Source organism: Papilio xuthus, unplaced genomic scaffold (genome assembly GCF_000836235.2).
Source record: "Papilio xuthus unplaced genomic scaffold, Pxut_1.1 DF827680.1, whole genome shotgun sequence".
NCBI lineage: Eukaryota > Metazoa > Arthropoda > Insecta > Lepidoptera > Papilionidae > Papilio > Papilio xuthus.
In genome coordinates, this window is record NW_013530969.1 from 6,774,085 (window position 1) to 6,846,173 (window position 72,089).

Consider the following 72,089-nt stretch of genomic DNA (forward strand, 5'->3'; position numbering starts at 1 on the left):
GTAGGTCTTAGTCGACGACGCTATCCCAGGATTGGTCAACTTAACACACATCTTTGCATGTTCGCAAATAACAGATATGAGGTTTCATCATGTCAATGTAAAAGAATAGACGTATAAGAGCAAAGAAATAATTCGTTTAAGTCATGCTTTATCTATTTGAAACAACATGGTAAGTGATATTCAAGACATTGGAGACAGGACTAGTGTTACCTGATATGTTCAGCTGACGCTGCAAAAGGTAAGTAATCTCGCACCTGCCATGTACAATTTCTGAAGATACGTGCGTCATCTCAACTCGAAAAAGATACGAGTTGTCATGCTTACAGCTTACTCTGTAACTCGTATGATTTCAAATATCAATCTTACCTATAATATAAATGCGAATGTTTTGATGGATGTTTGTTAAAAAGTATCTCCATAACGGCTGAATGGATTTCGATGAAATTTCGCTTAATATAGATGTAGTACACAATCTGGAAGAACACATCGGCTGCTAATTAAGTTTTTTTTTTATTTCCAGGCAGACGGAGTCAATATTTCTAATTTTAAATTAATAAAAAAGAGGGAGGAAAAATAATGTACATTTGACTCAAATCGTTACCGATATAGTAATTGTCAGTTATTCTGAGAATTTCGATTGAGAGTGATTTCTTGTGAACATTTTGCGACAATCATATCAGATAAAATTGGAAGTGCAACAAATGATAATGGGAACACACTTGACCTCAAATACTCGTTTGATGACTGCCGCAAAATTGCATTTAATAAGAAATTATTGATTATCTTTGTTGATTGGTATTATTTCTTTTTATTCCATAATGAAATCATAAAGATTTTTAAAAAAATATTTAACTAAATTACTAAACAATCAGCAAGATTACTCAATGCGCCTATTTTTTCATCAACACCTAATTATAATAATTAAATGCAAAATATTAGTTACATTCCGACCTCTTTGGTAGTAATCAAGATCCTCAGCTACCAAAGAGGTCGATTATGTAAAAAATCATAAGGCAAAGAGTATACACGCTTCTTCTGAAGGCATTGACCTCAAATTCAAATGAAGTCAAATGGACTGGCTATAAGTAGTAGTTTTTTGTGCCTATTTGATTTTCGCCATTTTGGCGCTGATGGTAGCAGTCTATGGCGGTGGTGTAGATTCGAACTAATAATATAAACAGAATTAACTGTCACGTTATATCCCGGCGCGTTTAAATCGGAACGAAAAAATAGCTGTCATTTCCAAGCAATAGCCTATCCATTTATAGGATCAGTGGTATAATGTATGAAAAACCAATAGGAACCGATGATCCATCGGAGTACAGTCTACGATAGCCACTGCTTTTAACAATTTTATACACGTATCTGATAGTATTCAATATCTTATCTTTGTGCAGTTGATTGTTGTTTGATATAAGGATTAGTATTTTCGAAGAACTAAGCTGGTTTTTACTAAAACTAATGATTAAACGAATTTCCTCATAAAATTCATTTACGATAAAATTTACTTATGTTATTCATCCAAGTTTTCTTTGAAATGTTTTTTTATTAGCGTGAAATTGAGCTGTAATTGGGCATAGATACAAAACTTATATTTCTAGTGTAGTATCGTTTTTGACATTAATATTTTCTTTAAAGCTTAATCTTTAATTTAAAAAAAAATTATAACGACAAATTGTTTGTAGTAAAAATACTTTTCGCAATTTTCATTTAGTTATGATTTGATTCGATAGTAGGTTATTGTGAAAATGAGACGAAGGTCGACATCTCAGGACTTATCGGCCGTAATCAGAGGCGTTTTATATCGAAAGCCTCTCGCAAATCTAGCACAAGGCTCCTGTCTGCTGCCAGCTGGTCGTACTATTTATATCCATATTTATTAAAAAAAGCACTCCGTACAAGTTTAAGGCATAGCGGATAATTGACTCGTAATCTTGCACATTTATTGGTTAATAATTCAGTCCATTTATAAGCTTGTAAGTGTTAAAAAAATAAAAATATATATTTTTTTATATTATAAGGTGGCAAACGAGCGAGTGGCCACCTGAAATCGCTGATATAGCGAAGTGACCGTTGCCCATAGACATACGTAGTTGCATATGCGTTGCCTACATTTAATCGACGGAGGAGATGATGCACAGAAAGAAAATATATTCCCTTTCCATGCATCCTCTCATCCGGAAAGTCCACTTCCACTTCCCATCCTTTTCTTATAAGAAAAAGGGTGGGAAGGGAAAGAGGACTAAATTAGGCCTCCGGGACGCACACTCAACAGACGAAACGCGGAATTGCTTCCACTTGACGCCTGTCTTCTGTGTGGTCGTGGTATTTCACCGGGCGCGCTGGGCCAAGTCGTGCGAAGATGTTAAAGCGGGCTCTACCACTGTTAAAAATAAAATATTTAGCGATGGAGGTTATATAATATAGTTGTATAGATCATTTGAATATAGTGTTAATAATAGATTACATAAAAGCCATACAAATTTATTCTCGACTCAGGATATCGGGGATCAATTTGAATTTGATGCGCACGGTTAATCCACATAATTATGAGAGACGAGACGGGTAGCTGCAGACGGGCTGCGGGAGGTGCGCGGCGTGCGGGGGACGGGCGCGGGTAACACGGAACCCGTCAAACCTGCAGCCGTACCACCCGACCACTTGCGAAATGCCATCACCAACAGACAAAGAAATTTCTATCTTGAGGTTATCGTAGTAAGGCTTTTAATTGATTTCTTAAGAATGTGGTCATCTTGGTCATACCTCTCTATTCCTTTACCATTTGCTTCCAGCTAAATAGTCTTAAATGACGTATTCAGCGTTCGAACTTTACTATTGATGCTTTTGACATAAGCGCCTTATTAATCTGTGATAAATATAACTCAGTGACACTGCAAAGTACACCTTATTTCACATACTGTAGAGATTATATTTGCTTGCAATCCGTCGTTGATAATACGTTCTGGAATGCACACACGGTAATGCACAAGACGTGTATGAGTTTGTGACTTCTTGGAATCTCCGTGACACTGGCTGCTAGAGCCGTTTACTTTTTAAAAAAAAAAATAACCAGTCGTTATTTTTTAAACTTTTGGCAGTTTTTTGTTAACTATTGATTCCATTGGTCGAAAGTTTACTGTTATTTATTTAGTTTTTTTTATAAAACATTAATATTCGTCCTCTTAAAAACTTTAAAAATTACTAGTATAATAGATACTATAAAATTTTTGATAATAGTGAGTTTTTTTCTCATTTAATTTTATATGCTATCTTTAACCCGCGACTTCATTCGCAGGGAATTAAAAAAAAGTAATAAAAATAGTCTATGTGATTTAGTGATACTGTAACTTTAGTTTTTGAGTTCAATCGTTACATACAAAAATACAATAATTTTTTTTATAATATTGAAATAGTGATTTAATTTCTATTATTTACATATTTAATTATAATTTAAAAAATGTACCTATAACATAATTATTAAAATTAATCGTGTATTTAATACTTTTTAACTATAATCTGATTATTTCATAACGAATTGGTGAAACTGGTTTCCTAGTCGACGGTTAGTGTCAACAACCTCATTATGCATAGATGAATAGAGAATCAATTAAAATAATAAGTTTCACGACATTAAAAAACCTGTATTCAAAATCTCCAGACCTATTTTTATTTTTTTTTCACTATCATCATAAATTATTAGACTGTTATAAGTTTTTTTTTATTTGTGGTTTACGAGAACATATGCCAAGATGTAAAAATAATAAAAAATGTGATCTTTATGCAATAATCTTGAAAGTTAAAAATGATGAAGTGGTGCTTAATATAGAATTAAGAAAAAATTATGTTCCAATGACCGAAATACAATTTTACCATTTACAATATAGGTAAGATTCATCATCACCAGCTCACTATACGTCCCCACCTACGAGCCTACCTTAAGGGTGATTAGGCCATAGTCAACCACGCTGGCCAAGTACGGGTTGGTTGACTTCACACATATCTTTGAATTTCTTCTCAGATATATACAGGTTGCATCACGATGGATAAATGTACATATGTAAATCGGAAATCGAAAAATACATTGGTACATGGCGGATTCGAACCCAGAACCTGCAGATTGCAAGTCAAGTGCTTGACTCCTGAGCCACCGACGCTCCAGGTAGGTAAGATTTCCATATTAAAATTCTAGATATTTTTAATTTCTTCAATTTTAAATTTCAAGGTTACAAAGATCAAGCGACAGCGACACACATGGACTTTGAATAAAGCTCATATACAAAACTCTGTGTTCAAAATATAGCACCAAGAAGGTTATATCACATTTCTAGATATTTACAATTCAAATTTTTATAAATCGTTGTACCCGAGTCGTTGTCGTCGACTTGTTTCAAAACGTGCGTTGCATTTTTATGCCGAACTCCGGTCGCGCGACTCGATTAAAAAGCTGTAGAAAAAATGGTCGGCCAACGAAACCAGTCGCGTCGAACAGCGCTATGATTTGACCCAACGACTTCATACAAGTAGAAATAAAACTGGCCAGTAACTATATAAACTCCTTTGTCAATTAGTTGCAAAAAAAAACTTGAGTTATTTTTGTTGATAAAATTCTGCTAAAAGCAAATAAAATACTGTACAAACTTATGCACAATTAAAGTGAAATAATAATTGCATTAATTAATAAATGAATTGTTAGTTAAATTAATGTTGCCAGTGTCGACCTTGGAAATACGACATTATTAAACCTTTCAAAATAGCAATTATCAATTTAATGAATCAGAATTACTCTAAATGCAATATTACAAATAAGGATAATTTAATAATGTACTTATTTAAAAGAATCACGCACCCGCATTACTAAGAACAAAAAGACAGCTGAGTGAAGCTGGTTGTTCCCGCATTGTTTAATGCAATTCGCAAAACCGCATGATGAAAAGGGTAAATTATACAAAACGTACGTGCTTTATTCTATTAGGGGATTTTTATTAATTCGACGTAGGCAAAATATATGTATTTTTCCTCTTTATAATATTATACAAAAAAAGGTTTTATTTATGCAACGCGACATAAATTCGTCTTCACGACACAACGCATTTCCTGGCTATAAAACTGATATTGAGACTATATAATTAATTAGATAATAAAATACCACACATTAAATACATAAATAAAAACATCCATCCACTCAATATAAAGTAATCGTCCATGAAACTATTAAAGTTTATACATATACGTACCAGTCAGTATTAAAATCAAAAGAAGATTAGTTTGTACGTCTCTTGTACTATGAAATATATTTTTAATTAGTAAGTATTTATTCAACTTCATTCTTCTATGTCGCTTGATTACGGAACAAAAATCTTGTTTTTACTGAACCGGTTGCACAACTTTCGAGTTTTCGTGTCGCCTAGGTTACCTAACTCGTCGGTAACATGGTTCAAAGATTGATGTAAAGAGGATCTAGAAATAAATAAATATAATAAAAGATACATCTTTCTCCAATGCCATCATCACTTATTTTAACAATTAACTATGAACGCAGTGTCATAATTTCTGAACGCAGCCTAACTTTTGGCGGTAAAGAGGTCTCGTTGGTGACGGATCTTGCGGTTTTCGCGGTTTTTTAGCTCAGGACGCTGCCATCTCACCCGTGTTGGACGCCATCTTGCATTTTATAACGGTCGTTTCATCATCAATTACATATACTAGTATTCATTGTGGCAAAGGAATTACGTTTGCTTGTGGTTAATACAATGTAGTTGAGATTGAATGCCGTTGTTTATATCATACTTATATTATAAATGAGAATGGAAGATGGTTTTTTTTAAAGTTGTCTCTAAAATGACAGAGTAGCGGGCGACTGCTAGTCATTCAAATTTACAGCATTATATATTTAAGATTTCTTTAGTTCAAGTTACATGGTCGATAGGTTAAAATCATTTAATATAGTTTCAGCAACTCATTCTGCTGGTAAGCCGTCGAACCATAATTCTTTACTTCCTAGTAACAGTAAGTGGGTACACTTGAACATATTGACCTAAACTGACTATTTTGGGCTACGTATTTAAGTAACTATTCTTCCTACTAGCTCACCGTGGTTGTGGCTTCTAGAAATTTATAATCATTTTATGCTTTTATAATATTTCGAAATGCTATAAAAAGTAACCGTACGGGTTTTTAAAACCAATGATGCAAGAGGTCATTTACAATATGGCGGCCATAAATAACTTTTTGTGGGTTAACGTCGAATGACATTTTGTTTTGAATTGGATATGGTCGCGTCATTGCAAGAGTACTTGACCCACATTACCTGAGAAATCATTTTATCTGACAATATCGCTCTAATCCTTTTAGACATATAACATGATAGTTCTTTTAACTACATATTTATAAATTACGCGTGGGAAATACTTCTATCAGGGACACATTTTTCATCAAAAAATTACTGGTTAAATATTTTGGCATGTAAACACATGTACATATTTGACGACGGCTGATTTTTAGGCCTCCCTGCCCTCTCTTTTCTTGTAATGAATTATAGGAAGAGCATTTGGCTGGGGAAAGAAAGGGTAGGGGAAATGTTCTTTTTCTGTCTCTTTCTTTGACTAGTCACTTCGCTACTTTATCAAATTCAGTACAAGCAACATGAAAAATTTATATTTTCACTGATATAGTTATAGCTCTGATACATATCTATACACTGACCGCTCATGATTGCCTAATAGATGGCACAGTTATGGACAAGCGTCCGCTTAAGTGATATTTATCTCGATTTGTGTGACGAAACGCAAACGACCTCACATTATGGTGATATGTCTATTAGAGTTTTGATGATTTTGTTTTATTCTTTATGTCTATTTTATTGTTACTACTGGCTGTAATATTATTATCGATGAGTTTTTGCTTATCTACGATGTTTTTAAATAACATTTTAAACCATAAGCTCATTTAGGCGATCTTATGATAAAATTAGAATTCTTAAAACCTTATGTGTTAGGGAAGCAGTCGATCCATTTTTGTGATTTCATAAAACACAAAAAAAATCTTTAAGTCAATTATTGGGTTCGACTATAAGTCATCGGTATTATAAGAGCTATTTCACACGATTATGCATCACAAGGGGGAATTTTTTATTTTGTAAATCTGTGGTGTAAGGGTGGTCTAACAAACAAGTACGATGTTTTCATGTATGAATGATTGCTCACAAAAGTTCGCAGTTCATTGAGCAAAACAATTCTTAGTAATATAATTGCAAGTCATTGTCCTTCTTTTCTCTAGTGTATTAACGAAGTATCTATTCTTTCAACTTTTATAATAAATCAAGCTAAAAACTGGAACGAATAGATTGTCATTTTTTTTTAATCGATAAATTAAAGTTTGACGTTTAGTACACTTACTTGTTTTTTTTTATTTATTTATAAATTTAAAAGGCTTTCGATTCCTGCCGGCCAGGACTATGTGTAATACGTATAAAAATGACATGCAATCTTCAATTTGATTGTCCAGTTAATTTTGATTGAGTCAGCAATGCACTGGCCGATTACACTAATTGAAGTACAAGGGAATTTGTCCCTAACTGCCTCTATATGGAATTAAGTCTCTCTTTGTAAGATTTGTGTCCATATATTTCTGTTGTTTATTAAAAAATAAAAGTAGTATGAGAATTCGACATTTCGCCGTCATCATCCGGTCAAACATGTCCCCCACTCTTGGGGCAAGAACTCATTCTAAGTTAAATAAGACTAAATAAGTCTTTAGTCAATCACGCTGGCTTAGTCCCAGTAAGTACACTTTACACACATCTTCAAATTTCTTCGCATATGGTGCACGATATGTCAGGAATTTTGAAGTTGGAAGTTTAACCTTTTAACGTAAGAATGGACGATATATTTAAGTTAATTCTCGTTATAGACAATGAAAAAGTGGCGAGTACTTTAAAGGTACACGTCCATTGGCCCGCGCCGGAGGTACGGCACACACCGCCAGCAACGGATTGCTTTTTGATAAATGCCGTCTTTCGATGCGGGGGGCACGGATATTGGACGCAGCGTTATGTAAATTCATAAAAAGCAAACCAAAATTCATTGCTGGCAGTGCGTGCGGCGCGTCCGGCGGTGGCAAATGAACGCTTACCTTAAAGCTTAATATAAGTAATCACAAGTTACTTCAAGATAGTTAAGTACAATTAATAATTTACAAATATGTAATTATCCCTGTAGTCAACACATTCACTTAAGTATAACAGTTCAGCGAACGTAGAGATTATAAAGTAATATCGTGTTAGTAAACAAGATATTGTTGGTCTTTAAACAATGAGTTTATTCTCTCAAGCGTTATACTTGAATAGGTTCTTTCATACACATCCTTCTTTGCCGCAGACTGCGAGGCATTTTTGTACGGTCTTTGCCCTGCATTTAAGGCTATCACATTACCTGATCAACGTTGAAGTCAGGGGTCAAATCGTAATGTCCTTAATAGACTGTCATAGATGATGTAACCAGACCTTATTAATGTTTTCGCTTCAAATACAATAAGTATATTTGTCTGATTTTAAAAGTAAGAGTAAACGAATAAAAGAAAAACAAGAATTAAGAGCCCACATTTGCATGGGTGCTTTTATATCATGCGTTACAAAGCGTTCAAATAGAGTAAATGCATTTCCATGTATCTTTTCAAGCGGCCGCGCATTTAGAAAGTCGCATTTTGAGCGCGGGAACGGAGCAAAACTGATTTTGAAGCATTCCTCGTTCGAGAGTCACGAACGCAGAGTTTTAACGAGACGTTAAAAAAGCGCCCGTGCGTAACGGGTAACAGAGAAGAAAAAAAGTCGCGGAACCACAAGGGTACCAAACTTGCGTCTTGCATATGTATTTTTATGTAATGTAGGTAAGATGTTTCTGACAAGTTTAACATTCGTCGTGAGGTACAAAGTCCGACCTCGCGACCCGACCAACTCATTGTTGACTGAATTGTACTGAGTTTATTGTAGTTATGTTATCTGTGGCTTTATTACTGTTTAATCTGTGATATCACAAACGTCAATATATACCAAAAAAATATGTGGATCAGATTTTTTTTTTTAAGAAAATGCAACTAAATTTTTTACAACCGTCCTTTGATGTTTAGTTTATTTGAAATTAAAAAAATAAAATATAATTTGTGCAGGGTTTAGACTTGACGTTTAGCTTCTCAAAGGCGAAAAGCTCCTATAAATACTTAATCTTTTAATCTTCTACAATGTAAGCTTTGTTAAGTATTTCTTTCTGTTGAATGTTTAAGAAAGTCTTAGGTTTTGTTAACTTTTGCGGATTCTTAATTAAATAGTATTTAAGTAAATATTAAAGCTATAGTGGATGGATATAATAGTAGGAAATAGTTTAATATGTAGTTTCTTTCAATAAAGCTTAATTTAAATGTCATAAACGCTAAATGTATTATTTAATCGTCAGTAATTTGAAGCAGTCACTCACGTCCTATCTTACGACCAAATATTTGTTATTTGATATCGCATTCCGGGACTGATAATTTAGTACTGCCAAATAAAAGAAGCCCTTTTAGTGTTTTATTTCCTACTTGGTAAATGATTTTCATTTTAATTTTTTTAAGTAGATTTAGACATTAAAAGGAGAGAGAAAAGAAATATTGTAATCCATATATCTACTAGCTATCCGTCGTTTGCATCAATGCCACATTTTATTTCTGTACATAATTTCTTACAAACACAATTCATCTATCCATCCATCAGCTCACTGTACGTCCCCACCGAGGGGCTCGGAGCCTACCCTAAGTGAATGGTGATTAGGCCATAGTCAACCACGCTGGCAACTGGCTGCGGGTTGGTTGATATCACACATATCTGTGTATCCAAACATTCGCATTTATAATATTAGTAAAATAGCTATTAACTCTAGACATAAGTTTTTTGAACACTGATATTGCAAATCTAGGTTATTGTCGTAGAAAAAGAAATTGAATGTAACTACATTGTAGTTATTTTATGTATGTATGTTCGTTTTACTGTCACATGTCAGCGTGTGTAATGAAGCATTTAATATGGGATTGGTATGTGAACGTGTTGCGAAACTCCGCCGACAATCGGACAATTGACCGCTCATGTTACCACAACGGTTAAATGATAATTAATCTTTTGTTAAAGAGCAAAAGGAATTAAAAAAAATTATGAAATATAAACATAGCATAGGCGTATTTAAAGAAATAATTTATAAGGTTTTAGTAAAATACGTTTGAAATCCAATAGTATTTTGAATATAAATCCAAAAATTGCAGCTACAGAAGGTAAGAAGTAAGCGAACTTCAAAAACTTAATTATGTTTCGTAGATGATCCAGCAATCGATTGGTTTAAACTTAACACCAACATAAACAAACCTAATTGGATTTATTTATTGCAGTTTTATAGTACCCACATGATTTTACAGCAGTTACACGATCAAAGATTATATAAACAAATCTCCACAGATTATGTAATCGATAGAATAGACGCGTGGGCGTGGCGTGGGCGCGTGGGCAAGCTGGGCCAGGAACGTGGTGTGCGCAGGCGCAAGGCCGAAGCAATTGGCCGTGCCCCTGCCGCATCCCGCGGGACCCCGGTCTCTCAATTAGCTGGAGCGATCTGACCACTCCACGAATAAGTGCCCATCAATCATTGTAAACAAAGGATAGATTATATAACTCGAGAAATATAAAAAGAGAGACCAAGAAAATGTTATTTTGTCTTACTTGAAATAACTTTACACGATGAAATTAAAACTGAGCAGTTTATTATTACTTTGTTTTTAAAATTTAAAGGCATTCGCGTATTAGAAAATGATTACTTTTATAGTTTCTGACGTTTAACGACCTTACGTGCCTGTGTGTACTGCAAATAATTATTATTTCAAGACTTAAATGGAAATGTGCGAGATATCTAGATTTAGCTATTTCATATTGCCTGCCTTTTAAAGTTAACTACGTGACTAAACTGGAATCATGCCTTTGACGGAGCTAAGAAAAATTTAAAAAATATATCTGTCAGATCGTAGTACTTTTTACAGAAAATATTTTATGACGACATATTTTTCACTGCTTTCAAGATGCCGTGTCTATATAATGTTATTTCTCGACAATTTTTTACTTAAAAGAATTTTATTGCTGCAAGAGATTTTATGTGCACAGACTGCATGAGCAGTAGATCAAAATGTTTTGATTAATGTCGGTTTCCATTGCCGTAACACGCTTTTAAAAAGATATTTATCATATCTATTACTGTCATATAAAAAACTGCAACAATATGCATTTACGTAAGTACGGGCATACTAACCATAACATAATTAAGGAAACAAAAGATACTCGAATTTAATTAAAAAAAAAATTGTAAGTCGTACGTTTGGTGACCCTAGTCCGTGTAAGATGTCAACAAAAGCTCTTAAATGGACAACTCGTGTTACAATGGATACGTGGTCGCTTGCTGCATATCCGATACGTGATCTTAATATTACGAGAATATCATTGCACGTTCTTTTGTTATTTTAAAACACGTATCTTCTTTATTTGCATCATTGTCCATCTGAACCAAAAATAATCGTATTTCGTTTAATATTTAAACTATAACATAACAACTTGGTTATATTGAAGCACATTTTTGTATGTTATAAACTAGCAAGCGGCCACTTGAATTCACTGGTCCACTGCCCATAGACAACCACAATTACACATCCTTTGCCTGTTTTTAATAGACGGAGATGATGATGCAAGAGAATATTTTCTCCTCCTATGCATCTCTTCCTTGATAAAATCAACTACTCCTTCCCATCCTTATATTGTAAAAAGAGTGAGAAGGAAAAGGGGACCTAAAGTAAACCTAAAGGGTATATTCTTGGGAGTTTCAGATTATGAATATTAGCATGGTATCTTCAGTGGAGATCGTTTAGATTCTTCTACACCATAGATCACCAAATAGGTCAACTCTCTATATTTTTATGACTAGATACAGGTAAATAAAATAGAAAGGCATTGCAAAGATTCCGAGTAATGTGAGTAAACGGTTGTATTACATCCGTATGACAATACGAGTCAAATCATGACTGGCTGCCATTTGAAACAAACAAATAAATGTATAAAAACAATTATTTAGCTTTTCTTTTGTTTCTGATTACATTGGACGTATTATTCGGTAGATTTTATAATAATCTTTCGTTCTAAAACAAAGAAAATATGTTCGACAGCAATTTTAACAGTGATGTTTCATCAAGAAAAATAAACATAGATTAAAAAACTTTAAATTACTTTATTACAAGTAAATATCTATGTGAGAGATCTAGTTAGTGGGTGAAGCGGTCGCAGAGGAATGCAATTAATTTCCGTTGATCGCATATAAAACAAACTTTGAGTCTCGCACCTTGGCGGGACAAAAAAAATCTCACCCGCGCCGTGGCCAGCAGACAGTGTGAGAAAAACGAGTACAACCTCCACTAGAATCGCATAGCAACAGTTATTTTACGCACGGAAATCTCACCTTTATCGTGTTAAGTAGAAGAGCGTTTATCCTGTAATACATTAAGAATACAATTGTGAATTTGGATAGGTGTACCACTAAAGGCATGATGAATCGTTTGTGCGTTTGTGAGTCATCGCAACCAATATCAGGTAAAAACTCGCTTAACTCGCTTCGCCCTCTAGCGGTAGTGATGTGTAAAGGGTCGATATAATTTAAATCACTCTATTTGATATGGAATGTGGTATAACCGCAGATTATTTTAAAACATGTAATTAATACGTTCTTGTGGTTGTTCCTGATTATAGTGTCATTTTCTTGTTGTCTTAAGACGTGTGTTTTATATTAAATTATCATAATTAATATGAATAATTTATTAAACGATAAAATCACAATCTCAACAACTATAGTGTGTAAATATTATAAAACATGGCTTCTGGGTTACAGAAATGAGAGCTTATTTATAATATTGTTTGCGTTAACATGTTCATTACGATGGTATACAATGAAATGTTTTCGTTTGATTAATTCATATTTATCAGCAGTGGATATTGTCTTACGCATTTATACCAACAACGTCTTTGTACAGAAGTGGTAATTAAAAACGATATCGTATTTCTTATACAATTCCGCTTTGTCAACGTCATGTGATTGGCATTTTGCCTTGACCGTAATCATTGTCAACTTCTTACTAATTTATAAATGCGAATGCTTATATGGGTGGATGGATGAATGTTTGTTAGAAGGTATCTCCATAATGTCTGAATGGATCTCGCTGTATTCTTGAAAACACAAAGGTTACTAATTAAGTTTTTAAATTCCGCGCGAACAAAGACGCGGGCGACAGCTAATGTCTTTCATAAATCGATAAAGCCCAAGTTTAACTTTTGTAATTTCCTTAAATATATTTAAAATAATCACTATTCAAAGGCAAACACAAATTAAACGTAACTTAAACTTTTCTTAGAGGGCCCAAGTTTGAAAATAATATTGTCTTTAACATATCAATGGTAAGAAGATGATAAGTTAATGACGGATCAATGCTATAACATTAAAAGAAACGAGGATACTCGACCTTTGGCCCGCGCGACTGCTCGCTGAAGCTCTATAATTGTTCAATTAGTCTCAAGTCTCGGTTTGCTCAATGAATGCTGTAACTTTGTTATTGGTATTGTCTCTGTACGTCTTACGATCGTGTCCTTACAGAATACGACGTCGGATATTTTTATTAATTAAAACTAACAGGTTATATTTAATACGAGAAAAATATAATATTGTTGGAACAGGTATTGAGTCATAAAATTATATCGACGTAATATCGATACAGCTATTCCTACACTGAACATCACTAATAGCGCGTAACCGTAGTAGTCGTCTCTACTTTCCTAACGGGTCCTATTGCCTTCTCCCTTTTACCTTTAAGAAATTATCTCTTATCCCTGTCTAGTGTGGGCGTAGACTAAATAACTGGGCACAGATTAGGCAAAAAAGGTGGGAAGATGGCCGGTAAGGGCCCAAGGGCCTTAATTGAGTATTCTTTGTTGATGGAATTCGGTCTTCAATAGATTGTTAAGGCGCTCGCCTCTCGCCTGTCAGATGAGCCGAAAGCAATTCTTGTGTACGCGTCATCAGTATTTATTAAACATAAAGCGCTGGAAATGACTGGCTACTTTTTTCTTCTAATTAAAAATATAAATGTGTTATTTGTATAAGCTATTTGCAGAATATGAAATTCTATCACGATTTATAAGTAAAAAGCGAATGTGCGCGTTGAATAAGGAATTGTTTCGAGGAAGCGAAGCTTTGTTAAATAAATTTCAATATAATGAATGCCAAAAAAATACTATTTGTATTCAAATAATCCTTCTATTTTTTTAAAAACCCGTAAATAAATTAGTCACTTAAGTTTCAAAATTAAATAAAAAACGGACTTCAAATATCACGTATATTAATAATGGCGGTTGGTCTCTCGCTATTGTTAGCAATTTACATATCAAATACTCAGCTGCACTCGACGAGTAATAAAAATGTATGTGTGCGTGCTCGTGTGTGAACGTATGTATAGGGTTGTGTATGTGTGCGTAAGGCACAGGTCAAACTGTGTTCAGCCACGATGCTGTCGCAGCGTTTTGTATAATGACGTGGCTTACTATCTGCGAATACATATTCTATGTCATAAACCTAAATGCATGAGTCTATATGTATGTACAAGAAATGACAATAACAGGTCCGTACCAATATTCATCTTTTTTTTTAAAAAAAAAATTAAAAATATTTTATATATCCAGCTTTTAAATCACAGATACTAAGGATGAAGTAGGCATGAATTATAATAGTAGACTGCAAGGTGATCCGACTGCGGGTTGCCTGACCGTGAGCCTACAATAACTGTTGACTTGCATAGGGCTGCCAACTTTTAAAAAATATATCCGAACACAAGGGAGAAAACAGCGACATCTTTTGATTTGTTTCATACTTTGACTATTAGACATGTCAATTCCGTAATATGCATCATGAAAGCCCAGTGGACTTCGGTTAAGCTTGATGAAGTGGCAGCCCTACTCTTACTTGATTGGTCGGTTTTACGCTCTCGAGTGTCAATGTGCGTCTTACTATCAGATAATTATGTTAATAACTGGATTTAGTCTTTCCACAAGTATGTAAGAGTTAGAAATTACTATAACACATAAGTATTTTAGTCTGTTCAACAAAAATCTTTAAAAAATGAGTTTTTTTTTAACCCCAAGGCTATTCGTAGTGCAGTATCGTAGTTAATGTACGCCTACGGAAAAATAATTAAGCTAAAATTGCTCATCAAATCTACACGAAGTTATTTGAACAGCGTTTGTTATTAAGCCGCCAGTAACATGGATTACATTATGTTTTTATTACTGACCAGTAACAAGGTCTTGATTTTTTTGTTTTATTTTTTCACAGCTGCAATTAATTAAAACCTTTTTGTCTTATATTACGTATACATTTTAACGTATTAATAATTCCAATTAATATCTATTTCTTCAAATAAAATATTTACTACACCAAAATGCTTTTTAACATAATTAAACACCAAAGAATTTAATGAAAATATGCTCTAAAACATACAATGTGTAGGTAAAAGTTTGTTTTTTCTTTTTAATTCGAATTTTTTGAAGTTACATTTACTATGACGTAAAAGAGAGTTTAGAACTTTTTGAAAATAGGATCTAGATACTAAACATATATTTTATTTGTTAAAATTGTAGTGTAAAAAACGTAGACGCGGCGTCCCATGGCGGGCACAGGGCAGAGGAATGCAGTTCAACTGGGTCCAGACTGGCGCGCACACACATACGATACTTGTGTGCGTGTTAGTACCACGGGAACTCACTCGGACGTCGCCTTGATATGTTCGACTTATAATCGAGAATGCTTGTGCTGTTAAATTGTTAATTGGAATAATTTAAAAAAAATATATGTATTATTGTGCTTCTTATACGTAAATATTTAATTTTTAAATTAAATACGAATAATCAAACATGTATTTCTAGTATTTGAAATTATTTAGAATTTTTGAATTTAATAACAGTAATAATAATACAATAATTTAGTAACAGTAACAATAAACTAATATACATATCCAGATGGGAAAAGATAAGAAAATGCTCCCTTTTTTCACTACTTACAAAATATAAAAAAAAAATCCATAAAAATTATAAAGGGAGCAAAAAATTAAATATGTCAATGAATAATTTTTCAATCGAGTTTGTAACGAGTAACATTGGTTGTGGTTTTATATCAGTGTGAGTTTTAATAAATACACTAACGCATTTTTATAAGGAACGGTTCGCGATGTTGCTAATTTGACCGAAATCTGTATATATTACATAATAAGCGACCAACGAGACAGCCATGATGAAATAACTGTAACCGCTTTGTGTTGTACGATTACATTAAATAATCAAATTAAATCCGGTTAAGATAGTTTTTTCTGACCAGTATTTTTTTGTATAAGAGTTTTATAAGTATAGCTATCGCTCGTGACTCCGTTCGCGCGGAATTAAAAAAAACATAAGTAGTAATCTATGCGTTCTTCCAGACTATGTTCTATACGCATGCCAAATTTAATTGAGATCCGTTCAGCCGTTTTCGAGATACCTTTATACAAACATCCATCTAAACATTCGCATTTATAATATTAGTAAGAAGTAAGTTAAAAATTCAAGCCTATTATTACAGTGGTCGTCTGTATAAGAATTAAACGATGTCTTTTAATTGCTTATTCAAAATAAATAAAGGTTTTCAATGATATAGATTAATTAAATACATTTAAGGTTAGGAAAATTGTAACTGATTATGTTATGAGCCTCATATACTCAACCCAAATATAAGAACGAAATAACATTGAATAAATGTACATATATAAATCGAAAAACACATGGCGAGATTTGAACCCAGGACCTGCAGATTGCAAGTCATCATCATCAGCTCACTATACGTCCCCACCGAGGGGCTCGGACCCTACCCTAAGTTAAGGGTGATTAGGCCATAGTCAACCACGCTGGCCAAGTGCGGGTTGGTTGACTTAACACACATCTTTGAATTTCTTCTCAGATATGTGCAGCATCACGATGTTTTCCTTCACCGTAAGAACATCGGATAAATGTACATATGTAAATCGGAAATCGAAAAACACATTGGTACATGGCGGATTCGAGCCCAGGACCTGCATATTGCAACACAAATGCTTAAAACCCCTGAGCCTGTTTATTTTTGTATAACATACACAAATATATATCGTCATTCACTTGAACACATAACAAATGCTTTAAGGATACAGTCTGGTGAATCATTAGTGGTTCACCATAAACAATATAATAAACAAAAACGTCATAAAGAAAATACAAATTTAAAGGAAGCAGTGCCTTTATCACAGTACTATCGACGGCGTTGATGATAAGACGCAATTCAACTAAAAATATACGTTACACAATTTCTCGTGCATACATACAAGTTTCGATTGGCGAAACATTTCTCGAAACATATTATTATCTCTATATTTATAAAGAAAACGACAAGGACAGATGTGTGCACGGATCTGTGGATATTCAGAATTCCAAGTTACATGTAGTCAAGACATGTGAAGGAGAATTGTTAGAAGTGGCGCAACGTAAGGTATTTATTTTAGTTGTATTTGATTGGAGATAAATTTTTTTACTGATTTCAAGATTATTTAAGATATTGTAGTCTGTAATATAATCAAGATTGTAAGGTACGATAGCTTTCTCCTAAACGTTGCATCCGCAAAGGAGAGCAAAGTCGATCAATCTTTTCGCATTCTTGAAGACACTTTTGACATCCTTGTAACTTCTTTGTGGATAAAGTTAAAAGTTTTTAAACATTAATAATTATATCATCTCTCAAAATATATAAAGATTTAAATTTATTACTTTTTATAAAGTTCAAGGCGCTGCTTTCTCATTACGTGAAGGCTTGTAGTTATTATGGTCGAACTCAAAAATCGATCCTTAGATATAGTAAGAAGCATGATTAAAAATAATTAGGATAAGCAAAATTAATTCGAGATCGTTTATTGGGTTCGGTTATTCGATATTTGTATGGAAAATTAACAAAATAAAAATAATAATATGATTGCACGTTGCAGTTTACATAATGATATCTTTATCACAACTTAAGTAGTTTCCATTAATTTGTTTTAATATGTTATTTTATCAAAATTGATTTTTTTTATTTATTTTTTAAATGTTCGTACGAAGTCGTATTTGTTTTGCGATAATAATTTCAGATAACGTCGATAACCTAAATACTGCAAGTGGGTTAGCTGCGAGTTATAAACGCGTTCTACTAAATTCCTAAGGCACTTTTTCCACTACGTGACTGATGCGGTCGCGACAGCCAGATAAATAGAAATCTTGGTTCGCTTAGTGGAACATGAGCTAAAGAGTTTCAGATTGTCTTAGTCTGTGTAGAAAGACAGCGTGAAGGCATTGGGCGTTCGGTACGTTTTAAGCAAAAATTAAAAATGTATTCCTTATTGCATATGCTTTGAAAACTCGAAAATCTTTTACATGACTGTTCAATAGTCCAAAGTGATATATAGTACGATAAAATCACGACATTATCAAGTAAAACATTCAATGTACATAAATAATCAACTAAAACTGCTTAGAAAATTGAGATTAACAATGTCAATAGTTGATGTATCGTAGCATGGATTTTTTAATCGTGTAATCTTTGAGATTAAAAATGTTTTGTTATATCTAACGATAAAGATGTATATTTTATTGTAACAAGGTTTTATCTATCTTATTTAATTTCAGAATAAAATGCTTTAAAACTGAAACATATTCGTAACAAATTAAGGGATTTTCTGAAGAGTTTGATCATTTCGTAAGTATTATTAGTTCCCGAACATTGTAGATTTTGAGAAAATCTAGTCTAGATCTAGTATATCTTCCTATCTTTTTAAATTAAAATAGATTCCGATTAATTAAGGAAAAGTAAACACTTTTTTGTTTATCAGAACGTTGCAATTAGTTGTTAACGCCATCTATCGGAAAATAATAGCAGATTAACATTTTTATTTTTGTTTTACTAAGAGTGTATAGACTAAGCTAAGGCCTTAAAAATGCATCTGTCTGTTGTTAGAGTGTATTTAATTGGCCAAAAGTCGAGTACATATAGGAAGCTAATAGTTTTAATAGATTTTAGAGGCTGTACCTAAAAAATCAGGTCAGATAAGAAAAAAACACGACGTTATTTTTAGTAACGTTGCTATTGAAGCTTGTAATTAAATTTAATAAACAAAAATTCCGAGTAAACAAAAGACATTGTAATTTCAAAAATGGCGGTCGTCAATATGGCGTCACATTGAATTCTCGAAAGCAGTATTGTGTCATTTAAAGTGCGATTATCGTAATCTGACGAAGCTACACGATACGCAGATTGGCACAATAATCGAAACGATACATTTTACCTTTTACATTTGCAATTAGTGAGAATTACACACTTGTACGTTATGCTTTAAATCAGGCCGACAAAACAAGAGTACTATAAGTAGAGACTACCCATTATTTTCATTTCCTTATTACTTCTAAAGGGAATGCTTATCAAAATATAGTGTAGTTTTTCATTAAGATTGTAGGATTGTACTTTATTTCTCTAATTTACATATTAACGAATCTCCTGACGACGCCTTCTACAGAGCTACACAGCTAATGCCTTCGAAGCTTTCTATATAGGGTGCTTAGTGCCAGAGGAACAAATCTTATCGTTGGTTTCTGAGATGAAAAACATAAATTTATGGTATGTCAAAGGTAATGAGGTTTTGTTGTTTTATACAGGGATTTCGGTTTCAGAAACCAATGATAAGTGTACTATGTGTTCTTAATCGTCTAAGAAAATGCCGAAGAGACAAAATTCAATGTAAAATTCTATGAGTTATCGCGACAGGTATCTTATCATAATCGCGACTGATAGCCGCTGACATATTCAGTTGTCGAGGCAGCAGCGGCGCGCGTGTGTGTTTTATTTTAAATTTTTTTTAATTAACCGAACTTTGATAACAATTGACATAAGTAAGTGATAAATACATGGATTGATTTAGTACAAATAACTCCTATTGGGAAATTAATTGCAAATATTGTAGGATCTTTGGAAAATTGGCTTTTTCATGTGATCTATTTTAGTGTTCTGAGTAATTCCTTGTTTAAATTTTTCATGATTGAAACTAAACTTATCGGGTTGACTAAATTAGTCTTGAGTTTCCTTTTTTTGTTTACGTTCAAAGTAACACTAATTAAATGTGTCTACAATATGGAATTATGTTTATTGGAATATTTCAAACTATGTTTCAAAGCTAAAGTTTCTTGTTATTTAAGAAAATGACACATACTTCGATTTAGAAAAGAAATAAATGCTTTGTTATTAAATGAGTTTTCATTATAAACTATTTTAATAAAGCTAAAGTTTAGTTTTAGTATATAGTTTATAGTATTATTTTGGTAGTTTAATTAATTAGTTTTATTAAATAGTTTATTATTAATTAAAAAGTTAAAACTTCATACAAATGTATAAAGCTAAAAGTTAGTCGTCTTTCTGTTTCCGTTCATTTTTCAATCTCCATATTGTCATCGGTCGTATAAACTGTGGATAGCACTGTTTTTAAAAATCTATGTCAGTTTTATGATGGCTTTATTTCTTCGTTCGTTATTTATATTGCAATCTGATCCGTTCCACTGCAGTTGTCATAGTCAGTCAGTGTTACCAGTTCGCAGTATGATTAGATTTACGCAGCCATTTAAAAACTGAGTCATAATGTGGTCAAAATAATTAGACACCGTCATCTAGTGTTTTGCATTTCTTATCGTGCACCTCTCCTCCATTAGTATAAGCGCTTGGAGTAGACTTAATATCACAGTTCTACGCTTAGTATTTCCCTTAAACGAATCTGAGTACGATTATTAATCTGTTGAATTCTTTTTCAGACACCTCCTATTAAATTTCGTAACAGAAAAAACAATAAGCGAGGATGTTGGCGGCGACGCTTACCACGTTGACGCCGCGGATGCGGTTCAACTTCTCAAAGCCTAATATAGAGAATATAGTCTTCAAAATGCATTACAAGGCGACGGTGACCCTCCTCCTCGCTTTCGTGATCCTCGTCTGCGCGAGGGAGTACTTCGGGGAGCATATCAAATGTATCTCCGATCAGGGTGTTCCAGATCATGTTATTCAGACGTATTGCTTCTTCATGGCTACGTTTACTATCGTAAGTTTTCTTATGATATATCAATAAGTATCAATCAAGAGTAATTAAGTGGTAAATTTAATCCCTTAATTGATATTTGGTAGAAATCTAAACTAGGAGTCTACTTAAACAATTTTTATAGAAGACACAGTCTTCTACGCGAAAGAGTATAGATTGTTTACATAGTATTAAAAAATAATAAGCGTATGGCTCAGGAATCAAGCACTTGACTTGCGATCTGCAGGTCCTGAGTTCGAATCCCGCCATGTACCAATGTGTTTTTTGATTTCTAATTTACATATGTATATTTATCCGACGTTCTTACGGTGAAGGAAAACATCGAAATGCAACCTGCACATATCTGAAAGGAAATTGAAAGATATGTGTGAAGTCAACCAACCTGCACTTGGCCAGCGTGGTTGACTATGGCCCAGTGACCCCTAACTTAGGGTAGGCTCCGAGCCCCTCGGTGATGATGATTCGTAATTTTACTTTTTAGAGAATTTATGATGGTCAGATGACAAAGGTAATTGGGATACGTAGATCATAGTCGGTTATCGTAAACTTCAAGTATCTAACACTCTGATAAAGTTTGATGTTTCTCTTTGACGTGTGGCGAAATAAGATTATGCTCATAAGTAATTGGTGACTAGGTCTTAGTCAGTCACGCTGTCCTAGTGTGGGTTGGTTGATTACTTACACATCTTTGAATTCCTTTGCTGGCGTGCTGATTTTGCGTCCCAAAACTCTAATTTTGGTCAATATTCCCAACCCACCCTTTTCTTTTTCCTTTTATAAAGAAAGTCGGAAGTGGAAGTGGATTTGGCGGAGGATGAGACTCATGGAAAGGGTAAATATCCTCTTATCCATGTCCAGCGGTTATTTGTTACAATAAATATGCGATGTATTTGATGTTAACATAATATGGTTACCAGGTGCGACATTACAACGAGAGCCTGCTGCAGCATGGCTTCCTGCCGCATCCAGGAGTGGGGCCCATGATGGAGACGGACAGGACGCTGCACCATACATACTACCAATGGGTGCCGTTCGTGCTGTTTATACAATCAATATGCTTCTATATGCCGCATTATATTTGGAAGAAGAAAGAAGGTAAATAAAATGGAAAATACAGATTATTTTAAGGAAAGAAATGTAGGAGAAAACTCTAGATATAATAATAATCTTACTAATACTATAAATGCGAATGTTTAGATGGATGGATGGATGTTTGTTTGAAGTTATCTCCAAAACGGCTGGACGGCTAGTCATGAAATTTGGCACACATGTAGAAAATAGTCTGGAAACACATAGGCTACTAATTATGTTTTTTTTTAATTCTGCGCGGACTTAGTCGCGGGCGGCCACTAGTATGTACTATTTTGATCACGTCTTTGATTAAAACTGTGAAAGAGTTCAGTGGAAAGTTAAGATGATATCCATGATAAGCTCTGAAGATGATCAATTTAAGATTACAATTGGACGTTTTAAAAATAGTTGAAATTATGTAGTAATCAACTGATTTGTTATTTATACTTCTTAGCTAGTATACAAAAAATGTAGGACTCAAACAATTATTTTGTAATTACAAAAGACACAGTAATCATTTTATTATAATAATGTCAAAAGAAGTATTCAATAAAATAGCACTTAAACAAGGTAAATAACTCGAGTGGCTGATAGCGGGCGTGGTGATATGATCCACTTGCTGCTACTACATACAGAGTTGCCCACCGATTGCTCCAATATCAAAAGATGTGCATGAAAACATATTCATTACTTCGATTTTTACCACACAGCATTATTGATTCGGTAAAGTAGACCTTCAAGACTGAAGAGGCACTAGAAGAAGAAGAAAGTAGAAACCCAAAATCACTCTTTAATGATTCGACTAATTTTCGAGGTTTTAACCAATCCTATAAAGTTGATTTAAGCATCTACGGATAAATATAACAATTTTTGATTCATACTGAAGCATCGTTTAAAGGTTAACGCGTATTGCCGAGCCCACTCACACAATGTGACAATTTGATACTAGGTGGTCGTGTGAAGGCGCTGGTGGATGGTCTGCAGTACGCCGGGCTGGCGCTACACGCTGAAGACATGAAGGTGGGCGCCACCACCGTACCCTCGCGCACCACCATCGATAACCAAATCAACCTCATCAGGAAAGATATCATAATGAGGTATGTTGAACTTAAACAAGATTTTTATAAGCAGACTAGCAAAAGAATGGCAAACAAGAATTTTTGAATAAAAAAATAACATACGAGTATATAATTGCTCAGGTTACGCGTGACCCGAACGTGGTCGACGTGGCTAGTGACGATGGAGGTAGTAAACCTGGTGCACCTGATGCTGCAGATCTGGCTCATCGACATCTTCCTCAACGGTCAGTTCATCAGTCTCGGCTCCAACGTCCTTTCCTACGGCGACTGGGAACAAATTGCAGATCCTTTAGAGACGATATTCCCAAAGGTAAATAATAACATTTATGTCTTCCTATCCTTTTGCCTTTCCTACGTATGGTCGGCACAATATGTAATCGTCCATATTTCTATATCATCATCTATGAATTCCCTATCACGTACTACAAAATGCGTTAGTACAACGAAATATATTTATTTTTATGTCTGTTCGTGAATGTGACAGGTGACAAAGTGCCTGTTCCACAAGTACGGTCCGAGTGGCTCTATCCAGCAGCACGACGCGCTCTGCGTCATGGCGCTCAACATCATCCACGAGAAGATATACACCATACTCTGGTTCTGGTTCCTCTTTCTGTTCATCGCCTCCTTACTCGGTAAGTTGCAATCTATTACAAAGACTTCTTGTAAAGATATGATATCTTAGTTCATTTTCCAACCCCGGTTTATAATCTCATATTTACAGCAAAAGCGTGGATCATCATTTAAAAATAATCAGATTTTTGGAACTCCATACCATGTAGTAGTTATCCTACAGTCTTAAGACTAATACCAAATGATTTATTAACATTTATTCTTTTTGCAGCTGTGATCTGGCGAGTTATATCGTTCTTCATGTACCGTCGCTCGCTGAAGTTCAACCAGCTAGTGTTCCGGCAAGTCTCCGCCGGCAAGTTTGATCCTCACAACGTGTTGCATGTCGTCAACGGCTGCCAGTTCGCTGACTGGCTCTTCTTATATTACCTCGCTAAGAACATGAAGACCTCTGTATTCCAGTTAGTATTTTAGATTTATTTTATTCTGTTCTACTTTTAGTTGCTACTCAAATCATCTTAAATTGTGTCTTAATGGATGTACAATATCTTTTCATTTTGCGGAACAAAGAGGTTTGTTGCTAAGAATGTTTTTGGACGTTATTTCTTAGTTATGTACATACTTCAATGTCATAAAGGAAGAACTAACCTATATATCCATACAATCATTCCTCAACGATGAGTTTAACATCACTAGCAAATTTCAAACTAAATCCTTTGTCCATTTTATTATTTTAATGAAGTATCCTTGCATTAGCAAAAAATTAGCAAAAATTTGTAGCAAGTATATTTCTTCTACCAGTGGGGCTTTTCATTTAGTTAACTTATGTTCACTATATTACAGACAACTTTACGCCCGCGTGGCTGAAGAGTTGGAGAAACGAGAGCTGCCAGGGGACCAGGATGGTCACGAGGAGAAGGGAGCTGAACCAATACTCCTCGGAAAGATCGACTACGCTGATGAGACTCTGCCGCTGAAACCTGAGAAGAAAGCTTCATAGTGAGAAGATGTAGGGAGAGATTTTGGACTGTGATTTATCTAGTGTTAAGTTGTGCTCAAGTTAAATGAGATTTAATACGTCATTAAACTTAGGATTTGTATGAAGATGCATTGTGTGCATTGAAAAGTTTATTTATAATGACGTCATCAGAACATATTAACTGTATTGTAACTTGGTTTTTAAAGGTTGGTACAACGTTTGTCGATTGTCAATTTTATGGAATAATTTGAGATTGGTTATAAATAAGGATTGTTACCTTATCTATGGTCGTTTATCAAAATATTGATATGGCGATGATGTAAGAGTTTTTGGTCGAATTTAATAATCGAAACATTCCGTAAGTATGGTGAAAATATTTGATATGAATATTTATTTAAAACTATAATAGTTTTTTAAGTTAGTTTTGCGAAAAAAATATTGCAAAATTACGAATTATTTATGTAAAGTTGTGTAATTTACAGCAACATGGCTCCACTTGTTTTTTTATAAGTGGATAATTAGTGTTGCCAGTTTGTAAATTTTGTATTATTTTTTTACGAATTTAGTTTGTAATTTTAGAAACGAATTATATTTACGATTTTTTAACAATGGTTCTATTTTATTATCATTCTCTTGCCGTTATTTAGAAAGCATTAAAAAAGTGATTTAAAATTTTACGAAAAACGGAATGAGACTCCACCCATATGTCACAATTTTTTTTTTAAACCAACAAAGCAATGACATCAATGTAATTAAAGCCACCATGATATATTTATGAGCACACTGTTAATTTGGTGGCTGATGTAATGAAAATTGTGTCACTCTATGCCTTGGTATTTATACAAATAAGTGGATTTTAACACTTTGTAATTAGCGTATTTTGTGATAATACCGTCTTATTTGCTTTTGTACATCCTTTAAAATATTTAAATGACTAATTGTACAGAGTAAATATACTCCACAGTACTGGCGAATTAACAACGCATTGCTATTAAAAAAAAAAAAAAAAATTAGGCATAAGATATTTATGTCATGTTTAGCGGTCGTCCGCGACATCGTTCGCGCGGTATTAAAAAAACATAATTAGTGGCCTGTGTTCTTCCAGCTTATGTTCTATATGTCAAATTTCATCGAGATTCGTCCAGCCGTTCTGAAGATATCTTTAAACAAATATCCATCCATCCAAACATTCGTATTTATAATATTAGTAAGAAGTAAGATATCTAAATTATACTTGGAGTGTAGAACAAAATTTTAATCATCTCTTGAGGTTATACCATTCAAACGGACGGACAAACTAGACATATATTTCAAAAAAGACGCTTAAACTTTTATAGTGCGTTAAGGATATACATAATGTTATCCCATTTCAAGTTAACACGTAAACACGCTTAGTTTGAACATGATAAGGTAAGGGAGTTGTATTTAATTTGTGATTAAGTAAGAGTCATAGCTCTGAGGATGAAACTTCGATTTATATGTTTAGCTTTCTTCCCGTAAGAAGCGCAGCGGTGCGGTGTCGGAGTGATGACCTGTTAATGATGCTTCGGGACGTGACATGACACGGAAGTTCTAATTATAAAATATTCATAAATAAATAATTTATTATATATACCACCGTACAACAGAAGTGAATCATCGGGTCGATGTAGGTTTAGTGCTTTAAGTGATACGGTTGCATCTTTACCTTATTACATTAGTTATTATCCATTTGCCTATGTTTTTTTGAAAGAGACTAAGAGGGAGGACAATATGTGTAAATATAGTCCCACAATCTTATGTCTGTTATTGACATTAAAAGGGTTACAAAGGCTTACAAAATTTAAGAATTATAAATCAGTAAATTCCTAACTTGTTCTGAAAGTCCTTCATGTTGCAACTCCAAGTAATCGATTGTTAATTAGACTTGAGTTCTCATAGTAATGTCTTACTACTTAAATTGGTACATATAAACACATTAGCATTTTAAACTGCACGTCATAACATCATGCGTGATAGTTTTATGAATTTTCGAAATTGGAAACGGCAACATTGAACCTTGCAGTCTGTATATAATATCGCAAAAATTATATATTTAGCGAACACCAAGTTCTTTTCATTTGCGTTGCTTAGATCGAAAATCCTATTTTAAAAAAAAAATGTCAGTCTGTATGTCTGTTCGCTTTTTTATGCACTGACAAAGTCGCGGCATACTGATAGTTTTCAAGAAACATGTAGCATCCCGAAGCATTCGCGGGATACCTGGAATTTTGGTCGCACAGGTAGCGGGCAGCGGGTAGCGGGCAGCGGGCACCGACTGGTTTGGAGCCGCGCCCTCCCAGCACCCACGCACGAGCCTGTCAAACTGTGTCCATGACCTTAGCGCTTCTCAAACTGTACATCACGCCACCCATGATACAATGACAACTCTGTACTGGAGAGTACGCTCGTTAAAGCCGAAAACTAATGTACGATTAATGTTACGGAATTTATTACTTAGCAAAAATATGTTGTCGACTATTTAAAAAAAAAAGACAGGCAGAAGTTTTTTTGCACATGTATTTTTATAGCTATTTCTGCATAGAAAGCTCAAGATGGCAGGGTTGACATATTATCGCCTATAAATATACAGCACTTTGAAAATCAGTGGCCTAGACATCATTGTAAATCTCCATGAGTTGCAACATGGTCCAAATTTCTGTTACTGCTCTTAGAATTCTATTCATACCATATAAAACCTTACTACTTTCGTATTAAAAGCTACATTTGAATAAAGACGTGAAAAAGAATGAACGAATCAAAAGATTCATATGCCAACGGGAAAGCATACGAATAGTTTTGTATTCCATTATCATAGAGTTTTACTGTTTATTCTATAGAACAGGGATGGGAAACTTTTTGTTTTCTATAGAAATGTTTAATGAAGTTAGAAGACAGGCGTGAAGTGGAAGCAATTCCGCGTTTCGTCTGATGAATGTGCGTCCCGGAGGCCTAATTTTGTCCTTTTTTCCTTCCCATCCTTTTCTTTATAAGGAAATTATGGGAAGTGGAAGTGGACTTTCCGGATGAGAGGATGCATGGGAAAGAAAAATATTTTCTTTCTGTGCATCCTCTCCCCCGTCAATTAAAGGTAGAAAACGCATATGCAATTGCGTATGTCTATGGGCAACGGTCACTTCGCTATTTCGGCGATTTCAGGTGACCGCTCGCTCGTTTGCCACCTTATGATATAAAAAAAAAGTCATAGACGTGCCATCAAATAATTCTGACTCTGTGATTAACGGGAACATTCCGTGGCGTTGGAATCACTCGCGTGTGCTTTACAAACAATACCTACATCCCTTTTTTTTCTTAGTGTATATTGAATATTGTAATCTGTGACACACCCAAAACGCGACACAATTGTCGCGTGTCATAAGTTGACTACCACTGCTATTGAGCATGGCGCTTCATGCTTTTCCTAATCCAAAAAATATCTCCGTATTGTTCAAAGGACGAAACCTTCAAATGTTAAGCTGAGTAGTAATCGTTATTTAATTTTTTATAATTTTATGTTCTGTTAAATTATTTTTCATATTGTAGATTTCATGGACGATATGCTAAATAAAACGAAAGTAGCAGTGTTCAAAAAAAACATTTACTTATTACTACATTTAGGTGACAAAATTAACCTGACTAATCTAGTGAATAAAACCTTTAAAAGTAGGTGACCTTTTATAACACTGGCAAGTTTAAAAAAAAGGAATAAATTACAAGATAAGTAAATAAAAGGATAACGCAATCCAGTACCAACTGTTGATGCAACGCAGCTCTCGTTGATGCAATGGGTCTTAACACGAACAACTTCCGTATATTGCTTAAGCAAAGATCTTTTCCTAGAAATCACAGCACGAGCAAAACTTCTGCTTTATTTAAATAAGCAAAAATATCGCTTCCTTGTTTATGTAAAAAAAACTTAAGAATCACGTTTTAATATTAGAAATAAAATTAATGTAAAAGAGGTCATATTGCATCACTGTTATTTTTTTTCTGTCACTACAATAACAATGTTCGCCTCATTATAATCGTGCCCATTAACACGAAAACAAATAATTTTTCATGGTCATATTATCTAATTCAATTGAACAGATTCTCTTTCATACAATTTTTAATTAATTATTACGATTTTTTTAACACAGTAGGAAAATATTAATTTAAACGTGTCTAAATAACTTGTCAAAGTCACAAAAGACTTGAATCATTGCGCTGCAGCTCAATTAGTAAATCGACAGATTACAGCTCATCGCCATGCACTATAACTGTGTGAGTTGCCGAGCCTCAAGCCGCTTGGCGACTAGAAGTTCGCACCTCGAAACACACATCTTAACTCTTTGCAGGTACAAATAGAGCGGATTTGCAGATCTTCAGTTTTAGTTGAGGTACCCACGACTAATTATCAGTCGGCAGTCTACATTACTTACTTAGAAAAGACAATTCCAAAGATTCAAATGTCACAATCTGCCAAATTACATCACTTTAAAAGACTTTCCTCCCTAAATTATTACATTTCAATTATTCCAGCAATCTACTTTTAACGTGATTTTATTGAATTACGAAATTCAATCATCCATTTGGTAGTTAGAAATCTCTTATTGTAGTTTTGTCAATATTAAAACATAAATTTACTTTTTGTAAAATGGAACGTTGAATGTCAAGCACAGGCTGGCAACCTTTTAATAAATAATGGCAGCGATTCGCTGTTTATTAGGCGTCTAAGCTGACTTGTTTCGTTTGTTTCTTTTACTCTCACACAGACCGTATACAGTTGTCTTACTCTTTCACACAGCCGCTAAACGCTCCGACGTAGGGTTAGCGGAGTGAAACAAAATAAATTTTTAGACAGCCGCACGGATCAGCCGTGTGTCGCAGAGGAGATTCTGGAATTTAAGGTTTATATTATTTTTATGAATGTTACGAAAACAAATGTGTACGTTTTTATGTGAAAAATGTTATGAACTTATAAATACAGTTTTTGTATTAAAGACTTAAAATTACTAACAAGGTAGAATGATAGTGTCAAAACAAAACATAACATAACAAGTGACGAAAATCCAAAAGTTGTGAAAACTGCAGAGTGGTAAGTAATATAAGAATTATAATTATAATTTTCTTTTATAACCTAAATCTAAAAAAAAATCACTGCATAGGAAACAAGTATGATTGAATATTTTTATTTTCTACTACACTAAACTTAATAATAAATTTACCTATCGTAAAGGTGGGTATTGAGTAAATTAACTTCTATGTTACTATAGTCAATTATTTATGATGCACACTATAAACAAAAAAATTGTGACCCTATTTTATAATTGTTCTTATAAGGCATTAAATGCGTCAGTTGTTTTGCCAGTTAATTTTATATTAATGTGTGTTGTTATTTTTAAAAACTACTAGAACTAATATGAGTATGTCACATATAGCTAATATATTTTATTATATATTTTTCTATATACCAAGTACAAACTATACTACATAAATAATATTTTTAATTCCTTTTTATTGTAGATTCCTTAATTTTTTACCAATGGTTTACTATAAGGCATTAAGAAGTCTGGTTTCTACTTTCTAGTTTGACACAGATATACTTTCTGGGACATTCCAAATTACAGCCAGCCAATATTTAAGTTTTAAAAAAAAGGTTTTATTTTCTTTAGAATTAGTACTTTATATATAAATAGTTACAGCATTTAATGTAATATTGTTCTATCAATTTAAGGAAAATTTGTCAAATTTGTCTTACACATTCGGTGTTGTAAGCAGCAAGATGTTTATTCATCAATTGAAGAAATTAAAATGATAAGTAAATATGTATTATTATTGTTGGCAGCAGTAAAACTGAGTACCAACATGCAAACAAAATTTATGTTACAAAATCTTAAAATTTGTGAAAACCATCAAATAATATGTGAAAAACAATTACTGAAAATTAATATAGATTTTATCATCCCGTTACTATTACTACATAAAAAAGTAATATTAAATGTGTCTTTTAGTCGCTGAAATATATGTAATTTAGTATTCTATTAAGACTATTTCATTGTGATTTTCTTTCTGAATTTCTATAATGAATCTTGACATAAAACATATTACACGTCATGTCTTCACCTCAATAGAATTATAAAATATTAAATCTTTGTATTTTTTCTATTTCTTTTTAACTTAGTAAGAAATAGTGTATTGATATTCCTAATTTGAATTACGAGAATATCTTAAATTTCGAATTTGGAACATTTTTTTATATTAGATTTGTAGTGGCCAGCATGCTTCCAGCTAATATTCGTCGGTATAATGACCGTGGAAAGGCCAAAGCGCGCCACAACGGACCGTATAATTTGGTCCATCCTGCAGCACACTTTAATCACCGATAATGCCGGACCGGGGAGGGTGACTCTGATTTATAACTAACCATTTTCTACCTTATAACGAACTGTTTCGTGTTACGTAGTCGCGTTTTGTAATAAACTCGAACGAAAGAACTTCGAATGAACAATTTCGTAAGATGTATAAAAGACAAAATAGTGAACTTCGAATCGTACTATCCCCCATCGAAGTTGATGGTAAAGAAGAAATCAATAGGTCTCTTTTGCTTATAATTACTTGACAAAGCTAATATTAATAGTGTATCCGTTATTTTATTATGAGAATTGGATAACTCATTGGTTTTACATAAATATTTACTTTTATAATAAAATTATTTATAATATCCGAGGGAGTAATTTCCTGTGTAACCGTTCATATATTGAAATTATTATATACATAATAAATGTAGTAGTAATAATACAGACGCTACTCTCGTCGTCTACTTGTGTCATTGACGTGGGAGTCAATTATCCCTTCCAACACAATGATTCTAGGCTTGTAACACATAATATGCACGTGAACCGCCATTGATGACTACACAAAAACATGAGACCTGCATGAATGTTACGCTAGACGGAACATCCGTTGATGTTTTAAGACATAACAGGCGGGAAATGTCACATCTTACAAGTTGTTGACAGCGAATGATGTTTTAAAATCAATGTTGCCATATCACAGTACCAACATAGTGCGAAAAATAAGCGATTGATATCAGCATTTTTTAAACAACATTTATTTAGATTGATAGATGTTATTTGATGTTTGTTGACTTCCATATTTCCCGCCTTTTTTCGTTCTGCCACAGATTTTTTGACGTTAACACGCTATGACAAATAATGTGCAAATACTGATTAATGTGGTCTTTTAATTCACAAAATGACATAAAAAAGTAGCATGCGATACAACATTTTGAACTACTATTAATTGTAGTAACTACGATAATTGACATTCGCACTAGAAAATTTTTTTTTCACCAAAAACTTCCATGGCGATTTAATCTTGAATTATTGCTGTTATTAATTATCAATAGTTACGTTTAATCAGGAAAAAATTGCAAGACATTTTACCGTATTTTAATTTACCTTAATACCTTGCTTTTTTTTGGTAGAAGGAAAGGACATTTCCTCACAATTTTCCTTCTATAATGGTTGTTTTCTGTATAAAACAAACCACCATCCTTGTCATTATCTTTGACAAAAAAGAGATAACAATATGCTTTAAACGGGCATTATAGTTTCAGAAACCCAAGGTAAGCGACGATAATAATTATATTTTAACATATGTCTAACATAAAATGTTTAATAGGAATAAACTTCGTGCCTTTTAATATATAAGATGAATTACTAAAAAGTACTAAATCCTTATATATTATAATTTAAAAATATACAATCTATTACTATATACATATTTAATTATTGTGTTGTAGCGATAAAGTAAATATTACAAGGGCAATAAGACCAGGCCATGATCGAGGTTGTAACCTGAACCCGATGTTGTCACATTTTGTAATTCCGTCGTTCAGATTGTCATAAAAGAAACATAAAATATCTTCCTTATCAAAGACATTGTGAAAAAAATCTTCTTTGTCTTTACAATAAGATTTTTTTCACTTATAATATTATAATTTTCAAATAATAAATATTTTCTACAGAAGACCGTTTCAACCCATGTCCGTAGATCGCCTCTAGAAAAATTACAAAACGTGCGTTTCCATTACGGCAATGCTTGTTGTTGATAAAGTACAAGTGTTTAGTGAAACTCCACTATAAAGGAACATCCGTTAAACCTAGATGCCCTTACAAATGGCCTGAAGGTCTAAGACTGGTTACTACCGTGGTATATTTGCTGTCACTAGTTCGCCTTGACCGCGACAGGACCACATTTCTTGGTCCTAGTCTTGCATCTGGTCTTACTTTATGATAATAAGTTTTATTAATTCTGTGAGAAAGTTGTTGATTAATTGAGTTTGATTTTTATTCTTGTAGATCACGCGATTTTTTTTAGCAATTTGTTTGTTTTATTAACAAATAGCTATCATTTGTTATCGTAATTTCAAAAGATCACGACAGAAAAATTTAAATGCTATTAATAATTGTGGGTTTTTTCTACCAAGCGATTGTAATATTTTTATAAGTGTCTTTTCTAAAGGTTGCCATGTTTTTGTTTTGTAAGTACGGGTATGATTTTTCGAAGCATTTCTCTTTAGAATTATTAGCATTCCATACGTTAGAATATTTACAAATATGCATACAATAGTTGTGATACAATGTGCCTGTTCAGTCGTTTATATTGTTTGTCAGTTATTGTTGCAACTGACAAACAGAACTATTGTTTAATAAATAGTGTATTTATTAGTCTTAATTTCACGCTCATTTTATTTTTATTTACATCTTAAGTTAAGTTATCGTGTAATGATTTAAAATCTTACTTCTTACCAACATTTTAAATGCGAATATTTAGATGGATGGATGGATGTTTGTTTGAAGGATCTCCGAAACGGCTCAACGGATTTCACTGAAATTTGGCATATATGTAGAACACATAGGCTACTAATTATGTTTTTTTTTTAATTCCGCGCGGACGGAATCGCGGGCGACAGCTAATTTCCTTATAAAATAACTTGTCCCTAACTTAGGGTAGTCTCGGATCTCCTTGGTGGGGATGTATAGTGAGTTGATGATGAATATTACGTCAGCAAATACATCTGTCCTATTCTAACGTTTACGTTGAAGTAGGTTACGTGGTCGGTAGCGCAGGAAAGCGGTAATTTTGGGAGTTGACATTCGTTCATAATGAATGACAACGCGACAGACAGGGCGTTCACCTGATGACCAAGCTTACATTACGTTAATTAATGAAATGCTACGCATTAAGGAATTGAAATATAACTTGCTATAAAGTATAGCAACTAACAAAGATCTGAAATGAATTTTTGATTACCACAATATCGTGTTTCGTCTTATTAGTTTGTGTGCTGGTGGACTAATTTTAGTCCTCTGTCTTCCCACCCTTTTGTTATTAGGAAAGGATGGGAAGCGGAAATGGATTTGATAGAGAGGGGAAATATTCTCTATATGTGCATCTCCTCCTGTAATTGCGGATGTGTATGGGTAGTCGCTTTACAATTCGGCGAATTCAGTTCGCCACTTACTCGTTCGCCAACTTTTAATATAAAAAAATCAACTTGCATGTTGACACTAAACTACTTCTAGCTAGGAACAAATTAAACTTAGTAACGTGGGATTTTACTGTTACCTTGAACTGCTTTTTAGTTCACTTCCTATGTTAGGCATTATAATTATGTGTTGACGTCATTAAAGTAATTGAGTTTCATAATTGTAATGACATTGTAATATATATATATATATATATAAATATATATATTTGAATTTTTTTTTTAAATAACACGTTAATATATTATGTAGAGAAACGAATACTCAAGCAAGCATTTGGTACGGTTCTAGTTCTTACTAATATTATAAATGCGAAAGTTTGGATGGATGGATGGAGAAAGTTTGTTTTAGGGTATCTGCAGAACGGCTCAACGGATCTTTATGAAATTTTGCACAGATGTAAAACATAGTGGGTAATAACAAATAGGCTACTTATTAAGCTTCTTTTATTCCACACGGACGGAGTCGCGGGCAACAGCAAAGTTTTCTATACTATATGTCCTGTGTCCATATAAATTTTTTCATGAAACCCATCACTGAAACAGAATTCCTTGTATTTATAACCTCAAAAGCACGGCACGGAGAAAGTCCATCCAATCCCAAAGTACCTTCCGATGTACTATCGGGTTGAATTGATCAATTGCCTCCCGGGTCAATTGCCACGGGCGTCCAATGAGGACACGAGCAATAAGTCAAACTGGCCCATGTATGTAATCTTAGCTATATAACATAAGACCCTAACATTCCTCAAAAAATGGAGACGAAAAGATTATTATAGGTTATATATTTAGTAGGCAAATGACGTCACTATGTTTTTTAAACCCTACCAAATATATTTAATTACTGAATCATTCTATTTTTTATTTATATTATTTAAAAGCAAATGGGGTATTTTACATAGTCTATGAAAGTTAATTAGATTTTATTGCCTAGGTCCTTTCGATTACATTAAAATTTGATAACTTCCTTATGTACTTATATTGAAAAATAAGCCCATTCAATGACCTCATAAATTTAATTAACTTTCTATTAGGAAATCGGTGTGACAACTATTTTTTTTTTAATTGCATTGCTTACCAATTGTGTTATTAGATTGAATTATTAATGCAAATGTAAAAGAGAATGCCAACAAGCTGTTTGTCTTGTTGCGAAATGTGTGAACAACATCCGAAGATATTGTTTACAAGATTTATTGTAGTCTATGGTAAATATGTCGCATCGTTTTTATTCTATACTAATTTTTTTATTGTAAAACAGTGGTTCCCTAATTTATTTTGTCTACTGCCCACTTAGAGAATAAATATTTTTTTAGCTCCCCCATATTTTCTAATATCTAAAAACCACTATAACTTCAAATTAAATTAATTAATTATTGTGACCTATATATCTATATTAACGGAGAATTCTAAAAGAAACTTTTACTATAACCCGCAACTTGAAATCTGCAGCGCCCACAAGGGGGCGTTATCGCCCACTTTGGGAAAGACTGTTGTAAAAACTTGTTATGAATTAAACTTTTGGCTCTTCAAACTATTATCTTTTTCAATCTGTGGTCGAAATTGTTGAAGTATAATTTAGGAACGCAGAAAAAATCGTGTAACAGTTGGTTTTTAAAATCAAAATCTCTGTATAAAACATATCGTCATCCTTATCTTTCCTCTTCAACAAAAAAGAGATAACTATGTTTTTATGAGGTTTTGGTCTTAGAAACCCACAGTAAGTCTATATAACAAATTATACTGCTGTAGTATGTAATAAAGTTTGTATGAACTAAACCGTGTTCATAAAAATCTCACGTGACCTAACTCGCGAGAAATATCAAAGGTACGCGCGTTTCTTAGTTTCAAACAGAAATAGCTCTCTACCCTTCCCTAGTAGGTTTACGAGCCCTCGTAAAGTGCAGGCAACGCTCACTAGCGCGTATAATTGTCTGTGTGTTTGTTTCTTCACGTGTCAATTGCTGTAAAGAAGCTCAACCTATTTTATGTAAGCTATTGAGGTTACGGCGGTTATGACAAAAAATATTTTTTTGTAACTTTACCCCTATTGTGGGTTTTAATGCAAATATGCAGAAAGACAATTCGAAAAATTTCGATTGATTTAGCAACGTTTAGAATATGTAGTCCAGTCCATCAAAGAGTCTGAATTTTAGAGGTTATCTTGAAAGTGATACAGACCAAAAATTTATCAGACCCGGTTGACATAAGTCAAACTAAATTATGATAGCTCACTAACGCCCTCCTGTCAATGTCAAAAAATGTTACACGATGCTTGTTGTAGTCTCCTCATGCATACCTCATAAGGTAGACCAGTCTCGGACAAAGGTTGATTTGTCGACTTAGATAATCATTAATTAATGATGGAATCCTTTTTCGTTTATTTGGGTACGAGTAAAATTATATTTTTTTAGATGGAATCTTCGAAGGATGTGGTTAAATGTCACTGTATACGTCACTTTTGTTCAATCTCCGTTCTAAATATGAGTTTAGTAACAAATGTCTTATCTATTTCCTTTCGTATGTCTATAAATATTGTTAATTATACACTATTAAATCGATTCAGGATATAATTTCGATGTATTAGCCTTGATTCGATTAATAAGTTTTCAATGATATTATCGATTTCGTCCAATGATGAAAAGATCATAATGATTTTATGTAAGGGGGAACGCGGTCATTATCTTCGGAACCTTGCTTTAAGGATTACTTTTATTAATATATTTAAGTTATTAATTCGTTTGTAATGTTTTATTTAATATCATAGATTTAAGACTATCTTGTTATAGAGTATATTTGAATTAATTGTAATTAAAAGTTTTATGTAATGTGATTTTGATTCAGATATAAGATTCAAATAAAGTCTATCTAAATATATAGTTACATTTGATTCTCGTCTAGAAATAATACAATAAGAAACACCTAATAAATTCTACTTGACAGAATAATTAATGTAACTATTAGTTATGCTTTCCATTAGTTTTACGTCTTCTCCTTATTTAAAGAAACAAAACCAGATGGTACACTTTTCAACACTGCTGTTAGTAAAGTTTTTAATTTCTTTGTATTTAAATGTTATTATTGAAAGATTAGAAGCGTTAACCATAAATCATGAAATTTAGAAAGTTTTTTTTTATATATCATAAGGTGGCAAACGTGCGAGCGGCCACCTGAAATCGCTGAAATAGCGAAGTGACCGTTGCCCATAGATATACGCAATTGCATATGCGTTGCCTACCTTTAATCAACGGAGGAGAGGATGCACAGAAAGAAAATATTTTCCCTACCTATGCATCCTCTCATCCGGAAAGTCCACTTCCATTTTCCATCTTTTCCTTATAAGAAAAAGGATGGGAAGGGAAAGAGGACTATATTAGGCCTCCGGGACGCACACTCATCAGACGAAACGCGGAATTGCTTCCACTTCACGCCTGTCTTCTGTGTGGTCGGATTTAGAAAGTACAGTTTTTAAAGCTTATGAACAGGATATTTTTCAATGTAACTTTACAACTTAGTACTTTTAGCTACAGATCTAGTTGTTATTTCCTCTTAAAATCTCGCTTTCATAGTTAGCACGTTAGAGATTATGTTTAGACAGATTATAAAAAGAAAAATTCCATTTACATTGCTGAAATTATGAAAGTTTTCAGGTACTGTTTAGTGTAAAAAAATCTCTACTCAACGCTAAAAGTTTTTCCCACAAATTTCACTAGCTATTGTTAGTTGTTTAGTTTTTTTTAGCGTTACCTTTAGAAAGCGACGCTAAATAGTAGATCACGGTTTTGTTAAATTCTAAATAAAATCAATTTACATTACGATAAGAGGATAAAAAGCTATTTTCTACACCTTTGTATCTCCGGTAATCTCTATTTGAAGAAATAAATTATTTCGCTTAGAAACCGTAACGATGTAACTTTCTTTTGTTCCTGACACTTTTATTGAATTTACTTTTTAAAAGTCCACTACTTCCCCTGGTTTTGGACTCCTTTGATTATTATCATATCGATCATTATTCGCCTAATAAATTTCTGTGAACATATCTGAACGAGTAGTGTTTTAGACTGGACATTTGTGGTCTTGCACATTTTCTCGTGAGTTTTCTTATAATAATAAGTTGTGTTTATACGTAAATTGTTATTTAATAATGTGGTCTTCTTATTTGATGAGAAAGTCTTTATTTATTCTCATGGTGGTAGATTTTATTCACATTCTCTTTGGTTGTCAATATAAGAAGACATCTGTGAACGAAATACTGGAAAATATAAGTAAGTGTAAATGTGTTCTTGCCTAAATGCCTTCAATTTATAACAATATCATTGATTCTTTTGTCTTGCATAAAAATGTAAGACAACTTTTAAAATTTAATTTAATTATAGTTCAGTAGATAATTGTTATACGAGTACCTTGTAGTCTAAAAGCATCATTCGTTCGCTTTTAAAGGTGTTTTGAAATCAAACAAATTAATATCTCACGTGTGTCCAATTATTTGAAGAGTCTAAAACATCCAGCACGAGCATAAATTGACAACTGCATGAAATGGAACTTATATTTGATTTAAAAAAAAATCGTCACAGAAAGAAATTCCATAGTTAGCGCGATTGGAATTTTAACCACTTAAATTTGTACATTAATTTCTATAGATTATTCGATCAAAGTACAACTTAGGAACTTATAATGCTTGAATAATTTCTAACAATAAACTAGGAAATAGGACTAACTTGCATTTGTCGTATGCAGATGTTATAAAACCTATTTAATCTAGATCAGCCATGCACTATTAACTTTTTATTATAACAGTAATCACGATAGTCGGGCGTTTACCTTTACTCGAAGTATTGGCCCTAATAATGTACCTTGCGGGATCTTTGCAAAAATCAAACGATTATATACTTTAAGTACATTCAGTTAAGGTCTAATATTTATTGTCAAATGTAAGCTTTTTGCTAGCAACATTTATTAAATCTAGTGATATGTTAAAAACTTAATCGCGTGGTTGTATTGTTTGTTCACCGTGTCTAATGCAATATGTAAGTCGACATGTAAAGTGTGTTGTAATAACACATTTGCATAGAAGGTACTCTATTGCTTTAAGTTACGTTGATTTTGTAATTTATGCTTTATTGTACCTTGTAATATGTGCACGTGGAAGATATTTAAATATCTGTGCATAATAAATAATCTGTTATGATATCTGTAGATCTATTAAGATGACGTAAAATCTTAATAAGGTTACGTTATCATTATTTATGTTTATGTTGATTTTGGATTAACTTCTTACGTATTTCGATGTCTCCCTTTTTGTTATTTACTTGACAATTGTCTAATTTCATGTAAGTTTTCTTTTGTTTCAGATACAACGAGCAATCTCGACAATAATCTCGCATCGCGTTACAGCGATACTATGAATTTTTGACAAGACTGATTTTACGTAGTTAAGAAAACGCACATAACTCGATAATTGCGTAATGCTATAAGCTCAAGATGTTGAGACTATTGGGTGGATTGAGCGTGTACTTCAAGTACCAAGACATAAAGACTGACAACGCGGTGTTCCGCCTCCATAATGTGTTCACGACGGTGCTCCTGCTCACCTGCTCGCTCATCATCACCGCTACACAGTACGTTGGTCAGCCAATACAGTGCATCGTCAACGGCCTCCCTGCTAATGTTGTTAACACCTTCTGTTGGATCACATCTACGTTTACGATGCCAGATGCTTTTGCTAGAGAGGTAAGTGTTACACTGTTTTAATTTGAACCACATCTTTGGTATGGCAGAATTAATAACCCAACTTACTGTCACACTCAGAGTTTTTAATTTTAGTGACTACTAAGAGTGACAGATCTTCTAGTGTATATTTAGAAGAGAAATGTAACAAGGTACTGAATAAGTCACAATTAAATAACTATGAGTGTGGCACTAAGAGAAATAGCACACACGTGTTAACCAACATTCAAGTCAAAAGTCAAAGGCTTATAATGAATTAAATCTACCACTCTACCAATAATAATATTTTTAATCAGTTTCTAAATTTATTACGTTTGAACGTATGGCATGTCTACATAGATAAACCGAGGTTTAAATCTAAAGTAATGTCAATAAAATGGAATGTGTGAATGTGTATGATTTACAACGCCAGAGGCGCGGAAGCGTGTTGCCTAATGTTTATTTGATTACTCTACCGTTCTGTACATATATAACGTATTCTTGAAGGATTAGTTCCAAATAACGCAACGCCCTTAATTTATTAGTTGTAACTTTTTAAAATATTAATACACGATTGACATTTGTTTTTGTATTCGATTATTACAATTGGTCGATAGAACACGTAAATGTTATTTGCGCGCACATTTGCAAGTGCTTTGCGATTTGTTCCACATGTGATAGATGTTGTTGTCACTATGGCCGCTCACGCACAGATTTATGACGCAACGATGTCATAATATGCATCCACTCTACTGCTACCACAGTATAAAATTAAGTACAAATCATGACTCAATATAATTTTTCTTACCTTAAATATGGCCTATTTTACTTACCTTTTATTTTACTGATGTCTTTGAACAATGGTACTTGCTAGAAATGGGAGAGTTGACACAATATTTTCCATCCTGACATCGATTTCCAATTGATAAATGACATAAATTTTAATTATGTCCGCTCAATCAAGGTTATGGGACCGTGAGAGTGTATTTTGTCCTACTCAATTAACGAGTAACCTTTAAAAGTTTCGTGCTAATAACTCCTACTTAAACGATGAGTTAATCATTCGCACAGCCGCGCCTGTCATTACATAATTTGACGTGATATTGCCTAGAATTACGTATTGCAAGTCTGAATAAGTAGGTCTTGGAAAACCAGTCGAATACCTGCTTACCTTCGATTGTCTGCGGGGTGAAAAATATTACCGAATTATTAATAAGGTTTTTATGGATCGAGAAATCGTAGAGCCAAAGCTTAGCGTGGTTTGGACATGTTATGCGGAGGAATGATGACCATGTAAACAAAAAGTAATGAGATTGAATGTGGATGGCTATAAAGGCAGACCAAAGAAAGTATGGATGGATTGTGTGAAAGAGGATATGTGTATGAAGGAGGTAGATGCAGATATGACGGCTGATAGAGATGTATGGAGGAGTAGTATATACTGTGCCGACTCTCTGTAGGATAGGATAAGGGCAGGTTGAAAATGAATATGGTCTTTATATGTCTTAAAATAGTGTTAACTCAATGTTATTTAGTGCTTACGCAGTTATGATTCATTGGTATCCTTATTATGTTATTCCGGTTTATGACAACATAAGATTCTATTAATTAATTCATCCTAATATACTGGTAAATACACTGAAACTGCAGGAAATAATTCTACACTAAAACGGTATAATTAAGTCATAACAATTTATAAACAAACCTACGACTAAGTGTCGCCATCTATTAATTTATTTCAGACACAAATAGAGATCGTTTTGCACTTTATTTTAATCGATAGTTAACTGAGGAACTGTCGATTAATGGTTTTGCCGGACTTTAATTGTTGTGGGATCAACCTCGTGATTTTGAACTCTGAAGGACCAAAGGAAGCATCGAAAATAAAATACTAAAATACTATGCAATTTAATGTAATTTATTACTAAGTTATAAATTATTAATCATCATATTTCATCCTAGTTTAATATCTGTGCCATTAAATATTAAAAAAAATAGCCCAGGCGATATTCTTAACAAGTGTCTACTACTTCTTGCTAAATGCTTGCCATACATTTATGTATGTACATCTTCAAAAATAGAAACATCGCAAGAAACTCAGATCAACTAAAAAAGCACCTTCTCTGTGTTAGAATCTCGAGACAAGGTTGGTGGATGTGATACTATCGTGAATGCTCTTCGAAATACAGAGAGATGTGCTAATGCTTACAAGGAGTGTTGGCTACATGCCAATGTATGCATTGTCGCCGGTTTGAGTGGCTTTTTGTTTAATTACAAGATATTATCAGGTAGTGGCCAAAAAAATGAAGATGAAACTAAGTGAGGACTATATGTGTTACGTTTTAACTAAAGCGTTATTGGAACAATAAACTAGATAGACTAATCTACTATTGTAAGATTACGCTAGTTAATCTTAATGTCATGTCTAGGTTATTTTAGACAGTATTAGTTGGAATCCTTTGGCACGAATGACGTGCTTTCGTTACAAAGTCCTGTGTCATAATGAATAGTGAGGGGACACAATCTCGACATTTTAGTAATGCTAGTGTTTGGTCAACACTGCCACATTTTTGGATTTTTCCCGGATAGTTATACAGTCAGAAACTCTGATTAGGATGATAGTATCTTTAAGTATGGTCAATAAGTTAAAATAATTGTCAGCAGCAACTTTCATAACAATGAACAATTTGTCTTTCAATTTATTGAATGTATAATTTTTAACACGTTTTCAGATTTCCATAAAATGCGGGTTTATAGGCTTTTGTCTTTTGTTTAGTGCATGTTTAGGTAAGGTTAGGTTTTGTTATGTAAATGATCAACTGGCAAATGGCGTATGCAAACTTAACTGATAAAGCTTTGAATTTATTGCTATATGTAAAATAACTCATCGTTTAATTTGTACGTTGAATTTACGGCACATTGTATGCTTGGTGACGCTGATATTTGGGTCGAGTGTCTGCGAAATCACTAATTAGTTTGTCTGTAACAGGCTATAAAGGTTGGTGGATATTTTTTATTATTTTTATGTGTTGTCTGTATAAGCGGAAATTTTTTGTCGTTACACGCCATTTTTAAAAATGTTTCTGTTATATACAAGATATGATCACATCTACTATACAATTGTTTTTTTTTCTGTTGTAATTGAATCGGAACATACCAGAACTATTTCAGTGCCTAGCTAGATTAAAAGGAACATCAAAGTACAAGGGAATGCGTGAATCGTTTACCACTAATCGATAGAAAGTCATTTTGTATATTTTGTGGCGATGTGGTTGACAGTGATAAATTGGACGATTAAAAACGTGCTCCTAAAATTATCAGATAACCTACTAAAATTTGTTAGTAGGTTGTTTAAAATTATTGAAAAATATTGTTTAACCTGTATTATTTTAGTAATTTAGTCAACTCTAGTTCGACTTGTCTTTATGTATCGATGCCGCGAAATATAACCTCTAGGTATTTCAAATTAATAATGGTGCCTCTTCAAGTTACAGGCCAGTTATAATAGGTCGTTTACTAATAAATGAATGTAAGCAATAAAACCTCTTTCATTGCACAAACTACATCGTTAGTTGACAATTGCACCCAGTGTGATGGTAACTGGCCATTTCCTTTGCGCGCACGTGAGAAGATTTGCAACATTTATTTATTAGTATTGTAACTTACAAAGCAAGTCGGGATGGTTCCCGGCTTGCTTTGTACTGGCTGACTGACTGAAACCTTTGTCATAAAGAAAACGAAACTACTATAACGAAAAGGAATTCATTAATTTACCACTAAACTTACTTTATTTTGGCAGTAAAAACGTATAATCGCCTGATAAATGCTAGGTTATCAGAGCATCCTCTGTTTAATTAAAGCCTTCCAAATATCACGTTCACCCACTACCCCACTTCAATTTGCTGAAATCTTCGAGTTAATTGTGCATTTCACTCGTGCGTATGAAAGCTTCACTGTTTTCACGCGTGTCGTCAGGGCTGTCTCTTAAATTATTTCGATTCAAGAATATTTTATATCCCATTTTTTTAACACTTCAATCTTAATAATTTCGTTCTATGCTATTTATAGTTAAGTAAGACCATAAGTAAATGTTTATAATTTATAGATTATGAATATTTTATTCCACAAGTTCTAGGAATCATGGATTTCCATGACAGTTCATAACGTCATTTTATAGTATAAGGCGTAACTGGTATAACAAATATGAAACCTTGAAGTTAGTAAGAAATTTATTTTTTTACATTCTATATATATTTCGCTTCTTCAGGTAAGAACGATGCTCAACTGATTTGTTTCAATAGTTTAAGCAGTCTTAAAAATATATATTTAAAAAGTATCATTTGACAGCCCTGTCCTTGTTCACTTGTTGAGGAAATCAAGTCAGAGTATGTGACTCATACAATTACATCGGTTGATGTCTGCAATGACCCGATCTGATTTTGTTCTCATTAGGACATGTTTTTACTCACGTGTGTCCTCGTGGATCTCTTTTTTTAGGTAACTTTTCTTCCTTATTTAAAAAAAAAAGTGTTTTTTTTATATAACGTGCATCCAGACTGTTTTGTTTAAATTTTTTAATTACTAATGTACAAAATACGAGTCTTCCACAGTTGTTGTGATTATTATTCAGCTTCTTTCCCGATTCCAGCTTACTGGCGTCGACTATAGTTGGTTTACTATTATAATAAAACTATTATTCCTTATGATTCATAGCGTCTGATGCACTTTGCATTAATGAATGGAACAGCTGATCTGTCAACGGAGTTTGCGCGTGACTTATGGACGATTCCGAGATCTTCCGCTTTGTCAGACTGTTGTTTAATTAATGTGTCGCCATTTATTATCCTGATTGTTACGTCACAATATAGCCTAGCAGTAAAAACAACCGTTTTAATATCTGTAGAAGTTTCGTGATGGTCACAATAAATACTTTACCTTTTTTTAGTTTTTAACAATCTTAAATGGTTTTTATCTGTGGTAAGCATTCTAATTGTTAAAAGAAAATATTTTACTTAATATCAAATTAAACGTAACTTTAGATTTATTACACTAATTAAAGCAAACATTGATAGAGTAATCAGATACTGCTATATACATTTGAGTGTCAGTGAAAGTTAACATAGGAAAGCAAACAGGTTCAGATCTCGCGGTCTATCCGGTAAACTAATTGAAATAACGTGCTCCAAGCTATGTAAATCAGTTAAGCTAAAAGTGACACTTTATTGACAAGAGAAAATATGAATTTATCTCTTTAGATCTCATAAAGAATCGGACGAAAAGAGTTACATCTTAAAATATCTTATTACGACATCCAACAAAAAGTTTTTTTTGTCAAACTTTACGATTTTATCATATTTTCCATTCGCCCAACGTGTTTAAATCAACCCCTCATAGAGCTGGGGATTTTATCTCGAGTGGTACTCCAGCGAGGATATCGCACAAGTGCTATGAAGTGCTGTGCAATTTTAAAATGTCTCCCATGTCGAGTGGACACGAGGTTAAGCACAAATTAAGCATTTTTTGTTTTATTTATATACATATATATGTATCAATTATTTCCATTACTATCCTAAAGTTGTAAAATGAGATTTTTTGACAGCTTGCACACATCGTATGGTCATGCGGTGATCTTTCACACATGCGATAAGAGGCAAAACCCAAGTTCGCATCTGCCAAAAGTTTGACATTTAAAAACCTTGGTACAAAGTGCAGCAATGTGTTTAACACGTGTCGACCGCGGGGGGGTCTGTCCTCGGCGGTTGGTAAATAGGTCGCCTTGTGATCTTAAACATATTTTTAGATTGGATGAGATAAATTATTTTGCTTCTAATATCATCATATTTAAATTATTCAAACTTTATCTTTAATATAAAATTCTCGTGCCACGATTTTCGTTCCCATACTCATCCGAAACGGCTTTACCGATTCTCATGAAATATTGTGAGCATATTTAGTAGGTCTGAGAATCGCCCAACATCTATTTTTAATCCCGCGCGGACGGAGTCTCGGGCGACACCTAGTCACGTATAAAAATCACCTTATTTGATCCCTAATTTCGGGAAGGTTCCGTATCCGTCAGAGGGGACGTACAGTGGTCTGATAATAATGACCTTATTTGACCATATTTCAAAGAGTCTTTTAGGGATACGAGCTTATACGTATTATTTTAACAGTGATGTGGTATCTGGGGTCATGTTAACTTTTACCAATTATTGTTTGTTTGTTCCACAGGTAGGCAAAGCTGTAGCACATCCTGGTATAGCCAACGAGTACGACAGCACACAGGAGAAGAAATACTATACTTATTACCAATGGGTGTGCTTCGTTCTCTTCTTCCAGGTAATATGATCACAATAATATTAATACCTTTATATTATCTTAATCTTACTTACTTAAATGCTAATGTTTGGATGGATGGAAGGATGGATGTTTGTTAGAAGTTATCTCTAGAATGGCTGCATGGAAGTCGATGAAATTTGGCATAGATATAGAACATAGTCTGGAAGAAAACATAGTCTACTTATTAAGTTTTTATAATCCTGTCTGACGAAGTCAAGGACGACAATTATTTTATGACAATAAAAATATGCTAACTATTGCGTAGGTTCTTTAAATCTTATATCTCTCTTACTAAACATAATATTCTTTAAGACAATGATCACATTTGTAAATAGTATAAAGGCTATCTTTATGATGATCCAATCAAGTTTAGTACGTGACAATATTTGTAGTTTAAAGTCTAAACACGGAAATATTTTTATGCTAAGTCATTGGCATAAAATTTTACCTTAACTTGCAATCTCTTATTTAATTGTCAATTAGTATCAACAGGGATTTGTAAAGTGATAATTTTACTTCTTACTAATATTATAAATGCGAATGTTTAGATGGATGGATGAGTGATTGAAGGAATCTCCAGAACCACTGAATAGATCTCGATGCAATTTGGTATACATATAGAATATAGTCTTAAAGAATACATAGGCGATTAAAATGTTTTTTTTTTAAATTCCGCGCGGGCGGAGTTGCGGGCGACAACTAGTAGTTGAATAAAGTCGACAAAATTGCAAACAACGTTCTATAAACAATAATGTTGTAAAATAAACTTAATACAATAATAAAATTAAAAACAAACAGTCATTATTTGTCAATATTATAGCTAACTGAAGAGCTATAACTCGAGAGTCACGACAAAACAGTGCTAAAGTTTCGGTGTTATGACCCTACGGGGGCGTGTAACGGTGAACGTGTTATGTGACGTCACACTTGCCGCTAATGAGACGACCCAGTGAGACGGCAGCTATGACGTCACTTGGTCAGTTGTCATGGAAATACACATCTAACGGCACGTGACGTCTGTTTTTATTTGTTAAGGAAAATCTGTACTATGGAGTAACTTTCTTAATGTTACGACAGTTAATCGAACTTGTTTCATAACAAGCAGGTTATTGTGCCAATGAACTTTAAGTGGACTGCGATAATTTGTCAAAAATAACGCCTTTAAATGACATTTCCGTATGAAATTTAATCTAATAGTCTCGACTAGCGTTTTTATATTACTTCTTACTACTATTATAAATGCGAATGTATGGATGGATGTTTGTAAGAAGGTATCTGTAACGACTCAACAAATTTCGATGGAATGTGACATAGACTTAGAACATTGTATGAAAGAACACATAGACTACAAATTAAGTTTTTTTTTTATTTCCGCGCGCTTGGAGTCTTCACAGTTAGTATCTTCTAAGTCTCCGTCTACGCGCAATTAAAAAACACTTAATTAGTAGCCTATGTGTTCTTCTAGACTATGTTCTACATCTATGCTAAATTTCAACTGGACAAGTTTGATAGCTTTTATTTTTTTAAATACAAAGTATTTATGAATATGTACGTTTGTACAGGCTCTAATGTGCTACACACCAAAGTTCCTATGGGACGCATTCGAGGGTGGTCTTCTGCGGACTATCGTGATGGGTCTCAACATCGGTATCTGTGACCAGAACGAGAAGGAGAAGAAGAAAGACGCCATCATTGGTTATCTCATCAGGCATGAAAGGGTGAGTTATCATATTCAGTTCACTCACAAGAGTCATTTAAATTCTCCAATCTCTGTCAGTTTTTGACAGTTATCGGAGATTACTTCAACATTCCATAATTTTTTTTTACAAACCACGGATTTTTAAAAAGAGGTAAATTTTTACGTTTACGTACATAGCCGTGGGTTAAACAAAAACCAAAATCGCTTTTGAAAACATATTGTTTTCTCTGTTTTGTCATAGATAATGACAGGGATATGTTTTATGCACAGATTTTGTTCTCAAAAACCAACGATAAAAGTGTAATTTTTAAATATAAGCAATAAATACCCTTATGCATAGTAATTGGTCCAATTTTCTGCAACTAATGGCCTCAATTTTAAATATAATTCATCGCGTAAGTCTGTTTTGTAGACAAAAACGACTACATAACTTCACTAAAACTAATGAGGGTCGGGGAAGCCAAAGAAATTTGTCTGGATTACTTGCGACGTGTGCTTTTAAACTAACAAGAAATAGAACAAACAGTTAGATAAAAGTTATTATTACGTTAAAATGGATGAAGAACGGTCTAGATTTTGTCTATTTTATCTCTAAAATGTAGTATAAAGTAAGAAAGTTACCGTGGGTTTCTGAGACTAAAATCCTAGTTTAAAACATATTGTCATGTCTATTTTTTCAAACATAATGGGATCATGATATAATCTAACTAGATTTTTGTCTCAGAAATCTACGGTTAGTAATATTAGAAAATGTAAACATAAACAAAGATGTGGGATATATGTCATGGGTAGTAATTTCAATCCCAAGAATCAAGGACATTATAAGTAACTGCTCAGCCCCTAACTATTCAAATGGCGATTGTAACTCGCAGTTACCAGAACAATGTGACTGGAGCGCATACCAAGTGACCGACGAGACTGGTGCGCGTGCCCGGCTTCTCAATACGATGTCGTGGGTTCAATGCTTCCGAGGAACTATTGTGTGAGCTTTCCTAAGCTTAGATCAACTATATAACGATGCAAATAATTCTACTTTTACGACGATATATGTTAGTCGAAAGTAGATATTATATTTAGTTACCCACATCGTAATTAGTGGGAAAAATTGACATGTGATCGAATCCTTTGATGATGTGGTACTTTAAGATTAAATTAAGATCTACCGTTTTATAGAAGTATATTCAGGTTGAATAGAAAAATGGTAGCATCGAGAAAGTATTCAAAATTGTGTGCTTATTGCGCCTAGTAATATTATTTTTAGCAGACTTCAAAAAGAAGGAAGTTATTATACATCCCGTATGATCCTAGGAATTATATGTCATTAGTATCCAATTCTTAGTAGATAAGATCTTAGTTTTTGTACAATGGTGCTTTCAATGAAGCGTGGTAACAAAAAATTTGCCCGATGGCGATTGCGAAGCAGTTTTTTGTGCGCGGTCGTCGACCATAGAACGTCGAACCAGATATTTATCATTGGGCAAGCTGTTGTGTAACTTGCGCCGTGATTTCCTGTACATCGACCTTTCTATTGGTTCCACGGCCTACCAACTGAGGGCCCGCATTTTCTATAATCCATTTCTATTTGTAATAGCAAAAATTATAAAAGGAGAAAGGAAGGAAAAGAGTATCATGTTCTTTTGACAAATATCAACCTTCTTACTATGACAATAAATTAAGTAAACATCAAACAGGTTAGTCCGTTGTTGGAACTATAGTTCAAAAACAGACTAGTTACACTAGGAAATTATAGTTTGAGAACTTAATTTGTACCTAGTTTTAAGTTCTTAAAGTATAGTTTAACTTATTATGAAAGAGAAATTATTTGATTAATATCTTTAATAGAAGATTATTTAAAGTAATAAACATGTAGCGATATTGCGGTATCAAAGTTTGAAACCCCTGAATAAACGTGTCCCACGCTAACCCATAAGGTAGGTGCGGGAAGGATATATTAGGTTTTTTGTTTGGAACAAGGTGTGCTGTGTGCGGATCCGGTACGGGAAAGCGCGGGAAACTCGTCGACCGGCCTTCCCTGAACTTATTGATTTGTCACCAAGAATTAGGGGCGAGGGAATGTACAGGGTTTCACCGCGATAAAATTAATATATGTATCGGTATTACGTATTGTTACATGTCTTGGTACAAGAGCAGGGTTGTGGTGATATAGTGTACCCTACGATATACATTTACTTAGCACTTTCTTTAAAATGTGCTGTTTTGTGACGTAATGAAAATTATTAGTACCTAACTCATTCAGTGAACATTTACTAACATAAATATATTTTTAAATAATAAAAAATAATACGTAAGTTTAATTAACTAATTTTAACACGATTGTTGTATTTCAACAAAATGGATTTTATCAAGATTACTTAAGCTTTTAAAAAAAATCTAGCTTAAGACTTAGAAAACTTAACAATGAGATAAATATCTATGAACTAAATGAAACGTTTAAAGAGATATCCTCATTATTCATCTATCCAATAGTCTTTATCAACTCGTAAGGAAACCCCAGGCGTATCAACTTAGGTAGTCGCGACGTCTGAAGCCGGCTTAATCCTGGCATAAGACCCACGCCCGATCGAGCTTTCGTACCCCGCTCTCTTACCCTGCCCCTTAGCCCCAAGCCCAGCTGGCCTTTGTTCTATTACAATGTTACGTCTTTTAAAATTGTTTTGTCTATACCGTATCTATTCACCTTGAAATTCCACCGTAATTTGTATACATATTCTTGTCTTTGTTTTTAAAATAATGTGCGATTGTTATGTTTTAATATGTCTGTCGATGTTAAGCTGTATAGATTGTAAAGATAAACTCAAAATCTACTCGACTTGTAGTCTGTTTAAAATTTAAAAAAAAATAGGATCCACATGGCCAGCACTACGTTTCGATTTAAAAAAAAAACAGACGAATTGATAACCTCCTTCTTTTTGAAGTCCATAAAAATATGTTCAATTTTGGTTTTGGAACACTTTAGTAAAATATTTGTTTTTTTAAAACCGCGTGGCATTTTATAAAACGTGTGAACCGTAAGGTTTTATATTTGCCTGTGACCTGAACCTCATTCACTAGTTGTGAATGGGCGAATTCACTTGAATGGAACGAAGTGAACTGAACATATTAAGTGTGTGATACGAGCACATTCACTTGTTCGTAGTTCCACGTCTTTTCAAAGAAATATGTAGATACTGCCTTAAATTTTAAACGCGTAATAATTGTGTCTCATTTTCAATATTATAAAGTATTTTTTAGATAGACTGTTACTGGGATATGTGTAAAATTTTTGTGGCAAAATAATTCGTCAGTTATACTTAACAACTATATGATGCTAAGCTAAATGCATGTCAGTTACTTATAACTTCTGTTTACCCTACTTGAAGTAAATGCGCTTGTATATTTAAAAAAATATGCTATATGGAATCTTGAAAGAAACATACAGCGTGTTAAAATATAAATATAAATCTTACTTCTTACTAATATTATAAATGCGAAAGTTTAGATGGATGGACGTTTGCATGTTTGTTATTACGTCTCAGTACTGTTTAATAAATCTCTGTAGAGCATAGTCTGCAAGAACACATAGGTTACTAATTAAGTTTTTTCAATTGTTTTAATTTGAGAGTCGCTGTCGCTGGCTACAGCTAGTTATAAATAATTGTTTTACTGTTTTTGTTTACGACTGTACCTTAACCGGCTCTTTGTCCACCAGTTTTTGCCTAACGGTACTGTCAGCTATCAACTGTCACTCACAGTATACCGTTTTACCAGTTTCCACACAAAGTAGTACCTTGTTTTATATGCAGTAGAAATAATTACTTACGAAGATTATTAAGGGTATTTTAAAATATATTGGTAGTAATCTTAAGTTATCTGTTACAAGAATAGGATTGATAATTTATCTGACACTTATGTGAAAACATGCGGGGCTAGGCAATGTTACATTCTAGCGGGGTTAGACAAAGTGTATTCGCTCCGAAGCGATTCTATAACGAACTTCTAAAATGTATAGAACTGACAATTACTTCCGATAATTCTCGAGATTGTCGCGCGTCAATTTTATACATTTTTGAAATTCTTAGTATCGTTATTTCTAGTAGAATCGACTAAATGTATTGAAAAAAATACGTGACCACGTGACATCGAAAGTTATTCTTTTCAAACATTTTTGACTTTTTTATAAGCATCGCTTATCGAATGTTACTTTGTCTCCCACGATTTTGTTAGCATTTTTAAATCTATGATAAGTACAATTTTCATAATACCTCGTCTGCGTGTGCACAATTTTACCGAAATGTTATAATAGTATGTTGTTTTCACTTAACAATTGGACCTTTCAAGTATGATTCACCCGAGTCAATTAAGTTATCAACTTACATTTTAACTTGAAACACTTTTGATGTAAACCGATCTGATATATTCTGCGTATAAGTAAGCCGAATTAAAAACTACCAACGCCATCTGTTGACGAAACCCCAAAAATGTTTATTATAAAGTTAAGATATGGGGTAAAATTAAATCGAGTCATATTACAATAACAAAGTCTTTGATGGAAGAATAACAAATTTGAAAGAAATTTCTCTTCCTTTTTTTTGTACTACTAAAATTGTAACTGTATATTTAAAATTTAGCTTTAATTTAATTGTATTAGAGTTCAAATATGTTTGCCTGTGATTATTTTTGAAGGTCATGTTTTTTTGTGTTCCGGTCTTCGGAATTAGATGGCAAAGGAAGTTTATTACTCACTATGCCTTCCCTGTGAATTTAAATATGTAAATTTATTTAGTGAATCAGACGAGACAGATGACTAATTTTTATTAATCTTAAAAGTCAACGACATGGGTTTTTATGTATGTTTAAAACATTTTTATTTATCAATATCGTAAATACTAGCTGTCGCCTGCGACGCCGTTCGCGCGGATTCGTTAGTAGTAGTTAGTAGCGGAAAGTAGCCTATGTGTTCTTCCAGACTATATTCTACATCTGTGCTACATCGAGATCTGTTGAGCCGTTCCAGAGATACATTCAAACAAACATCCATCTAAACTTTCGCATTTATAATATTAGTAAGATATTCTTATGAATAGTAAAACATCTACGGTTGGTGTTTCGGATGTAAATAGGTATTAGTGACTTTATTTTACTAAAAATACCGCAAAATTTATCTCATTTTACTATAAGAAACTATATTTTCCTATAGTATTATCTTCACAAGTAGCGACATCTGTTGTCGAGTTATTAATCTAAAACCTTAAGCATCTGCCACGGTAAATATTAGTTTTCAATTCTATACAGAACAGCGATATAAAGCGTAGTGTTGGCCGCGTGGGGAGGGACAAAAAATGTCCAGGTGCAGATACAATGGCACATCTGTCGTGTGCTCTACCTCTACTGCACTAGGGTCACAACAAAGGTACAACTTCTCAAATAACGATGGTAAACTACGCAGTAATAACTTCGTAGAGATGGGATATCTCACTTCTTATATTATGTTAGAATCATTTGGCGCGAATGGCGCCTTCTCAAGTGCGCCTTACAAAGTCAAGTGTCAGATTTGATTAGTGAGGGGAACGTTGATATTTTAATAAGGCTAGTGTTGCGCTAATACACCGGCACAGTGTCGGATTTTCTTCCTAGTGTTACTAATATTATATAATAAATATGAATGTTTAGATGGATATTTCTTTGGAGGTATCTCTGGAACGGCTGTATGGATCTCGATGAAATTTGACATAGATGTAGAAAAGTCTTGATGAACACATAGGCTACTTATTATGCTTTTTTACACCGCATACACGAATTAAACGGATTTGTTTTGTCTTGATGCGATGCGGGCGGCGCCGATGATGGACGCAACACTAAAATCATACAAAGCAAAATATAATCCGATGCGGGCCGCGCGTGCGGTGCATCCGGCGCGGGCCAATGGACGCGTACATTTAGTGTTGAAGGTGCTAAAAGTTTAATTTAAAATATTAAAACATAGCACAAGTATGATAAGTCTTAGACATGTTCTTGTTCGTTCTTTAAATAGAACTTAAAACATCTCAAATTTCAACTTAAGTATCCGCCCTCTTAATTATTATCTTTGAAGCTAGATATCCCCTAATTGGATAACAAAAATAGCTACCACTTTACACAGACATGGGGACTCTTAAATTAGAAATATTTAAGTGCTACAGATAACGTTGATATGTTTGACTTTGCCTAATTCATAGTTTTCATTTAACTGTTGCTGTAGCCAGCGACTACGTCCGCGCGGAATTATAAAAACCTTATTTGTAGCTTATGTATCCTTCGAGATTGGCAAATTTTAGCGAGTTCCAAACATATCGAATCCCAAACATCCATCTATCCATTCAACTAACTATTCATATTTATAAGGTTAGTAAGATATTAACATGCCTACTTTACTGATACTCACAGTCGGAGTATAAGAAACACACTAAGGTACAGTTTAAGAAAGCATTAAGCGTATCTAAGTGCGGCAGTTAGTCAGTTGTTAAGTAAAGTTACGCGTAACTCGATATTTTCAAAATATCCAGTTATGAATACAGAATTATTCAGAAACATCACAGCTTTGATTACAATTTCAAATATCACTTTAACAGCACAAAACAACAATGAATAATGTAGTAACACGAATGATTGACGCGAGATTCAACCAATCGTACAGTATTAGGAAAACATTAAATTCAAATCGCACAGTTTCGCCTTGAATTTATACGACATCCAGAAAAACAAGGGACCAAATTAATTTGCATATCCATTAAGGTATCTGTTCCACAATCGATTCTGCAAGCTTACTAGAGCAAGCGAAAAGAATGTTCTTTTCGCTTGCTTGACTAAGTATAAGTGATCCCTTAGTTTAGATTTAGTACACGCGATCTACAGTATACGTCACCCTTAGTGAACTCATGTGGCGTTAAGAGTAAACAGAACACTTTTATGAAAATGAATTACTGTTAGAATGTTTTTGTTAAAATAAAACATTAAATTGTGTGGTATTGCAAGATTTCACAGACCATTGAGTTTAGTTTCCTTAGTTAGGTAAACGATGAGGTAAGAATTACCAAAAAAAAAATAGTCTTCTTGTGTAAATTTTACTATAACCGTAGTCCAAATTTACAATGGAACTTTCTCTTTCCTTAGATTTCCTACTGTTATTTTACAACATAGATTTTTTATATCATAAGGTGACAAACGAGCGACCGGCATACGCAATTGCATATGCGTTGCCTAACTTTAACCGACGGAGTCGTCCACTTCCACTTCCCAACCTTTCCTCATAAGAAACAGGGTGGGAAGGGAAAGAGGACTAAATTTGGCCACCGGGACTCACTTATCAGACGAAACGCGGAATTGCTTACATTTCACGCCTGTCTTTTGTGTGGTCGTGGTATTTCACCGGGCGAGCCGGGCCAATTCGTGCGAAGATGTTAAAGCGGGCTCTACCACTGTTATGAAATTAATATGAGATTGAATACAAAACATTTTGTTAGTGTCCATTCAAAGATAATTACAGATGTAATTGTAAAACAAGTATAGTGTAAACCGAAGGCTAATTGTACATAACTGACCAGCCTTGAATATATGATGCAGGTGGTCTCTATATGTGAGCTTGTTTGTTATCGTCTGCGACGTGATACGGGGGCTCGTGTTTACGTATCAAAGGTCCATTGTCAGATGTCGTCCGACACCGCCCCCAATGACGCGGCTCCATTATGCCGTCTCGATGACATGTTTTATTGCAAACATCGTATCGGATGTTTATCGTTTGATCCTTTGATATTTTATGTTTGTATCCGTCTTCGATTTATGTCTCGTGGATAATTATGATATGAGTTTGTTATTTAATTATCATTGTAATACAGTCTGACATATTATTTGTAAGTACCGTGTTCTGTTTGATGTGCAAACATTTTTAAACCGGTTATCTAACAAAATGTTTAAGTTCTCGTCTTAAAATTTAGTCTCATAAGTGTGATATTTGTCATCTCTAACATGACGCAAATGTTAATGCATAAATGTCAGTTTCATCATCAGCTCACTTTACATCTGAGGGGCTCGGAACTTACCCTAAGTTAGGGGTGACGAGGCCATAGTGAACCATGCTGGCCCAATGTGGGTTGACTTCACACATATCTTTGAATCTCGTCTCATATATTTGCAGTTTGCATCACGATGTTTTCCTTCACTCTAAGTACGTCGGATAAATGTCGTTTTAATATCTCAATATTGACAATCACCAAATAACGCTTATGAGTCTATGCTCGAAAAAAAATTTAGAAATCCCTTCTCTAATTTATTTCCAACTTTTCCATACTTTTTATGTAAATTGCTTTTGCATAATCGTGATAAAATTGCAATATTTCCTGTTCAAACGAATGATGCATCGTATATGCGAGTAGGTCGCCACCTCCTATGTTGTTTATTACATAACAGTATCTATCTGGTGACATTCCTTGCAGGACAACGTCCGCATAGGTCAAGGTACGCTTAACCGCATTCTATATGGCGCCTCACTTAATTGACTAGGTTACAATGTTACTAAGGAAATTCTCGCTTTAGTATGACTATATTCTTGAACAGAAATACAGGGAAAAGACAGTCACATTGCGATAGACATGCATTTGTGGTTAATTTTTATAATTATTGTAGATTACAATAGTAGACCAAGGAAGAATTCTTTGTTTCTGAAACTTGGGCTGCTTCTTTGGGTTGCTTTGGGTTTACGTTGTGCTTGTAAATTATTACATCTACTTCATATATAGATTCTTTAAGTTGTTGTTTTAAGTACGTTTTGTATAAAATCATAAAGCCCAGTGGACTCTTTGTATCGTCAAATATGTCAATATTATTTTGAGATTTTTGGTGTTCTTTACGTCACAAATAATTGTGCTAGACACTCTGTTCTATTCTTGGTCTAGAATATTAGATATTTATTATTATTGGTACTGTTACAGACTCACAAGTTGTACGCGCTCCGGTATTGGGGCTGCGAGCTGCTCTGTCTGGTCAACATCGTGCTGCAGATGTGGATGATGGATAGCTTCTTCAACGGAGAGTTCCTCTCATACGGCACCAGGGTGTTGTCGCGCAGTGAGATGCCGCAGGAACAGAGGTAAGTTCATAGCTTTGTATTAGAAGGAAGGAACAGTACCACTCGAACGTGTCTGGACGTATGGGGATGTGGGCTGGGAACAACGCTTCGCACACTTTTCTTCGCCACCAATGGGTTCTTAGAAGACATGTCCTTGCAGTTTACTATCTAACCACGAACCTTAGAGTTTATTTTTTTAGTTATAATCGCCTTCAAGAAAAGGAAATCCTAGTAATACAATGTTCGTGTTTTATATGTTCATTCATTGGTTTTAACTGAGTCTCAGTTTACAGAGTGCATAAAAATAACTGTTCTGAGAAACCACATGCGGTTTATCAGTTGCCATCACTAATCCGTTACATTATACTAGATTTTTTTCTTAGTTTTATAACATTTCTTTTGTTTATTAAAAACAAAAAAACACTGGCTGACAATAAAATATGAATCAAATGAAAGAAACAAAGAAACATATATTAACCAATGACTTTTCATACGTCAAAATCGCTTCAATTGTTAAGGCTAAAATAAAAAAGGTGACAACTTACATACTTCAAAACTTACTTAAAACCACCTTCTGAAATTAGCCGTGTAAAAATTAATTCTATTTTTGATTCTGTCGATTCCAGATACGACCCAATGATCTACGTATTCCCTCGGGTAACTAAGTGTACGTTCCACAAGTTCGGTCCATCAGGCAGCATACAGACACACGATAGCCTCTGCATACTGCCGCTCAACATCGTCAACGAGAAGACCTACATCTTCATCTGGTTCTGGTACATCATCCTCGCGGTCATACTCTCACTGCTAGTTATATACAGGTCAGTATTGTTTCATAGAAACGATTAACTTTGGGTTTCTGAGACCATCGCCCGTTTAAATGTGTTCTCTGTTTTATCAAAGATGAAAAATAAATTTTGATCTCGGAAACCAACGGTAAACGGTCATCGTATCGCTAACGACAAAATTTATATTCAAACTTGTGCAGCGCGGTCAGGTGTAAAGTATACAAAAAAATCTCTTACTAATTTTGACATAATTGACTAATTACTTACGCAGGCTGTCGACAAGAGCGTCGGTGGCTCAGTGGTCAAGCACTTGACTTGCAATCTGCAGGTCCTGGGTTGGAATCCCGCCATGTACTGTGTTTTTCGATTTCCGATTTACATATGTACATTTATCCGACGTTCTTAAAGTGAAGGAAAACATCGTGATGCAACCTGCACATATCTGAGTAGTAATTCAAAAGATATGTGTGAAGACAACCAACCCGCACTTGGCCAGCGTGGTTGACTATGGCCTAATCACCCTTAACTTAGGGTAGGCTCCGAGCCCCTCGGTGGGGACGTATAGTGAGCTGATGATGATGATTACGCAGGCTATTCTTACAAAGATTCGTGCTAGACCCACTGTACGATTATTTCGTTCGAATTACTCAAATATTTATCAGTTTTTTGTAAGATAATGAATGTTTCTGTTCGTATTTATCTTATTAATTACTTTATTCTGCAAAGGTTATCTTCATGTCAAGCAACATTCCACAGTACGACGGTTAATTATCAAAGTGTTAAACATTCTTTGTTGGGAAAGAATTACGAAATTTTTGATGAGAATTCAGACTAATCATTCAGTCAGTTTAACAATCTAGATTTTTATAGTAGCTAGTTATATTAAATTGTAGTAATATTACTATATATTAGCTACATTATGGTAGCTTGGATCTTGAAGTACAGTCAAAACGGGATAAGCGAGAAACCTCTATAAGTGAATCATTCCGTCCCAATGGATGAACAAATACGAGAATCTTGGTTTAGATCAGTGGTTCCCTATGTTGTCTACTGCCCACTTTGAGAAAAAATATTTTTTATTTTCCCCATATTTTCACATATTTGAAAACCACTATAATTTCAAATTAATTAATTATTGTGACCTATATATGTATATTAACGGAGAATTCTAAACGAAACTTTTACTATAACCCGCAACTTGGGACCTGCAGCGCCCACAAGGGGGGGTTAGAGAGATGTCTATAAGGGAGAAAATTGCGGTCCCTAGGACTCTTGCTTATACAATTGCGATTGAATACGTTTGTCGACTTTGTACTATCTGATTTCCACAACTTAGGTAACCAAAGACCAAAGACCAAAATTGTGGTGGTAAAGTCAACTTTAACAGAATAAGTAGTTTTTGTAGTTTTTTTTAGCTTTATTTGGGGTCTTTGTATTTGTTGGGGGTCTCAATGCTTTCGCAATTAAAGAGGTTAAAATATGTATGCACCTCCAGACTGGTGATAATCTTCGTGCCGTCTGTGCGGCCGCGGCTGCTGCACGCGCGCTCCCGCACCATTGCCATGGAGACGGCAGCGCTCGTCTCACGTCGCACAGACCTCGGCGACTGGTGGCTGCTGTACATGTTAGCTCGCAACATGGACCCTATTATATACAGGTGAATATAACACAAATTAGGCTCTTACGTTTAAATCTCTTTGTCATTTAACCCAAATACTCGACATGGTACGACGCACCTTAAATTATTAACTTGTGGTCACTTAACTGTGTGAACAGAAAGCTCATTTACTTTCAAAGTTATTAATTATTTCCCTGTAAATAGTAAAAGGTCTCTATAATTCTATTTAATTTGGTTTACCTGTTATTTGTCTAAATAACATACTGTTAATGTTTTTGTCCGATGAAAAGAGTTCGCTTAAAACCAATTAATACTTTATTTTAATAGTAATTTACTGTAATATTTTTCAGAGAGCTAATAGCGGAGTTAGTAAAACGTATGGGGGAGAAGTCGGGAGCGCGCGCGTGACGCTCGCCCCCCTCACCCCCCGCACCACCCGCACCACCCGACCCCCCACACATCGCCATCGTGGGCGTCTGACGCACGCCCACATTACAATATCATCTCTACACACATACCGATAAGATCCACTCTCCCTCAGCAGGTATGTGGCTAACAAAACTATGGAGTCGTATTAGTGTAAAGTTTTATATAAGTAATATATGTAACATAAACAGTCTACTTCCGTCTTAATTTTTACATTCATAAGAATTGTCTTTGAATCAGCAGATTTGTACGGCCTCTGTATACTCATAGTATAGCATTTTTGTGTACAAATTTACTAAATAAGTATAAGTTAAGGTTAAAAAAAAATAACATCACAATGTAATTTTATTGATATGGAGCGCATTTAAGCATTAAATTAATGGAATTTGTCCATTTTTATATAAGAAAGAAAAGTAAATTATGCCACATTTTGACTCTGAATATTATCAATGCTGATTGACAATATAAAATGTTAAATTTTTGGTACTCTTTGTATTCATTTGACTAAATATTATTTAACTTGTGGCAAATAGATTGTAAACTTTTTGTATGGAAAATGTTTTATAAAGTGTTTTTATTCCAATTTCTTGTATAATATATGCGTTTTAGTGGTAAGTAACAGATGTAAATATTCGTAGACATGAATTTCGATATTATTCCTAACGTGGTTGCCATAAGGTCGAATATTGTTTGAATCTGGATATATTTTATGTTTATACAGATCTGATAGAAACCTCGCGTAATCGTAAAAAAAGGTCCCATATTTTGTTCAAATCGAAAATACACTTTGTTTTTTTTTTAGGTGATTTTTTTAATCATAAAATAAATTGTCAATTTTATGATTAAGTCGACTCCATTCAATTCTCTATTCCAAATTTCTAGCGACCTGATATTCAAAGTTTTATACTATGCGAGTTATTGCGCAGTCTTAATATAAATTAGATTTATCTAAAAATCTGACGCAAAATAAGTCTATGAGGTTGACTTTGTTACTTTTAATAAAAAAAAAAAACTTCAGTTCTCTATTATAAACTGATATAAATTTATTATTAAAAAGCTAATATTGCCGAATTTTATTTTACATAAAAAAATATGATAAAATATACGATTAAATTAATATATAAATTAATTTTAATGTTACAATATTTAATTTGTAACATAGCATCGCAATATTTTGTAACATTAAATCATTTTTCACTCGTATCGTAACATCATGTTTCATTTGTCTTAAAAAATTGTGATATTCCATCAAATATTATCATCAAAACTTGTTCCAAGTCGACTTTAAAGTTTTTCCTATATATTTAAGTGTTATATTCATCATCATCAGGTCACTATACGTCCCCACCGAGGGGCTCGGAGCCTACCCTAAGTTAGGGGTGGGGTGTTATATTACTTCAGTTTAAAAAAAGATCTGAAACTTTTATAAATTATAGAAAAGACATTTTTACATTCATCATATCATTTAGTTACTTTAAACAATTCCAAGTGATTTTTTTTTATTTATCAGCACAAATTTTGGAATAACGTAACCCTTTGGGGACAAAATTAATGGACTGTTTGTCGCCTTATTGTGTTAGTATTTACTATGTATATAGCATTTTTATACGATGTACAAATGTTTGACAAATGTTGGCTCCATTTGAACCAATATGCAATTGACAAAGTACGAATGTTTGTCACAATCGCCAATCGAATCGTCATCGGCAAAATTTGTATTCAAATTTGTGGCAGCGCCCCCTGTCGAACGTAACGTACACAATCTCATACTAATTTAGAAATAATTGTCGTGATACAAAGATTCGTGCTAGGGTCACATGTAATGGGAATTTTAGTACAGTTGTTTGAATATATGACAACTGTCACGAATGTCACGTGACAAATGTTTGACAACCGTTTGACAACCGTTTGACATGATGACTGCATGAATCTTGATAACTGAATCATATGAAAATATCATGAAATTTTACTTATATATTTTAGCTTTGTAATTAATGTTTGTATTAAAATGAAATCCGGTTGTTTATTTTAAGATTTTACAAAAATCGTATTTAAAAAAGATACGTCCATTGATATTTTCAAATTAATCAATATTTAAACTGTAGGTTTCCGAGACCGAAATCATTGTATAAAACATATCATCTGTCATCATATATGTTTTAGAATTGAATTTTGGTCTCGGAAACCCACATAAAGGTTATTCCATTCCTTTAGCATTAATTTTAGTCATAAACTTTTTATGTCACCTGTAACTGTAAATATGACCTCATATTTAAGGTTATGTGCACACAAAGTTAAATTTAAAAGTAAAATTTTGTTTTTTTTTAATAAAAATTGTTTTTTTAACAGTTCAATTTCACTATGTTTATGTATTGATTAGTTTGAATTATAAAAATATAACAAAAGTCCGAAAAAATATGTAAACTACATTAGCATAGATTTTTTTTATTTAAATAAAAAATGCCACAAGAAATGAATTAAATACAATTAAAAAAAACTTACTTTATTTAAGACATTTGAAAAGTTTATAATGAACATTTTATATGCATTTTTTTCAATATAAAATGTATATTTAAAATTTAATGAACTAAGGACTGTTTAGTGTTCATTTTAAGATAAGGCCTTGTCTTGAGGCTTTTAGTAGAAGTTTTTTTGGCGATATATTCGCATATGGCAAGCGTAGCATTTGTTAATTTGAGTGTTGCCATTTCATGACGGTTGTGTGGTAATTATACTTCGGAATTCCCTTATTTAGTTTTAATTTTTTTTACTGGTTTGTAAATTACGTAATTTTTTTTCTTAAATGTTTATTTATATTTTAATATATATATCGATTATGTATTTTTTTGTTTTATTTAAACACGTTTTGAAATATTGACGCTAAGAATGATGTCCAAAGAGGTTAGTTTGAACTCACCTCTTTGGACATCGTTAATTCGTATTCAAATGTTGAAACTCTGTGAAACTGTACCAACTGTTGCTAATTCCTGATACTTTTTCATTTAATAGAAAATGCTGAAAAAAAATTTGAAACAAAATATTGCAAGAAAATGGAAAAAATCCAAGGAAAAAAAATCTTAAAGAGAAAAGATTGTTTCAATTTTTTTTTGTTTTCACACTAATCTGTAATTTCACGATTATTCCTAAAGATAGCGTCCCTCAGGACATCTGTTGGTGCATTACATTAATATTCCAAACAATTTCTATTAATATAGAGCAATAAATTAAGATTTTATATCTGTAGAGCGGAAAAAATCTGTTCCTGTTTTCTGGATTTTTTATAGATTTTGAAAAAAAAATTTTTTTTAACTTTTTTTTAATTGTAGATGATAAAAAAGCAGACAAATAGAGCCTCAGTAACAACTAGCAATAAATTTTTCCATTTCAAAGATATAAAATAAGTGAATTTTGTATTTAAATGTATTTATTTGAGAGAGTTATTTATGAATTGCTCTTACAATATTCTATATTAAATGATATTTTTGTGTTTTACTTAAGCTATTAAGTTAAAATAAAATATATCGTTTTGAGTTTATTTCGTTGTTTCATTGAGCAATTATTAGTGATAATAGAAATCCTAATTTCGCTGCGTTACGATAAAATTACGCTAAACAAAAAAAATGAGTTGGCACTCTGAAAACAAGAGTACTCTTTTCCCAGATGTGCCAACTCTTGTGTTGGGTACGTTATATCAAAATATCGTAACGTCATCTCTTGCATTTGATGCGGACTACTTTTGGATGAGTCTAATTAGTGGAGATTAAAAAATATTCAAAGAAATACTTTGAAAAGACATATTTCTTTATTTCCTAACATAAAATTATTCTCGTAAATACTAAATTTTAATCAATAAACACGCCAAACAAGTGAATCTCGATTAACGATTAACTAATTTAGAACAGGAACAATATTTCTGTTGTCGAATTAAAATCTAGAACGTAATGTCTTAGCTAAATATAATAGAAACTCACTCGATACTTGATTACTAACATCCGCGCGGTTGTCAGAAATTGGCGCCATAATTCAATCAGGATACGAGTGTCAATAATATTTTTTAATTAGGTTTTTTTTTCGATTCGGTCGACAAACGCGTTCGGTCAAAAGAGCGCTCTGCCTAAAGAGATACAAATAAAGTAGTTATAGACAGGACATTAGGAAAATTTTCTTTTAGACAGTTTAAATCGTCGCAACAATAGTTTTTTTTTTATAAAAGCACTTAACAAAATTAGTTGCAATAAAAGTAATTGAGGAAATAGAGACCTAAAATAATAAAAGTGGTGACTTAAAAATAGTATAGACAGGATAGAAATTGATATCCTCTTTGGTAGAAACAGTGGTTTATATGTTTGAGGTTAAGTTTTTTTTTTATATCATAAAGTGGCAAACGAGCGAGCGGCCACGTGAAATCGCTGAAATAGCAAAGTGACCGTTGCCCGTAGGCATACGCAATTGCATATGCATTGCCTATCTTAAATCGACGGAGGAGAGGATGCACAGAAAGAAAATATTTTCCCTTCACATGCATCCTTTCATCCGGAAAGTCCACTTCCATTTCCCATCCTTTCCTTATAAGAAAAAGGATGGGAAGGGAAAGAGGCTTAAATTAGGCCTCCGGGACACACACTCACACACGAAACGCGGAATTGCTTCCACTTGACGCCTGTCTTCTGTGTGGTCGTGGTATTTCACCGGGCGAGCCGGGACAATTCGTGCGAAGATGTTAAAGCGGGCTCAACCACTGTTAAAACTGTCAAGTTCATCAAGTCCGGTCTTTATATTCTTAAGTCTTTGAAACCACACTCCAAAAACTACATACAGATTAAAAACTTGCTATATATTTGTTATCTGTGATTCAAAATATTTCTATTGAATACAGCGCCGATTGATTTGTTATAATTATTTCGTGAATGTTTTATCGTAAATCAATATGAAAATATAAAAACTTGTATTCGACTCTGTTAAATTTAGTTCATCTGAATGAAATGAGATTGAAGCGAGCTGTGTCCTATATTTTTTTTACGACAGATGAGTCAAAGATGAAATATAAATTTCTATATTATGTGTTCAATATATTTAAATCGCACGCGTGTTACAATGTTCTGTAAATATAAAGTTACTTGGTAAATGCAGCGATGTTTATTAACATCTCACGTTCTTAGTTTTTTTATAACGTGCCTTAAAATTAAATCTTAGATCTTACTAATATTAATGCGAATGTATAGATGGATGGATGATTGTTTGAAGGTATCTTCAGAACGGCTGAATGGATATCGCTAAAATTTGGCATAGATGTAGAGCATAGTCTGGAAGAACGCATAGTTTACTTAAGATTTTTTTTCACTCAACGTGGATGGAGTCGCAGGCGATAGCTTGTGTTTGAATAAAATAAAATGCATAATTAATTTCCATTATTTATTCGTTACTTTCCACGATAATTTTCTTGTTTTTATATAATATTGCCCTCACTAGAGTTATTTATATTTGGCACGGTATTTGGCGTTGTTATCTATCATAAAATACTGAATATTTCACTCTATTGCTCCACTGATTCATACACATTTCTTTGGTAAAGACATCATATGTTTAAATACGATCCAGCGAAAACTTTCCAGCCGTCTTAACAATTCTTATTTTACTGAATTATATGTTTATAAGAAAAAAAGTCTCGTTAATTTAATGATTTTGTAAATGCTTAGAAGCGGAAAGTTTCCGCTAATATTGTAACTTTAACCCTCCGTTAACTTTAGGTATCCAAACAAACATTCTTTGGATTATCTAAACAAGTAGAAAAAGAACTAACACCTAATAAGACTATTTAACAATATGTCTGCAAAAAAAATCGCATCAGAATCTTTTTGAACTAATCGTTTGAATTCTCTAATTTACTTACAATACTAAAATTGACACCTAAACGGTTCAAATAAATAATTTATTAATACCAGATGTCTAAGTTACAACGAAGAACTTAAGAAAAACAATATTGCACTTAGCTAGTACCGTTTATATAGTTAGAGGCAAACAACCTTTTTGCATAAAAATATCGTCTACAACAAACACAACATGTCCTCGTCGAACTCGCGTCGTCGCCTCCTCAACACGTGCGAACAAATTACTCACAACTAAGTCTTCCCAAATATTATATACTTTCAAATTAGTTGCAAGAATTCGAAAAGAAAATAATTTACATTTTATAAATATATTACTTTGGGAGTTTATAAATATAATTATGGTCATAAATTATGGAAAACATATCAAAAATCCGATCATGTATAAAAATCAAAGAGAAAATGAACACTTAAAAGCCAGTCGACGTTTGAAGTAAGCATAGAGTATATAACATTAGATCAGTAGATTAAAGTATATTCAAGTGAGCAGCTATATATTCAAACGAGAAAATAATAACATCTCATAATGTAATCATTTCAATAAAATGCAAAACGAAATGCAAGTTAGAAAACTTAGTCGCTCATTTCAATATTCTTTAAATTAAACGTATAAATGTCTTTTGGCCCGCAAAAGTGAACAACGTCGTCACATACATCCACATAGGAAGACGTCATTTGGCAAATAGATTTAAATCCAATTAAAGTTAACTCCCATTAATCCTATACAAACGAGCATTATTTAATTATTGCTTTATTTTCATTTGGTCTATCAAATCCATGGCGAGTGATCATTCGTGTAAATGATAAGTTGTGTGCTATCCGTGTGCTTATCTTCAATTACCAGCTAGAATAGAAAGAAATAAAGCGTCTCCACAAACAGTTACTACGAGCAGCGAAACTATCAGTAAAATACGTCTAAAAGATGAACACTAGTTATCCTAACGGGATCGCGTCTGTCGACTTCACAAGGTCTGCGGTAAGGTTCCTCCTGAGATCACGTTCTTATACTTTAAGTACATTCTATTATTGCGTGTTTACAATTGCACTTTTACCATTGCAACGAACAGATGAGAGAGTCTTTGATACATTCGATTCACACCACAAATGCATTGTCCAGAGCGAGCGCGGTCAGCCGGGCCGGGCGCGCCTCACACGGGCGGCTCCAGGTGCCGCTGCAGAGACGTCAGTCAGGTGTGGAACACCCACCCTGGGATCGGAGGTCACGCGTCCGGGACGCCGTGAATGTGGTGCTGGTAGTTGTGGTTCAGCTTGTTGGCGAACTCGTGCATGATGTCCCTGAAGATGACCGAGTCGAGGTTCTCGCCGAGTATGTAAAGCAAATACCAATCGCCCATTTTGCTGCGGCGCACGATCGTGTCCACATTGTCGCGCCGCACGAGCCGGAAGCGCATGCGCATCATGTAGACGCGCATTCGCGGCGAGAAGATGATCACCAGCCGGTACACAAGCGTGATGAAGGTGAGGACGCCGAGGATGACGAACCAGAACCAGAGGAAGACGTAGATCTTCTCGTTGACGACGTTCAGCGGCAGAATGCAGAGCGCGTCGTGCCGCTCCACTTCGCCCGACGAACCGAACTTGTTGAACAACGTGCATTTCACCATTCTGTAACATCAACATTATATCAGATTTTAAATACAGTAATACTTTAAATAAAAATAACATAATCAGGCTACTACAGCTGATTACTGACAACCGCAAGCGGCGCAGCGACGAGCGATGCGGGCTCTTACAGCAACCACATTTACAATCCAATTAATGGATTGTAATAACTAATAACCTTAAAAAGAACTCGCAATTTCCCTCAACGAATGGATACAATCAATTGAAATAAATAGATTATGACGATTAAAATCAAAAACTACTGGAATGATTTCACAAATTCTTTTTCCATCACAAAGCTACATTATCACTGAGTTACAATTTCGTAAAGAATAAGTCGGGGGCAAAAACTAGTATGTCATAATAAAAATGCACTGCAGCAAAGTTATACATAAGTTTAAGTGAGCGTGTTTGGGTTACCTGGGGAAGACATATATCATGGGGTCGACGCGGTCCTCCTGGTCTGACTCCATGTACGCGATCACCTTCAGCCCGAACGTCATGAACTCGCCGTCGAAGAACCGGTTCATCAGGAACATTTGCCCTGGACAATAATAGATTATAAAATAACCGGAATAGTGAACTGTCATTTAGGGATTACTCCGGGGAAATATGACGTCTGTTGTAAATGATATTCAATAATTTTGTTGATTCATTAACTGCAACATTGTCTTAAGTAAACACTAGCTACAATACTGCTTAAAAATCGGGGCCTCCTTTTTTGATATCGGGGGAAATCTTCCAAACATCCGACTGCATCCGACTCTGGCACCACAAGCGCCAGAGTCGGATGAACAGGGTCGTCTGCGGTGCCCCCTTTTGTCTGGCGCCCTGAGCGGTCGCCTCACCTCGCCCTACCCTAACCGCTACTGTTAACCATTAAATGTTTGTATGGCATCAAGTAAACACCACAATGTTGTCTACGATATCATAAAGCAGTAAAAATAGAAACCCATTTATATTCAAAGTTGGTATTTGATCTACATATATGATAAAGAATATGGATTTATGTATTTTATCATATCCATACAATAGTATGATTAATGTTTTTAAATTTAAATTCCTTTGATAGCTTCGGAAATACGAACTGAATTTTCGAATTCGTTTCAAAACGATTTATTAAAATGAGTTTCATAAAACGGTCAGTGCACGTCGTTGGTTTTTTCAATAAACCTTTCCGTTTACTTCCGGTAGTTATTTTTATTTTTTTTTATGTATTAATAAAAGTAAGGCCAGTGTGTGCTGACGAAAGCTGTCGATGTCATTCCAGGGAGGGCTATGAAATAAACGATAAAAGCTTTGAAATAATAAACAAAAAGAATTCACAAGACAATTTAAAATATACATTCCAATGAAAGCAATTAATGCTTAGATTGTATTTAACCTTGCAATTAAAAAAAAAGTTTTCCAAAAGATTGCAATTCTTTTACTGTACATTACTTTGTACAATTTTAGCAGCGAAAACGTACAAAAAAATTTATAAACGATTAGAAATTAACATAAATTTTTATAAAACGAGTGGAAAAATTATTGACGAAAAAAGTCAGTTTCGTGGCCCGATATTTTGCCAAACTTATATCAGTAGCCATCTGTGGTGCGAGCGGGTCTGAATCTCAAGTACCTTACTCGTGCCTACCTCCTCGCCGCAAGTTGTAAATCATAACATGTAACATTAAAACTATCCCATCCCTTATTGAGAGATACTTCTACATTACTTAAGTAGATTTTTTAGAACAAAATTACTAAAAAAGAAAGGATAAGAGGGAGAAGAGGAATTGGTGAGAGCGCCACCGACACTCCAGGGACGGAATAGCAGTGAATTCAGGTGGCTGGTTATTCCTTTGCCAATATTTATATATTAAAAATATATTTTATGTCCTCACCTATAACATTGATAAGGGCAAGCGACTCGCAGAGGTAGTACCTGTAGGCCCACCAGTTGTGGTACCTCAGGTTCTCCCACAGGTAGTCCAGGATTAGTTTCTTCTTCGTCTTCTTTTCTATCTCTGTGCAGACCCCGACGTCGAGGTCCATCATGAGGGCGCGGATCTTGCCCCCCTCCCAGGACTTCCACAGCCAACGCGGTGCATAGAACAACATCGCCTGCAACAACAACATTCAATCAGAAAGTTTCAAATCTCTTTTTTGGTATATAATAATAGTTAAAGTGAAATCTTTAAAGTTCACAACATTGTATTAATCTCGTATTTAAAAGAATCACGTCTTGAATTAACTTGTAACAAATTCACAATATTAATTAATTTACTGTCAGTTTCTGAGACCAAAATCCCCCTTTAAAACATATAGTTGTCTCTGTTTTGTCAACGATGAAAGAAAAGGACAATCATATATTATATACAGACATTTGGTCTACGAAAGCAACGGTCAGAAATATTTCCGAGTTGACAAATTAGGTTGTATATATATAAATATTTTGTATCTATGTTGATATATAATACTATAATGCATACATACAAATAAATAAAACAGATCTCTAAGTGATTCATGATACGAGTTACTCTAAATAAAACGTTCTAAATCAAAAGCAGATATTTTGGCGTAGCGGCCGCCTCGACCTGAGAACGCGTACGAGTGTACACGTTGCAAAATAGACTCATTTTAAAGGCGGCAGAGCTGCAAACGCATCTGCTGACGTTACAGCAATAAATTCGTTCGGCTAGACGATGCCATAAAACAGCGCTTTATGGATATGAAGTATTATCGGAGTTTTCATCGCGTGCGTTTCAATACTACTATTTATTTAGGACGGCAATGTTTTTGCTGGCCGTACAAGTTTTGCAAACGATATCTCAATTAAACTTAAGTCTTTATGCTGCCGCTAGATGGCGTTAGTTGTACGATGGTCATGCAAAATAAGAAAAACGGCATAGCAAAGAAAATTTTGTAATGAATCAAAAATGTAAATTGAATAATATTTGTTCAGTAAATTGTAGAACATTTTGATTCACACTATTAATAAATCGTAATCGTATTTAGTAAGATTATATTTTAATTATTTAGTTTCCTAGAACTAAGAGTGTAAATAATCAATTTATTATTGTTAAAAAAAAGAAAAAAACATAAAAATCGTAATAACATAATCGCAATTATGCAAAGTTAAACCATATTTTTATTTATTAACAAAATTAATTAGTTATAATAAAAAGCAATAGTTATAATGGAAACTGATTAATATTTGAGTTTGAGGTTCGCCTAATCCGCTGTGACTAACAAGCGCAGAGGCAGTTGACCTTTTGTCTTGTTAGTTAGACATCAAGTGTGTAGTTGGCCTTAGATGTTTCGTCGCTGCCCGAACACAAAACCTTTAAAAATAAACATACATTTGAACGATAAACAAACATGTAACTATTTACAACGTCAAAATTACAATATTGAACGAATTTACAATTTTACAATTGAGTCATCCTTAACTTGGAAAACTTATCTCGGTGGAGACGTAATAGACACACCACTCATGATGACATAAATTAAATTGTCTATGCTTCAATCTTACCTTAGTTTATTCCTGTTTACTTGGTTATAAATGATAAGTGGATATCACCTTGTAGTCAATTTCTATTTGATTGTTTACCGCTATAGTAAATAAGATATAACAAAAAATATGCACGTAATGCGGTCGATCAAAGTATAAAATGTAAATAAGAATGTGTATTTGTTATATAAAACATATAACACTTGAATATGTCTATCTTAGAGTTTGTCGCGTTGTGTTCAAGTAGTTTACATCCGAGCGAGCGCCTCTCAGCTGTAAAGATAAATTGCCGCAATGAAGACATCGATGTGTGTTAACTTTACCTATTCTTATTTATTATAAAAGTAGAGAGAATATAGAGAAGATAAATATTGTCAATCTTCTATAATAGAAAGAAATTAAACCATACCTTTGTATCGAATTGGCAATTGGCAAATTAAAAGATTTTGCTCTGTTAAACGAATGTCTTGATATAAGAAGTCTTTTTATATTCTTTAACAATATTTCTCAATTTCCGAGACATTCATAACAATCGCTAACAGCTTAGTTATCGTAACGAAACAATTTCGTCGAAAGCGCAATTTAGTTTGTTCGGATATTGGTTGTGTTTATTTCGGTAATGGGGCGGCGGGGCGAAGCGGCAGCGGGGCAGCGGGGCGAAGGGGCAGCGGGCAATATCGTCGCACGTGCTTGTAATTGTCGGTTAATATTGCGCCTCGATACGCACTATAGTGCACGCACTACACGACGACCCGAGGTGTGACTCACTTGGCACAGGACGCCCGCGTCCAACTCGCTAACTACAAGTAACAAGATACTAGCGATTTTTAATAATTAATATTACACAGATTAAAAAGTTAAAGATATTTTATTATCTATGGTAACTAAAAGCAAATGAAATTAAAATTAAA

General features: G+C 33.8%; 3 protein-coding genes across 10 annotated transcripts in view; 2 read left to right on the forward strand and 1 right to left on the reverse strand.

Moving 5' to 3' along the window:
- Positions 1-19,965: 19,965 nt before the first annotated feature.
- On the forward strand, positions 19,966-25,482 carry Inx7 (innexin 7). Its single transcript, XM_013311084.1, has 8 exons — positions 19,966-20,062; positions 20,972-21,255; positions 22,170-22,347; positions 23,273-23,420; positions 23,523-23,712; positions 23,887-24,037; positions 24,247-24,436; positions 24,819-25,482. The coding sequence occupies exons 2-8, from the start codon at positions 21,016-21,018 to the stop codon at positions 24,973-24,975; spliced, it is 1,254 nt and encodes a 417-aa protein (XP_013166538.1). The 5' UTR covers positions 19,966-20,062; positions 20,972-21,015; the 3' UTR covers positions 24,976-25,482.
- A 4,338-nt stretch (positions 25,483-29,820) lies between these two features.
- Positions 29,821-60,562, forward strand: ogre (optic ganglion reduced). The gene is made up of 8 exons (XM_013311819.1): positions 29,821-30,049; positions 39,853-40,231; positions 46,439-46,546; positions 48,109-48,264; positions 57,209-57,366; positions 57,972-58,166; positions 59,629-59,790; positions 60,102-60,562. The coding sequence occupies exons 2-8, from the start codon at positions 39,983-39,985 to the stop codon at positions 60,157-60,159; spliced, it is 1,086 nt and encodes a 361-aa protein (XP_013167273.1). The 5' UTR covers positions 29,821-30,049; positions 39,853-39,982; the 3' UTR covers positions 60,160-60,562.
- A 5,026-nt stretch (positions 60,563-65,588) lies between these two features.
- shakB (Innexin family member shaking B) overlaps positions 65,589-72,089 on the reverse strand; it is a 56,029-nt gene continuing 49,528 nt past the window's right edge. For all 8 annotated transcript variants that reach the window (XM_013311690.1, XM_013311683.1, XM_013311687.1 and 5 more), the window contains 3 exons: positions 69,569-69,788; positions 68,106-68,229; positions 65,589-67,688 (listed from right to left, as the gene is read on the reverse strand). In XM_013311690.1, the coding sequence (XP_013167144.1) occupies positions 67,283-67,688; positions 68,106-68,229; positions 69,569-69,788 (750 nt within the window). In that variant the 3' untranslated portion in view covers positions 65,589-67,282. The remainder of the gene's footprint in view (positions 67,689-68,105; positions 68,230-69,568; positions 69,789-72,089) is intronic.

Coding starts and splice junctions, on each gene's coding strand:
- Inx7 (XM_013311084.1), top strand. CDS start 21,016: ATGTTGGCGGCGACGCTTACCACGTTGACGCCGCGGATGCGGTTCAAC. Junction 22,348..23,272: donor TATTTGGAAGAAGAAAGAAG/GTAAATAAAATG, acceptor ATTTGATACTAG/GTGGTCGTGTGAAGGCGCTG. Junction 23,421..23,522: donor AGGAAAGATATCATAATGAG/GTATGTTGAACT, acceptor ATAATTGCTCAG/GTTACGCGTGACCCGAACGT.
- ogre (XM_013311819.1), top strand. CDS start 39,983: ATGTTGAGACTATTGGGTGGATTGAGCGTGTACTTCAAGTACCAAGAC. Junction 46,547..48,108: donor GCTTCGTTCTCTTCTTCCAG/GTAATATGATCA, acceptor ACGTTTGTACAG/GCTCTAATGTGCTACACACC. Junction 58,167..59,628: donor TCACTGCTAGTTATATACAG/GTCAGTATTGTT, acceptor ATGCACCTCCAG/ACTGGTGATAATCTTCGTGC.